Source organism: Prionailurus bengalensis, chromosome D1 (assembly GCF_016509475.1).
Source record: "Prionailurus bengalensis isolate Pbe53 chromosome D1, Fcat_Pben_1.1_paternal_pri, whole genome shotgun sequence".
NCBI lineage: Eukaryota > Metazoa > Chordata > Mammalia > Carnivora > Felidae > Prionailurus > Prionailurus bengalensis.
Genome location: NC_057346.1, coordinates 102,526,184 through 102,598,272, shown reverse-complemented (window position 1 = coordinate 102,598,272; position 72,089 = coordinate 102,526,184). Strand labels below are relative to the sequence as shown.

At 40.0% G+C, this 72,089-nt stretch overlaps 2 protein-coding genes across 2 annotated transcripts; both read right to left on the bottom strand.

Annotated features, from left to right (window-relative positions):
• Positions 1 to 1,538: 1,538 nt before the first annotated feature.
• LOC122482808 (olfactory receptor 5AK2) lies at positions 1,539 to 2,579 on the bottom strand. The gene has a single exon (XM_043579104.1). It carries the CDS (start codon positions 2,553 to 2,555, stop codon positions 1,626 to 1,628), a length of 930 nt encoding a protein of 309 aa, XP_043435039.1. The 5' UTR covers positions 2,556 to 2,579; the 3' UTR covers positions 1,539 to 1,625.
• A 24,516-nt stretch (positions 2,580 to 27,095) lies between these two features.
• On the bottom strand, positions 27,096 to 65,317 carry LOC122483769 (fatty acid desaturase 2-like protein FADS2B). Its single transcript, XM_043581139.1, has 12 exons — positions 64,721 to 65,317; positions 56,000 to 56,110; positions 52,902 to 53,099; positions 51,322 to 51,423; positions 46,253 to 46,378; positions 43,599 to 43,663; positions 38,696 to 38,771; positions 38,403 to 38,500; positions 37,317 to 37,413; positions 30,670 to 30,749; positions 29,361 to 29,486; positions 27,096 to 27,699 (listed from the first exon to the last, which is right to left on the bottom strand). The coding sequence occupies exons 1-12, from the start codon at positions 65,045 to 65,047 to the stop codon at positions 27,648 to 27,650; spliced, it is 1,458 nt and encodes a 485-aa protein (XP_043437074.1). The 5' UTR covers positions 65,048 to 65,317; the 3' UTR covers positions 27,096 to 27,647.
• Between the last annotated feature and the right edge of the window lie 6,772 nt (positions 65,318 to 72,089).

Genomic DNA, 72,089 nt, shown 5'->3' with positions numbered 1-72,089 from the left:
TATTTGTCACAGAATTTATTTCCTTTTGGGATTTCTTTCACCTTGGTATTAAATGCAGAGTAACATGTGACTCTCTATTTTGCACCCTATTTCCAATTTGGCCTCTTAGATTTCTCAACATGTACTAAGTTTTTCTTTGTTTTATCATGTTTTCCCTACATCTTTACTGAGGTAGAATTGACAAAGTTTGTATGTACTTGAGATACACAACTTGATATTTTGACAGGAGTATCCATCATGAAATGATCACCACAAACTGGTTAACAAACCATCACTTTGCATGATTATCATTTTCCTTATTTCTACTCTCTCAACAGATTTCAAATATATGATACGGTATTTTAAAAATAGTCACCATAAAAAAAATAGTCACCATATTTTACATTAGTCTCTAACTTTCCCCTCTAGAGTCTCAGGACATCCTTTGTCTACTTTGCTGATGACTCTCTAGCAATTGTCCCTAATCCTGGTCTTTGAAGGTTCTTGGACCTTCCCTTTATGGAAGGTGTCATCCTTTATAAAGGTGGAGTCTTTGCTGGGAAGATTCTGGTCATCCCACATTATCTCCATGTTAATTTTTTCTCTTCTCTCAAAATTGAAGCAGGATATCATATTTGAAAAATGTATCTTCTCTTGCCCAGTTGTCTTTCTGCTGTTACTTAACATTTTCTGGCCAGATCACTAGTCTGTCTGGTGTTATTTTCATGTGAAACTTGCTTTTTCATGTAGCTAGCTAGCATGGCCTCTCTAGAGTCATGTGGGGGTTTCCACCACTTAACTTCAATATACCTATTAAAGCTCTCTTGTTAACAGTTTGTCTTTCTGATTCAAAAGGCTTTTGGTCTCCCTTCAACTTCTATTGTTTACTATAGTTTAAAGTTATTTGCCTAGACTAAAATGACTGGTGTGCCTTTCATAAATGAATTATTTAGGTTTTTATATCCTTCTACATTCTAGATTTTCTATTTTTATTGGGGAGGGATATAGGAAATGTTTCCAGAAGTTTCCTTACCTTATACAAGAAAGAAATGGATTCAGAATAAAGAGGATAACTAACAACAAATGTAACATCAAACATAACATCGCATAGAAATTAGTTACTAGAGAATGTAACTAATAAAAGAATATTAAGTAGGAAGTATAGCCAGAGTCAAAAAGTACTTTTCAAAGCAGTGCATTTATTTTACATTCTGGTGTATGCAATAATTAGAACAGAACATACTGTCTCTTTGTAGACAACTTAAGGAAGTCATTTAAGTGAATGGTAATTAATGAACTTCCATTTTAATATTGATTATATGCAAAATTGAGGTTTTCTAGTCTTTAAGAACATATATGAAATCTATTTGAAGCAACTAAATACTTTGTGAAGTCTGTACATAATTTTAATATTTTAAATAATCTCAATAAAATATGGATAGTATGAAACATATTTCTTGAGTTATAACCAGGGGAATATTGGTCTCATGAGATGTTGCTATATTTCTCACATTTTAAGAACTTATTAAAAGAGGTAGCATTGATTTAAGACGTGAACGTGTTTCCAACTTCAGAAACATTCAATAGTGGTCAAACATCCTTACTTGATGCTTTGAGGTGCTGAACTTTAATGACTTGGGTCCAACCTAGAAGAACTTTTTCCTCATCACTTTTAGAACCTCTTTTACCTCCTTATTTCTCAAACTATAGATCATGGGGTTCAAAAGAGGAATCACAATGCCATAAAATACAGAGGTCACTTTCATATTCTCCTGGGAATTACTAGCTTGGGGCTGTAAGTACATGTATGACAGGGTTGCATAGAAAACAATGACTGCTGTCAGGTGGGAGGCACATGTGGAGAAGGCTTTTTTCCTCCCTGAAACAGAAGATATCTTCAGGATGGTGGCCATGATATACACGTAGGAAAAGATGACAACTGACACAGTGAATATCAAGTTAAATCCCACAAAGACAACAAGGAGCATGATGTTGATGTCAGTGTTGGAGCATGAAAGGGCAAGAATTGGGGGAACATCACAGAAAAAATGATTGATGGTATTGGATTTGCAGAAGTACAGTGAAAATGTAAAACCTGTGTGCACAGAAGCATTTATTGAACCCATGACATATGAACCAGCTACCAGTTGGATGCAGACTCTTCGGGACATGATTATGGGGTAGTGAAGTGGGTTACAGATGGCTACATAACGATCCACTGCCATAGCAGCCAGGAGGTAACAGTCACTGGTTGCAAATGTTGCATAAACCAATAATTGCATTATACAGCCCTCAAAGGATATAGATTTGTTTTCTAATATGAAGTTTTGCAGCATCTTGGGAGTGATAGCGGAGGTATAACAGATATCAACAAAAGCCAAATGTTGTAGGAAAAAGTACATGGGTGTTTGAAGTCTGGAATCTGTCTTGATGAGTAGGATCATTCCAATATTACCCACCATGGAGGTCGCATAGATGACCAGAAATACAATGAAGAGGAGGTCTCGAAACTTGTTTTGGGCACCAAACCCCAGAAGAAAAAATTCAGTCACTTCAGTGATATTTTCTTTTGTCATGATTATGGAAGTCTAGAAAGGACCAAGAAGAGGACCAAGAAAAGAAAGAAAATCTTTGTGATTTCTTGAAGGAAAAGGATCTTATATTTCAGTCACCTTTTTTTTTTTTTGAATTAGATCCTTATGGAAAACACTCACAAAAGGATTTATTGCTTTCCATATTTCTTCTATTTCCTTGATAAGTAATCACCACATAAAAAATGACATGTGAGTCATGGATTCATTTTCAAACTGAAGGAGATCTCATAGAAGATGATTGACTTCTAATATGTGTGATTCTAAGAAGCATAGGTTAACACATGTTTCCATCATATTAAGCAGGTATCCATATTTGCTGAGAGCAATAATCAAATATGATTTGCAACTTTTCAACATCTGTAGTTTTCCTTAGACATTCATCATTCCAATCCTGGTCAAGCTCCTGAAATTGGTAGCATTAATGAAAGAAATTTTCTGAGATCAATTGGTAGCATTAATGAAAGAAATTTTCTGTTCATGGCCCACATATGTTTGAAGACTTCAGAGTGTCTTTCTACAACTCTCCTTAGCATGCAACTCCCATATTTACATGCCATATAGTCCCCCCATTTTATATATACATACATGCATATATATGTGTATAAATAGAAGGAATAGCAACAACATCACCTATGTTGTTTTAATGGCAAAGATTTATTGAACCTAATCATTATGAAGCAACTTGAAAAAGCCCAGATGTTGGGAAATTCTATAATCAACTGGCTTAGACACTTCAAAAATGTCAATTTCGTAAAAGACAAACAAAAAACAAAACAGGGAACTATTCCGGATTTAATAAGGCTAGAAAGACATTGCAACTAAATTTAATACATAATCCTTCATTGGTCCCTGAATCTGAAAATACAACATCTACTTTAGATATTGTGGAGACAAGTGGGAAATTAGAATAGTAAGTATATATGCGATAATACAATTTCATCAGTATCAAGTTTCTTTAGTGGGAACAGGTGGTTATCACAGAGATTGTCTTTGTTTGCAGGAGGTACATGCTTAATATCTCTTATCTGTCCATTTGTCTGTGTAGAGATCCAGCAAAAGGAAAAGAAAAAGTGTTGGTTAATCTAGGTGCAGTGTATCACAGTGCTCCCTGCACCATCATTTTAACTTTTATGAAGGTTTTACATTTAAATGAAGAAGTTAATGAAAAGAATGGATAAAATATTTTCATGCAAAAAACACATGGAGGGTTTACCATCAGTAGTTGAGCACTATATATGCTTCTAAAGGCTGTTGTTCAGAAGAGACTAATGTGATCCTTAAAAAAGTCTCAGAAACAAGAAGACATAGTGAACTTAGAAATTAGTAAACAGGTGACAGAATTGGAAAAAACAGAGGAAGTATAAAATATTAATAATATTTTCCATTGGGAAGTGGTCAAGAAACTGAAAATATCAGCTAACACTGAGGTATTAGGTTGGAGGGTTAATTAGACTTAAGGTGCTCTAAAATTTTTGTACTTTTGACTTGAACTTAAAGATATATGTTTTCAAACATTGTAAAAGATAAAAGTTGGGTTTTCTTTTAAAATTTGGGGGATTGGCAGGAATTTAAAAATCAACCAATCTAAATAAACATAAGAAAGGAGATAAAAATACTAGAAAAAAATCATGACAAACAGAAATCACCTGAGAAGGCATAAATAATCTAAATGAATTAGGATAATAAATATAAATGGAATAAATGCATCATTAAAATGCAATGATTGTCAAATTGGATTTTAAAAAGGTAGATCAGGCCATGTGATATAATAGAAAAAGGGTTAAAAAAACAGACAACTAATGATAAAAGAAATAATGGTACAAAAAATAATAGAATATTTCCATCACTGAAAATGAATTCACTAGGCCTACATTTCTTTACCCAAATTTTAAAATCATAATGTTGAGGGAAATAGCTTCTTGACTAATTATAGTATGATATAATACTGGGGCTTTCATAGTATTGGTGATACTTTATATCCATAGCTATCTGGTGATTACACATATTTGTTGTATATTCTATATGCCTTTTTGTAATTATTAAATATTTTTAATGTATTTTATACCCCTTTAATTGAGTTTTAAGTACAGGTTACAGACATACTATCTCTAAGCAAGTCAAAATGCTGCCAGTATTTTGTTTTTTTTAAATAAAAGCCACACCTCTTTACACGACATTGGGAAAACAAGGGTATTATTGTTTTAAGGGTTAAAAGAGGTCAATTCAGTCCAAAGGAAAAATTGAGCACCTCAGTTGTTGAAAGAAATGGTCGGAGACTTAGGGTCTAAAGTGGTGAGTAAGTTACATCTACAGTTGTCAAGTTTAATTTTCATGTTGGTTCTCTGTGACAAAAATGAGAATTAATAGTGTCCAAAAGGAGATACAAACTGCATGCTGTTTGACTTTAGTTTGGCAAATAATCTCATTTTATTAGAGGGTATAGAAACCATCCCTAAAATAAGTGGTTTTAAAATTGGTTCTAGAAATGTGTTTGGGATGGTATAAGGTGGAGATCTGTATGGCCAGGGAAGGCAACTCCAAGCAGAGGAAGTATTTGAACAAATGCATGGTGATGTTGCCCCACAAGCTACAGTAGAGGCAATAGGAAGTCACATTATATGCAATTAAGGAGAAATTACTCTAATTAGGAGTAATTTCTACATTAAGTTACAGTGGACTTTTTCTGTACCTCTTTCATAGATATTCTCTCCCCCACCCCAATTTTATTGACACACAAATGACATATAACATTGTGTAAGTTTAAGGTGTGAATGTGTTTATTTGATACACATGTATATTGCAAAATGTTCACGGCCATAAGGTTAGTTAACATATCCTTCACCTAATTATCATGTTGTTGTTACGTTGAGAATATTTCAAATCTACTCTTACAGCAACTTTCACAGTACAGTATTGTTAATTATATATAGTAGCTGTGTGGTACATCAGATCCCAGGAACTTATTCGTTTTATAACTGGAAGTTCATACCCTTTGACTAACATCTCCTCATTTCCCCTACCATCTGGTCCCTGGCAACTACTGTTATACTCAGAGATATTTTTAAATAAAGTAATGATTTCTCCCATTTCCAAAGTGTTAACTGGTAACCAAGATGGATTAGTTTAGTTATAAAACTTTTACTGAGCACTGACAGTATTCAAGTGTTTTATGATCTGAATGTTGAAAATGCTCCCAACTCACCCCATCAGTAGATCCTGCTACTCTGTTTCAACTTTTGATTTTATGGGGGAGGATTTTCTGGAGTCTGCAAAGAAGCAGAGATAAAATTCCTGGTGTATTTTTTGATTTCTAGGCTTGGATTTTCCTTCCAGACACTACAGCAGGTGTGTCCTTAGAAAAACACTTGCTGCAAGGTGGTGTTTTTGCTTTTGCTACAAATGGGGGAGTTATTTTTGAGGGCTGTGGGATTAAGATCTATGTATTCCTATGAGAATCTCAGACACTGGGGACTGAGTTGAGTGTATAGAACTGAACTTCTCAGTTGAGACCATTAACAATTTTCTTTTTTTCAAGTTCCTATCCTTTAGGGAATTTACATCTTGTTTAATTCTATGAGTTTGGGGATCATCTGTTCCAACCTGGGGCTGATCTTGGATCTGGAAAACTGGTTTTGCATTCTGGATCTTTCTCTTACTCTAAACCTCAGTTTCTCCATCTGTCAAATAGGATTAATGATGCCAGATGTGGCTGCCTCCGTAGTTTTGGAAGAGCAAGGAAGGGAATGCTCATGCATATATCTTTTGATCAGCAAAGGGCTTTGCATTGAGGGGGGTTATCAGGATTATCATTGCTAGAAGGCTCCTCCCAATTGGAGTGCCCCTTCCTCTCATTGCTGTGGTTGTCATCATTGTTATTTACCTCAATAGCTCTCCGGGGTCTTATACAGACAGTCAAGATCCTCAACTGAAGCTCTGTCTGCAGCATCAGTGAAGACATTCACATGCCCTTTTAACTTGATCATCTCCATGCCTCATTTTATTAGCCCCATGGCATCATTAGAAGAAAAGTTCACAGGTGCTACCCTATAGTTCTAGACCATCTCTTTGGAGAGCTCTTGAGGACTCTATTTTGAATGCAAATGCCCAATGAGTCATTCTGCAGAGTCGAAGTCCTTCTCCCCCAGACACAGATGTTGCAGCCAGGACTGTGGCTGAACCACAAAAGTTTGTTATAAATTCCTCTTCTTGTATTTGGTGTTCTTCCAATGGTTATAATGTGGTATTAAGTAGCTGTCTCTCTTGGTCTTCTTTCCAGGAGGATGTGTGAGATATTAGGCTGGATAGCAGAGGGGTTTACAACATGAACTCTCAGAGTCAGTTGACCTGGGTCCAAATCCTGGCTGTATCGATTACTCACTGGGTGAATATGAGCAAGTTACTAAACCTCTTGGGGACTTTGGACTTTAAGTTTCATGGGTTTAAGGACAGTATCATGCATTCAGTTATTTTCATGTTTATTGAAGCGCTCAACAAATTTGAATCTGTTGTATGATTACCCACCGAGTGGCAGACTGTGTTCTAGTTGTACTTTGATTGACCAAATGCTGACTGTACTAGAAGGATAACCCAGGGAATAAATAAATGAATGGATGCGAATGAAAGAGGCATAATCTCTGATGGAGAAATCTACCCCTTCTACTTTATGGTGGTGACTACTGAAAGCAGAAAACCAACACTGATAGTAGTAATAATGTGTATTTAGTGTTTGCCACTTTGAGGCTTTGGGCTCAGAGGTTTTACATGCATTGTCTTGTTGAATCTGCACACAACCTTATGGCTTAAGAACTGTTATTATCTGCATTTTATAAAGGAACTGCATCTCAGAGATGTGAAGTGAGTCAGCCATGACCACAAGGGTAGTACAATATGAATATGGAATTCAAATAGGTGAGTTTGAACCCACAATTTTTAAGACCTCAGTCACCGAGTCTGAGCCAGAACCGAAGTTTCAAAAGAACCCAAATGGCAAAATCCTGTCTTCTTGAGGAAAAACATAAATTCATGATTATATGTGAACTGTTCTATTTCAGTACAATGGATATTATTACACCTACCATATGGCATGCCCTGCTCCAGGGACTGGGGACACATAGGAAATAGCAGCATATGGATACAACTGTCATGGAGGTTGCACCCCAGTGTGTGGAGAGCAGAGTAAACACAGAGAAACCCTTTAATAAGCAAGATAATTTCCGACAAGGAGAAATGCTGTAAGGAAAATAAAGTGCTATGAAGTCATGATGCCTGATAGGAGGTAGAATCTCAGTCAGGAGAGGCCTCCTTCTAGAGATGGCTTAGTGAGAAAGCAGAGCCACCTGTGGGGAAAGATGGTGCACAGTCCCCACAGTGGAACTAGAATGAGCTTGGCCTGTGTGTGTGCTCCAAGGACAAGAAAGTGGGCTGGAGGGACTGAAGGGGGACATGTTACACCTGGGGTCAGAGACCCGGGCAGATGCCTTATCACAGAGAGCCCTCAGGAGTTAGAATGTTAGTATGATAAAGAGTTATCATAGGGTCAGTGGGAGAAGTGACATAGACATATCATTGCATTGGAGAGATTATTCTTGTTGATTGGACTTAGATTATAAAGGGCAAGAATGGAAGTTGGAAGACCATATATGAGGCTCTTATAGTCTTTCATTTGAAAGGTAATAGTGGGTTGAACTAGGGTAGTATAAGGGATAGGGAGACAATGATACTTAATTGCACTGCTTTGAGGAGGTAAAGTTAACAGGAAATTGCTTTTGGTTTGAATGTAGGGAGTGAGAGAAAGATAGAAATCAAGTTTGACTCCTAGATTGTTGTTCTGATCCATTGTGTGAATGGTGGGGCCATTTAACCGGGATAGAGAAGGGAGAAGGAGTAGGTTTAAAGGAAAATGCAGTTGAAGCAGATAAGACATTGCCAAAACCCCACAAAAACAATGCTCAGTATAACTGACACATGAAATGGATTTCAATAGGCTTTGTGAGGGATTTGTCCCATCTGAAAATGGTGAAAGGCTAACAGGGATCCAGAGGCAGACACAGATCCAGAGGCAGATTCCTTCAGCCCCTTCTTAGAACCTGTCCGTTGCTGAGTCACAGAGTAAATGATCCCCTTGAACAATCCTCAGCAGGTGCACGGTGTGGTTCAGCAGGTTGGTGCAAAAGAAAACAGAGACCAAATAAGCAGAGCTCTCCTATAGGCTGACCCCTGAGCTGCTTTAACTACCCGAGGGGAGGCCAGCTGGAGTACATGCAGGTGAGGCCAGCTGAGTCCTTCCTGGCCTCCTGCAGACAGGAGCAGGTACTCCACCCTGAGCCCAAGAGCTTTGAGAGAGAAGTAGCTGGCTTCCAAATCTCTTCCTTTCTGACAGTCTAGTCTGTTATTAAGGCAGCATAAGTAAGACACACTGATCCTTTCCACTTGAAACACATACTTGTTTATTACCACTCCATCCTGCTATACGAAGGGTACGAGACTTACCTGGAGGGACACCTGGCTTTGACTCATTTTAGTCACCTTTGTGTCAGCTGATACTATGCTTTGATTCTCAATTCCTAAAACACCTTTTTAAAAAAAATTCTTTTAATGTTTATGTATTTGTGGGAGAGACAGAGCACAAGTGGGGGAGTGGCAGAGAGAGAGGGAGACACGGAATCTGAAGCAGGCTCCAGGTTCTGAGCTATCAGCACAGAGCCTGACACAGGGCTCGAACCCATGCACTGCGAGATCGTGACCTGAGTGGATGCCAGAGGCTTAACCAACTGAGCCACCCAGGCATCCCCTAAAACACCTTTTGATAAGGACACTTCCTAGGTGAATAATACCATCATGGCCATCTAAGTAGTTCTACAAACAGGGAAAGGTGAGTTTATAGTGATACCAACTTTATTGAATTGAAACATTTCTAAAATGATTGATGCCTCACGATTTCTATATGACTAAGGGGTTTTGTTACAAAAGGTGGAAGAGCTCAATTTTCAATCATTGAACAGACATTTATTGAGTCTCTGACTTGATTCTCACATAGTTCTCGGCACTGAGGATGTCACAATGAATAAAAGAGAAGTTTGAAACCCTTGGTAACTTCTTACCTGTCAGGAAGTTTACATTCTGGTAGGGGAGAGAGAGGTAGGAAATACTGTTGAAAATTATTAATAAAAATGTTGAGGGCATGTGGGGACCTAGCAGTACATGATGATCCCTCTGGTTATGAAAACTACTGGAATATCAGAGCCATGAAATCTAGCTACCTTTCCATCTCCCTCCCTAGATTAATTCAGCACAGGAGAAATCCAAGGCACAGAGGCCAAAGCTCAGTAGGCATTGTTGCCAGTAATTTTTTTATTCCGGAAGACCACACTGACTTCTTAGAGGATTAATTCTTCTTAGAGTATTAATTATTGTTACTGTTAATTTTTTTTTTTTACAAATTGAATGCTGATGGATTTGCGATTTCAGATATGAAATTGACAGTTATGTTTTTAGAAAGAAACTTTATGTTTTACATACATATTTAAATATTTATGGATGAAATGATATAGTACCTAGGAAGTGATTGAAAATAATCAGGTGAGGGAGGGAAATGGAAGAGGTCACAGAATAGAAGATTGGTTATGAGTTAAGAAGTATGGAGGCAGGGGGGGCTTGGGTGGCTCAGTCTGTTGGGCATCCCACTTTGGCTCAGGTAATGATCTCATGGGTCGAGCTCTGTGCTGACAGCTCAGCCCTCACACCTGCTTCAGATTCTCTGTCTCTCTCTGCCCCACCCATGCTGCTCACTTTCTCTCTCTCTCTTTCTCAAATATAAATAAACATTAAAAACTTTTAAAAATAGAAATAAAAAAATGAATTATGGAGGCTGAATGTAATCACGTAGTCCCTTCTGCATTTGAAAAATTTTCAAATAAAAAGTAAATGAATAAAAAGTAGAGCATGAGAATCCCTTGGGTGCAGGTTCCCTGGTTTCTATACCAGCTCCCAGGATTCTTCTCAGGAGCCATCCCCCTGTAGGCCGAGCCTGCAGAAAGGTTGGTGCAGAACCCCCTAAAACAGGGGCCACGCCTCCTTTGGTGGGTTCTTAGCCAAGGACCATGAAAACGAACGAACACCACCTCCCAGAGGTAAAACAGAAAAAGAACATGAGGATGAAGGAGGAATCCCAAAGACATTTGTCCTGGCAGAGCAGTGGGGATGCCTTCTTTGGGCCAGGGCCTAAGTCGCACTTGGCTACGAAGATAGACTCCTGGGTTCAAGTTCTGCCTCCACTACCCACCAACCATGTGACCTTGGGCAAGTTACTTAACTTCTCTGTGATTCTGTTTCCCCTCCTATCAAACGAAGATAATAGTATCAATTTATTGGTGAGGGTATGTGTAAACGACTGACACAGAGTAAGTGCTAAATAAATGTTAGCTGGTATTGTAATAATTATTATTGCCTGAGCCTCCCAATAATGTGGGGCAAAGTGCATGTGCGGAGGATGGTGGGGACTCCTTTCCTTCCAGCTCATCCACAGACACAGAAGGTTCTGGGCCTGGTAGCAGGGTTGGTGGGGATGCCATTGTCCAGCAAGAACTCAGCCACGTCCACATAAGCACTCCGAGGGGGAAAAATGTGAACTCAAATGGAAGCTCGTGCATCCTAGATGAGCATCAGGAGGGAAGCCGATTCTGCTGCCCCTGTATCATTTGCCTCCAGCTTTTCCAACTCCTTTTCTCTATTGAGGCACCTCCCACGGGGCTTTCTGGAGCCTGGCAGTCCCTTGCCCCACTGTCCTCCCCCCATACCCCTGTCTGCCTCCTCACAGATACTCCATCTCCCCTCCCCCCACTGCCAGCCTCCCCGCTCTTCTCCCACATCTCTCACCCCAGGCCCATTCTGCAACTTCCCCCACTCAAAGATCCCACCAGCCACTCTCCTCACTGCTGTTATCCCCTGTCCCCCCTTCCCCACATCTCCCTGCTCCCCCATTATCTCCCTTGACTCTTCCCCTTGCATCCTGACAGGGGCAGCTCCTGCATAGGTTCCCAGTGGCACCCCACTACCCACCTCACCCTGACTATTTCTAACAGCTCTGGACTATCTTAATTTTATCTTTCCTTTAAATTGATATTAGTCTTGTCTTCTTTATGAAATTGTCAACTCCTTGGGGGCAGAACAATGCCCATATTCCATGTGCCTGCAGCACCTGGTAACAACAGTACTGGCTTTCCACAGTTATGTGTTGGATTGATTCAATTATCTCTGAAGTGGGCATCAGACATCCTCCAAATATTACTCCACTGGATACTGCTGGAGGCTTTGACCTCGGAAATTCCAGCCAGACCCCGACCACGCACCCTCTGTAGGACCACTGTGTGATGTGGTGGGTGGCTTCAAGAGGAAAAAAGCAGTCCTTCAAGAAAAGTATTTATCCAGCACCAGCTCTGGGTGCGAGAGATAGAACAGTGGACAAGTCTGTCAAAAATCTGCTCTCAAGGACCCGGTGTCATTTTCCCATTCTCCTTCCACTTTGTAAATGACAAAGACATAAATTCACTCATTGCTTTGGGAAGAACTGTTCCAGCCTTCTGTATTAAAACTTATTTTCCAGTGAGATGAGATGACCAGTAAATAAGATAATTTCAGATGGTGTAAAGATTATGAAGGAAAGAAAACTGGTTAGGGAATCTAGGCAGTGGTGGTGGTGGTGGTGGTGGGGGGGCGGTGGAAAGGCACATGGATTCTGTGCCTAAATTGGAGTGGATAGAAGGTGACCAGAATGATGAATAGGTACCTTTAGTGCAAACATCTGGGAGATTCCCGGTAGGTAGGACATCAAGTTCAAAGGTGCTAATGAGAGAAAAAGAAGAGGAAGCAAGGAGAACAGTCAGGAAGCTAATGCAGTGACTCCTGAGAGCTGACCGGTGCCAGTCCTGGTTCTGATCATTTTAACATACGTTGTATTTTTAAAACTACAAATACATTAGTCACTTATGAATAAATCATATAATCTCTAGGAAGGGGCAATCTCATAATCACATGGTTAGTTAGTAGCTGTGTAACTTTTAAGAGAACCCTAGTTTGGGACTCTGGTGACTGTACCCCTCTGGCCAGAAGTCCCCAGTATGGCTTAGGGAAGCCTCACTCCTTCCTCAGATCTACCTGATCATGCCCCCAATAAATCATGTGTCAGAACCCTAATTTTTAAATGTAAGTCAATGTTTGTATTTGTCCCCATGAGAAAGGGACCCAAATTGCTCTTGTGCAACTTTTTCCAGTTGCTTGAGCAGAGTTCCAAATTATAGGCTTTAATAATTCCAGGTACTTAGGTATTTTTTGTCCTCATACTGAACAGGAAACACCGGTATGACAGTTGGATTCTGGGCAGTAATTACTAAGAATGTTTGCAATGCTGGCCTTGAGCAGAAAGATCATTTACTGTTTTTGTCACTAGGCAGCAACATTTTGTGGCTTTGGTTGTTCTTGATTGGGCGATTTTGTTGATCACATTGAAATGGTCAAGCTCATCACTGAAGCCTAGAGTTTACATTTTATTTTGGATAAGATATTTCTCTTTTGCAAATAAATTTTTCAGGACATTGGAGAGGGCTTAAAAGGTCTGGAAAATTACTACCCATCCACCCACTCACCCACCTCCATTTTGGGCCAAATGGGGGTATGTGTGTCCTGGGAGAAGGGGTGGGGCATCAAGGAGAGGGGTTGGTAGGATTTAGGTAGAGAGTAGTGGCTGTTTACCAACTGACATGGCAGTGTCCTCAATGTTTTAATAAATGATAAAGGGGCTGTTTCCCATTTCTGTCTGTAGGACTAGCAATGAAATCCAGAAATGCCGCTTGAGGTGGTGTAGACCATAACTTTCCAGCTCATGTGATGGGCACCCTGATTTGTTGAAATGTTGATCCCCTCATCTCTCAGTTCAGATGCATGGAGCCCAGGGTACAGCATTTCCAGGTGGGTTCTCTTGGGCAATGTGCATCCTATCCACTTACCTTTGTGCTTTAGATGAACATTTTAATTTTGTGTCTGTGCCATTACAGAAAAATCTTTGGGTTTAATGCAAATATAAAATCCTTATGTCTAATTTTTATAAATGTTGACAAACTTGAAACGGCAAAATCTTCCCTTTAGAATACCGTTGGACGTGTTCAGGGCACATTCGTCAGCTTGGATATTTGGTTTCTTGAGATGAGCTGAACTCAACTTTGCAAACAAAACAAAGTTCCATGAAATGAAATGGGCTTCCCCTCTGATGCCTTCTCTGGGTATTGGACTTGTTTTCTAGCTGCTCTCCTAACCTTTCTTCTTTCCCACCCTCTGCCTCTGACATTCCCTTGTATTTCCTGCAAGGACTCAGTGTACATCTTTTATTTATTTATTTATTTATTTATTTATTTATTTATTCATTCATTCATTCATTCATTCATTTATTTATTTGAGGGCCCATTTTTCTTCCTCCAACTTAACTGAAAACACCAATAAGATTCTCTGTCAAATCAAGTCTACCCCTCTGCTCTTTTTCTTGATGATCTCTCTGAGACTATGTCCAAGCTGGTATCTTTTGCCCTTATGCCTCTTCCAAGGTCTAAAAGGGCATTTTCTACAATTACCTGCTAGCCATTCACACTTAGATTTTCCTCCAATATCATTAACTCAAGATATTTAAAATCAGCACTTCACTTTTGCTCCATCTTCTACTTTTCGCCCCTTGGCTAATGTCACCTACAATGCAAACTTTGGGTCATCTTTACATGACCTTAATGCTTAATTATAGGCTATGTTTCATGGACCCAGACTTTACAATGTATCTCATTTATTCCTTTCCATTTCATTTTTTTACACCACCAGCTGAATTCAGGTTCTCAATATCTCCCACTGAGGCTGTTGAATTAGTCACCTTGCTGGTCTCCCCTCGTCTGTGCCACTCATCTTCCAATCTTCCCTTTGTGTGGTTCCAGAAGGGTCCTTCCAGAGCTCAGTTCCAATTATACTACTCTCCAGCTCAAAGATTCCCTGTGGACCCACATAGTCTACTAAACCAAGCATCTATTTTCCAGCCTGACATTTTAGACTTTTTTTCAGTGAGAACTCAATTTAACTTCCCAGGCTTATCTACCATAGCTCTAACTAACTAATTACTCATTAAAATATTTACTGAGCACCCACTCAATGCCAAACAATGGGTGGGTTGGTAATAAAACGATGAGTGACAGCTCCCATGGAGTTTTCAGTGTAGTGGGTGAACAGGAAGGAATAAGTTGTATCAGTGAGGTGCACAGGCATAGGAGCTTATCAAGGGAGACTTAACCTGGTGAGTGAAGTCTGGGAAAATGTCCCAGAGAATACCATACTTGTACAAACAACAGGAAATTATTTTTGGATGTTGTAGAAAAGACAAGGCAAACTAGACTCATGAAGAAATGAAGTGTAAGTGAGGGAAAAAGCTGGGACACTAGTTTGCAGTTCACACACCTCTAACTCTATTCTTTGAATAGAATATTAACTTTGAGTTAATAATTTTGCAGAAAGCTAACTATGTTATATTCCCTTATAGCAAATTCCTCTAAAATACCTTTAAAGATGAAACTTCTCCACAATTTACACCAATTCTTTATTGAAGAAGAGAAATATGCTTTTATGGTTGCATAATTTGAGGCTTATTTTTAAATGCAGGCTTCTGCAGGGGCACCTGGGTAGCTCGGTTGACTGAATATCTGACTTTTGATTTTAGCCCAGATCATGATGTCAGCGTCCTGGGATCGAGCCTCATGTTAGGCTTTGTGCTGGGTGTGGAGCCTGCTTAAGATTCTATCTCTGTCCTTCTGCCTCTCTCCATGTTCTCTCTCTCTCTCATTCAAGAAATAAAATAAAAAAAGTAAAAGTAAGCCCTTGGAAATTTACTTTGAAGCAATACAAAAATCAGACAGATTAATGGACAGATAGGTAGATGGATAAGCATGAAATGAGACATGTTTTCTAAAATACTAATGTTGAATTTAGGTGAAGCTTACTCAGATGTTCACTGTAAGATTCTCTCAACATGCTATCTGCAATTTCCATAAATGCTGCTGGGAAAGAAAAAGTACCTAAATATAGTCTTGCCATCAAGAGGGTTTAAGTTCAGGATGGGGCCAAGATGACGCAGCAGCATGGAAGTTCTCAGCTTCTCTACTCCCTGAAATGCAGTTAGATCAGCACCAAACCATTTTGCACACCTAGGAAATTGATCTGAGGATTAACACGACAATCTGCATAACTTGAACCACAGAACTCATCAGGTACACAGTGCAGAGAGGTGAAGTGGGGAGAAAGAAGCTGCAGAGGGTAGGAAGCTGTTTTGGGGGAGAGAGGATGGGGCGGGGGATAGTATGTCACATAGGAAGAGTGCAGGAGAAGCACTCCCCCTGAAAGTAGCTGAAGAGAAAGAGTGGAAACACAGGGAACTGAATAAGAAATCTGCTCCCCAAAACCATTGACAGGGATCAAGGAGAAGCTTTCCATACCATTTGGACTCTATAAACAGGAGAGCACAGAGTAGGAAATTCTGGAGATCAATACCTTGCAGTGCTCTGGTGGGGAGGAAGGGGGAATCCCTAGGAGCAGGCAGAGAGGTCTGAGGGGTCCTGGGCCACATGGGAGAAGCAGTTCCCCCACCTGGAAAGCATTTGGTATAGGCCAGATAACCTCCCCATAGGTACAAGTCCCAGTGGACCCCAGAGAACAGCCATGTTCTCTGGTATTGGGACAGAGTCGCCAAAGTGTGGTGAAACCTGGCCCCAGATCTGTGTTGTGATTTGCCATAATCTCTGAACCTTTGCTGCAGTGTGATTGCAAACTTTTTCTGGGGTAAGCCAGCATCTGGCCATGATCTCTGAACCTCTACTACAGCGCAATCACATGAATGTTTGTTGGGGCAAGTGGGCACCCGGTTATTGCTCAGTGAGACCCTCCCCCAGAGAGTTGGCGTGGGTCCAAGCCACAGGGTTCTCAGAAGTGAGGGGTGTGGAAACATAGCCCCATCTGAGATAAAATTTGGGAGGAAGGTACTGCCTGGCAGGTTGATGGCTTGTACACAGACAATGTAGAAGCAGTGAATGGACAGAAGCCTGAGACAAAGGAGGGGTGCTTGATTGGGAGTTGGTGAGAGTGCAGAGTTCCTGTGCCAGAAACCAGGATGCTGTGTGAGCCATTTTCACCTCTCCTGTGCATGTGCAACACACTGATCCACCCCAGTAGGCTAGTCAGTACCACCTAGAGGAGAATGGAGCCATTACACCAAGCCCCACCCAACTGGGCCCTCCAAGCACATGCCTTAGAGGAGGACCACAAATCTCTCCACCTGCTTAGTGTACGGACTATAGAACGCTTCATAGTTTGACTTCTAGGGGAAACTGGATGTAACTTCATTCCATTTTCATTCTGTTTGCTGGTTCATCTACTCATTTTTCTCTATTTCTTTTTCTTTTCTTTTTTTTTTTTTTACTTATTTAAGTTTTTTTCTCTTTTTCTTTTTTTTTCTTGGATACAGAAAGAAAAAGAATTATTTTTATTTTCCTTTTTTAAAAAAATAGTTTAGGGGCGCCTGGGTGGCGCAGTCGGTTAAGCGTCCGACTTCAGCCAGGTCCGATCTCGCGGTCTGTGAGTTCGAGCCCCGCGTCAGGCTCTGGACTGATGGCTCAGAGCCTGGAGCCTGTTTCCGATTCTGTGTCTCCCTCTCTCTCTGCCCCTCCCCCGTTCATGCTCTGTCTCTCTCTGTCCCAAAAATAAATAAACGTTGAAAAAAAAATTTTTAAAAATAGTTTATAAAAATTCTTTTTACTATGTTTTTTATTCTTTTTGTAATTTTTTAAAAATTCTATTTCAGTTTCTTCATTTCATTTTATTCTATTTTATTGTATACATTTTTTAAATTTTTAAAACTTTTTCTTACTTTTTTCTTTTTTGTTTTGTTTTCCTTTTTCCTCTATTCTATCAAGCTTCTTTCAACAACCAAACCAAAATGCACTTAGGATATAGCTACCTTTATTTGATTTTTTTGTGTAGTTTTTAATTTTTAAGTTTAGTTTTTAATTTTCTTTTGTTAATTCTTTTTCTTCCTCTAAAATGACAAAATGAAGGAATTCACCCCAAAAGATAGAACAGGAAGAAATGACTGCCAGAGGCTTAATCAACACAGATATAAGCAAGATGTTTGGACTAGACTTTAGAACCACAATTATGAGAATACTAGTTGGGGTTGAAAAAAGGTATAGAGTCCCTTTCTGTGGAGATAAAATAAGTAAAATCTAGTCAGGACAAAATTAAAAATGCTATACCTGAGATGCAATCTTGAATGGATGCCATGGTGGCAAGGATGGACAAAGCAGAGTGGGGGATCAGTGCTATAGAAGACAAAATAGTGGAGAATAATGAAGCAGAAAAAAAGAGGAAAACTAAGGCAAAAGAGCATGATACAAGAATTAGAGAACTCAGTGACTTATTAAAAAGGTAACATCTGAATCATAAGAGCCCCAGGAGATGAAAAGAGAGAAAAAAGGGAAGAAGGTTTATATGAGCAAATCATAGTGGAAAACTTTCCTCATCTGGAGAAAGACACAGACATGAGAATCCAAGAAGTACAAAGAACTCCCATTAGATTCAACCAAAACTAACCATCACCAAGGCATATGATAGTCAAATTCACAAAAAACACAGACAAGGAAAGAATTGTGAAAGCATCAAGGGAAAAAAAATGTCCTTAACCTACAAGGGAAGACAGAACAGGTTTACAGCAGACCTATCCACAGAAACTTGACAGGCCAGAAAGGAGTGGCAGGATATATTCGACATGCTGTATCAGAAAAATATGCAGCCAAGAATTCTTTATCCAGCAAGGCTGTCATTCAAAATAGGAGAGATGAAGAGTTTCCCAGACAAACAAAAACTAAAGGAGTTCATGACCACTAAACCAGCCCTCAAGAAATTTTAAGGGCAGGGGGGACTCTCTGAAGGAAGAAAAGATGAAACAAAACAAAAAAGACCCAAAACAACAAAGACTAGAGAGGACAAGAGAACATCACCAGAAACTGCAACTCTACAGGCAACACAATGGCAATAAATTCATAGTCTTCAGTACTCACTATAAATGTCAATGGACTAAATACTCCAATAAAAAGATATAGGGTATGAAAATGGATAAGAAAATAAGATACACAAGAGACCCATTTTAGACCTAAAGACATCTTCAGGTTGAAAGTAAGGGGATGGAGAACCATTTATCATGCTAATGGTCGCCAAAAGAAAGAGTAGCCATACTTATAGTCAGACAAACTAGATTTTAAAATAAGGACTGTAACAAGAGATGAAGAAGGGCATTATATCATAATTAAGGGGTCTAGCCACCAACACCTAACAATTGTAAACATTTATGCCCCCGATTTGAGTGGAAACACCCAAATATATAAAGAAGTTAATCACAAACATACAGAAACTCATTGATAATAATACCATAATAGTAGGGGACTTCAACACTCCACTTACAATAGTGGACAGATAATCTAAGCAGAAAATCAATAAGGAAAAAATGGTTTTGAATGACACCTGGACCAGATGGACTTAACAGATATATTCAGAACATTTCATCTTAAAGCAGAAGAATTCATATTCTTTTCAAGTGCCCATGGAACATTCTCCAGAATAGATCACATACTGGACATAAATCAGCCTTTGACAGTACAAAAGTTTGAGATGCATATTTTCAGACCACAATGCTATGAAATTCGAAATCAACCACAAGAAAAAATTTGGAAAGGCCACAAATTTCTGGAGATTAAAGAACATCCTACTAAATAATGAACGTGTTAACCAAGAAATTAAAGGGGAAATTAAAAAGTATATGGAAGCCAATGAAAATGATAACAGTCTCAAATCTCTGTGATGCAGCAAAGGCAGTCACAAGAGGGAAATATGTAGCAATTCAGGCCTAAAGAAAGAAGAAAGGTCTCAGATACACAACATAAACTTACATCTAAAGAGCTGGAAAAAGAACAGCAAATGAAACCCAAAACCAGCAGAAGACAGGAAAAAATAAATATTGGAGTAGAAATCAATGATATCGAAAACAAACAAACAAATAAACGATAGAGCACATCAGTGAAACCGGGAGCTGATTCTTTGAAAGAATTAACAAAATTGATAAACCACTAGCCAGTTTGATCAAAAAGAAAAAGGAAAGGACCCAAATAAATAAAATCACAAATAGAGAGATCACAACCAACACTGCAGAAATACAAACAATAAAAGAATATTATGAGCAATTGTATGCCAATAAATTGGGCAGTCTGGAAGAAATGGACAAATTTCTAGAAACACACAAACTACCAAAACTGAAATAGGAAGAAATAGAAAATTTAAACAGACCCATAACCAGTAAAGAAATTGAATTAGTAATCAAAAATCTCCCAAAACACAAGAGTCCAGGGCCAGATGGCTTTCCAGGGCAATTCTACCAAACATTTATAGAAGAGTTAACACCTATTGTCTTGAAGCTGTTCCAAAAAATCGAGATGGAAAGAAAACTTCCAAACTCATTCTATGAGGCCAGCATTACTTTGATTCCAAAGCCAGACAAAGACCCCACTAAAAAGGAGAACTACAGACCAATTTCCATGATGAAAATGTATGCAAAAATCCTCAACAAGATACTTGCCAACCAGACCCAACAATATATTAAAGAAACTACTCACCATGATCAAGTGGAATTTAAATCTGGATGCAAGGCTGGTTCAATATCTGCAAATCAATGTGATACAGCACATTAATACATGAAAGAATAAGAACATGATCCTCTCAATAGATGCAGAGGAAGCATTTGACAAAATACAGCATCCTTTTTTTAAATAAAAACCTTAAAGAAAGAAAGACCATACCTCAAGATCATAAAAGCCATATATGAAGACCCTCTGGTAATATCATCCTCAATGGGGAAAATCTGAGATCTTTCCCCCTAAGGTCAGGAACACAACAAGGATGTCTACTCTCACCACTGTTATTCAAAATAGTGTTTGGAAGTCCAAGCCTCAGCAATCAGACAACACAAAGAAATAAAAGGCATCCAAATCAGCAAGGAGGAAGGCAATCTTTAACTCCTTGCAGACAACATGATACTCTATGTGGAAAACCCAAAGTTCCACCAAAAAACCAGCTAGAACTGATCCATGGATTCAGCAAAGTCACAGGATACAAAATCAATGCACAGAAATTGGTTGCTGTTCTATACACCAATAACGAAGCAACAGAAAGAGAAATCAAGGAATCAATCCCACTTGCAGTTGCACCAAAACCCATAAAATACCTGGGAATAAATCTAACTAAAGAGGTGAAAAATCTATACACTGAAAACTATAGAAAGCTTATGAAAAAAATGAAATAAGACACAAAAAATGGAAAAATATTCCATGCTCACGGATTGGAAGAAGAAATATTGTTAAAATATCGATACTACCCAAACCAATCTACTATCACCAGCGTTCCTCACAGAGCTTGAAGAAACAGTCCTAAAATTTTTATGGAACAAGAAAAGACCCTGAATAGCCAAAGCAATCCTAAAAAAGAAAACCAGAGCTGGAGGCATCACAATTCCAGACTTCAGGATGTATTACAAAGCTGTAATAAGACAGTATGGTACTGGCACAAAAACAGACAAGTAGGTCAATGGAAGAGAATAGAGAACCCCAAAATAGACCACAAATGTATGGCCCACTCATCTTTGACAAAGCAAGAAAGAATATCCAATGGAATAAAGACAGTCTCTTCAGCAAATGGTGTTTGAAAAACTGGACAGCAACATGCAGAAGAATTAACCTAGATGACTTTCTTATACCATACACACAAAAAAAACCCCTCAAAATGGATGGAAGACCTAAATGTAAGACAGGAATCCATCAAAATCATTGAGGAGAAAGCAGAAAAAAAAACTCTTTGACCTTGGCTGCAGCAACTTCTTAACACATCTCCAGAGGCAAGGGAATAAAAGCAAAAATGAACTACTGGGACCTCATTAACATAAAGAGCTTTTGCACAGTGAAGGAAATAATCAACAAAACCAAAAGGCAACTGACAGAATGGGAGAAGATATTTTCAAATGACATATCAGATAAAGGGTTAGTATCCAAAAACTATAAAGAACTTATCAAACTCAACACCCCCCCAGAACAAATAATCTAGTGAAGACATGGGCAAAAGACATGAATATACACTTTTCCAAAGAAGACATCCAGAAAACTAACAGACACATGAAAAAAATGTTCAACATCACTCATCATCAGAACCAGATCAAAACCACAATGAGATACCACCTCACACCTGTCAGAATGGCTAACGTTTACAACTCAGGGAACAACAGATGTTGGCAAGGATGCTGAGAAAGTGGAACACTTTTGCGCTGCTCATGGGAATGCAAGCTGGTGCAGCCACTCTGGAAAACAGTATGGAGCTTCCTCAAAAAATTAAAAATAGAGGGGCACCTGTGTGGCTCAGTTGGTTAAGTGTCCGACTTCAGCTCAGGGCATCTCACAGTTCTTGAGTTTGAGCCCTGCGTCAGCTGTGTGCTGACAGATCAGAGAGCCTGGAGCCTACTTTGGATTTAGTGTTTCCCTCTCTTGCTGCCCCTCCCCTGCTTGCACTCTGTCTCTCTCTCTCTCTCTCAAAAATAAATAAACATTAAACAAAAGAAGACTTTTCCTACTTCAAGGTTATAAATTAATTCTCCTGTAACTACCTCACAACCCAGCAATTGCACTACTAAGTATTTATCCAAAGGATACAGGTGTGCTGTTTCTAAGGGGCACATGTACCCCAATGCTTATAGCAGCACTATCAACAATAGCCAAAGTATGGAAAGAGCCCAAATGTCTACTGACTGATGAATGGATAAAGAAGAGGTGATATACATATACAATGGAATATTACTTGGCAATCAAAAAGAATGAAATCTTGCCATTTGCAACAACATGAATGGAACTAGAGTGTATTATGCTAAGTGAAATTAGAAAAAGACAAATATCATATGAATTCACTCGTGTGGAATTTAAGATTCAAAGCAGGTCAACATAAGGGAAGGGAAGCAAGAATAACATAAAAACAGGGTGACAAAACATAAGAGACTCTTAAATCCAGAGAACAAACTGAGGCTCGCTGGAGGGGTTTAAGGTGGGGGATGGGCTATATGGCAAGGGGGACTAAGGAGGACACTTGTTGGGATGAGCCCTAGGTGTTGTAAGTAGGGGAAGCATCACTGGATTGTTCTCTTGAAATCATTATTGCACTATATGCTAACTAAATTGGATGTAAATTTAAAAAAAAGCTTAAGTTCAATCTTTTATGCTTTCTGTATTTTTCAGGTTGATGATTAGCATGGAAGTAGTCAAGAGATTCCTAAATAACATACTGATTAAGCAACAAATAGTATACTTATATTTGGTATGATTTTCAACAGTGAGGATTGTGCTCTCACACGATTAACCATAAATTGGTATAAGTAGAACCTCTGGTTCTCTACTTGCCCTTCAGCCTGAGATCTGGAGATTTCTGCTGGTTCCAGGGGATTTAATACAGCCAGATGTGGAAGGTGCCTCAAGGGTGTTACTTGTTGCAACGGGAGAAATCATTTTCTGTCTTGTGACTCATAAGCTTCTCACTTGGTGAAAAGTGCCACTGTCATTATAAAAATGATTAAGTGTCTGTCCATCTTGTGTTTCTGTGTGACTGACTCTATGGCCCTCTTGCTTCTGGTGGGTCTGGGATTGGAGGAACCTCATTATAACATAATAGCAATAATAAGCATCAGAGTGGGTGTTCTCAGCTTATGAAACTATTCCGTTTGCCTTACTCCTTTGTCCCAGTCACGCTATGATATGGACGGGCCAGCTAATACTAGGCACACCTGTTACACAGATTGAGGTAGGAGGGTATAAATGACCTGGCCAATTTCGCTGTAGGGTGTTAAGGAGCTGAAATTAGGGTCTGGGTTCTGACTTCTATTCCAGTCACCCTTACTTAATGCCCAACTGACAGTGCGTGCAAGTTCTCACTGCCTCATTTTACCAAGAAGAATGGTGCTTTTGAGGAAATAGGGTTTCAGGGAAGACCATATGAAGACAGCCACAGGGAAGACGAATTTTCCTTTGGCTGAATTCATGTTAAATCACCACAAAATCTCAAATCCGTTTCTTCATCCTGTTCCTCTACAGCTGATGCAGTGTCTATCATTTCTGAAAGCTTACATCTCAGCTTGCCCACTCCCAAGTGAAATTTTTTATGAGCAGGATACTCTTTTAGGACTGGTGAGTAGAAGTGAGTCAACAGGAATCCTTTCTGAGTTAGTGCTGTTCCTGTCATATGCTTCTCCAGCCTTCCCTTCCCCTAGGCACCTGTCCCTGCTGGTGAAAAGATAACTACATTGGGGAGCCTGGGTGGCTCCATTGGTTGAGTGTCTGACTTCGGCTCAGGTCATGATCTTGCATTTCCTGAGTTTGAGCCCCGCATCAGGCTGTGCTGACAGCTCAGAGCCTGGAGCCTGCTTTGGATTCTGTGTCTCCCTCCCTCCCTCTCTCTCTCTGCCCCTCCACCACTTGTACCCTCTCTCTCTATTTCAAAAATAAATAAACTTAAAAAAATAAATACTGGGTGTATTTATAAAAAAAAAGATAACTACCTTAATGCCTATTCCATCAGCTCCTGGCAAGTGATTGAAGTTATTCCAGAAATGCCAACTGCCCGTGTCTATTAATATCACTTAATTCCCTCTTACTTTGAATTCCTTGGCATGGAAATTAATGAGCGTTGACTATGGAGTCAGACATCGCTGGGTATGAAACTACTCCAGCATTTCCTATCTGTGACATCAGGCAAGTTGTTTGGCCTGCCTAAACCCCAAGTTTTTCATCTGTAAAGTGATATTAATTATAGGTCTTGCCCCAAGGGGTTATTATGAGGACTAAATAGACTAATGCCTATGAAGGGGGTAGCTCAGTACTTACTGCTTGGTAGATGTTCTTATGTTTTGAAAATAATTTTGATAATTCAGAGCTAAAATATAGAAATTATTTTCATATATATGACAAATTTTTCCTTTCTATCAAATTAGAAAGAATTACATTCATATACTTGTTTCCCTCCCCTCCCTCCCTCTCTTCTTCCCTCCCTCCCTTCCACACATCTTTGTTGTCTGCCTCCAACAGATCAGGCAGTTCCTACTCTCATGGATATTGCAGGCTGGGGTAGAAGACAAACAAATTAATGAATCACACAAACGAATGTACAATTTTACCTGTAGTAATTGTTACAGAGTGTATAACAATAGGCCTTGACTTACAATAGGCCTTTAGTATGGAGGCTGCCCTGAGATCAGCAGGTGAGTGGCAGGTAACCAGGAGAGAAGAAGTGAGGGCAGGGAGGGTGACAGAGGGGTTCAGACACTGGGCTTAGGGGCAAAGACCCCCTGTAGCAGAGCAAGTGTCATGACTGGAAGAAGCCACTGGGGCCGAAGCAGAGGGAACAAGGGCCAGTCTGGTACAAGGTAGGGGAGGGCAATGGGGAGGGGCCAATGCAGGCATAGTCTGTTGGCCATCTGAGGGTTGGCTCTTTATTCCAAGAGCCATGAAAACCCATTGAACAGTTTCAGGTAAGGCTGTAATTCAATTCTCAGGAGTCATTTAGTTTAAAGATGCAGCGGGGCGCCTGGGTGGCGCAGTCGGTTAAGCGTCCGACTTCAGCCAGGTCACGATCTCGCGGTCTGTGAGTTCGAGCCCCGCGTCAGGCTCTGGGCTGATGGCTCAGAGCCTGGAGCCTGTTTCCAATTCTGTGTCTCCCTCTCTCTCTGCCCCTCCCCCGTTCATGCTCTGTCTCTCTGTCCCCAAAATAAATAAACGTTGAAAAAAAAAATTTAAAGATGCAGAAGTCTGGCCTGGCTTCATTCAACGGGCTATAGAGCAGAGAGGACAGAAATGAAATACCCTGAGGACTGACCATTTAGATTCTCCCTCAGTGCTCAGTGTTGTGGGAAGCTGTGAACGTGACAGGCCTTGGTTCTCCTCCAAGAGGCTTGTTGAACAGGTAATAAAATGTAGTCACATTCCTCACCAAGTGCAAATACCTGTCAGCACAGGGTGAGGGAGAGAAATCAGTTGAGATAGTTCATGAAAGTGACTACTATGCTGACTTGGGACGCCTTAAGCAGGTTAAAGTTTACCCACCATACATTTTTATTCTTACCTAGCAACTTGCTTGAGCTAATTTCACATGTTTTCCCTACAAAATGTGTCAAAATCTCCCAGACGTGTTCAGTCCCACAGTAACCAACTCCATTCAGACAACTGCCAAGTGGTCTGGTCTCAACACAGAGAGGGATTCCTTTGAGTTACTGAGTCTGTCCAGGGAGAAGTTGACTTGCTATTTCTAGTGACCAGGAGGAGAAACAGGACTTGAGCACCTCTGGGGGTTGGACCAGACGAGGCAGAGAAAACAACCACTGTCCCCCACACCCACTTGCAGCCCTGATTTCCGGCAGGAGAAATCACTTATAGATCCACCAGTAGGTGGAATATGGGTTATGGCCATATCCATTAGGGCTTATATTACAAAGAATCATAAAACCAATAAAACCTTTCTTCCTTTCTATCCTCTGCTTAACTTCCCTGTTCAATATTATTACCATTTCAATGTTCCTCCCCCCCCAACCAGTTCTTGCTTTCCTGGCTTTGACATACATGGTTAACTCCCCTGGACCTGTGAGTCACTTCACATACTGTCCTTCATTGCCCCATCTTGTACCTCTCTGGCCCCTGCTCCCTCTGCTTCAGCACCAGTGGCTTCTTTCAAGTCATAACACTCACTTCTGCCACAGGATCTGTGCTCCTGAACCTGGGGATTTAATTAAGAACAAAGAAAAAGAGTATTTTGCAGGGTTTGGAGTAAGGGAATGAAATGCTTCCTGGTAGCATTTCAGACAACAGATAAATCCCTAATGCTGATTTGCCTGGAGCTGCAGATGGAAGTTTATACTGTTTGCTTTCCCTCCTCACATCTAGGGTGAGCTCCAATATGACCCCATGAACAGATGAGCAAAAGCACCAAAGCCAGACATCAGTATGGTCTTGAGAGTGTCCACTCATCCTTCTAGCATTGAAACTCTCTTATCTTAAGAAATGCATAACTCGGTGCTAAGCTTGGAAAATGCCTTGACACAGCCTGGAGCCTACATTACAGAAAACAAATCTCTTTCCTTCATCAGAGTTACTCAATAGCAAGGCACAGTATTTCCGCTCTTGTGGGTAGGAATTAGGCAAATCAGTCTTATACTCAGGACCAGTTTACGCTTTAGCAGAAGGCCAGTAATGCTAAAATACGGAAGCTTAACCTCCTGTGTCAGTGGATATTGGGCCTGGATGTAGGGAGCTCCTTAAGAGATTTTATAAGTTGGAAGAAAAATACAGACCATAATTACACATATGCCATTACAATAAGAAAAATCCAAAGTGAAGATTGAAACATTTAAGGAGACTTTAATGTTAATTATGTTTAATTTTTAGAGAAAAAAGAGGCTCACACATTTAAGTAAGGAATAAGCAAAAATTTGTATGGTCAACAGAAATTTCTTAAATACACCATTCTCTTCTAAGGGCAACCGTGCTGTTTTCCCAAGTGTCCATCAGAGGTCTCTCTTTTGTCCCACTTCTTCTTATACCCAGTTTCTCAGTAAGACTTTTGCCTGGTTCCCTTGCATATGCCCCAGTGATGGAGATGATCTGATTAGGTCTATTAGTAGGACTAAGTTCAAGATTCTATAGAAGAAATAAAGAAAATTAGCTCCCATTTCCCTTTTGGTACCCTAACCATCTTGTGTTTCCATTGCTTTGCAATTGCAGAGAAAACCTTCAGGGAAGGGGTTATCATGTGCCCTTGGGGTTCACACTCCTGGCACTGCACGTATGCCTATGGCACCAGCAGCTAAGAAGGAAAGAGCTCTTGCACATTCATTAACCCCCTTCAGAGACACAGCTACATGTGTGCCAAGGTTGATGCTCTGCTTCATGTTTCATAGTAAGCATCCATCCAGAGGGCTGCAGATTTCTTCAAGGCCCTGTGGGAGAGGTAAACAAAATCATCAGTAGGTGAGACTTTAATGTAAGAGGAGCTGCTCCATGGAACATGTGCACTTTTGCTTGGTTCAAGGCAATGTTTTCATTTTCAGCTATATCTGAAAGACGTCTTTTCTGTTGTCCAGTGGAGGGAATCAAATATACTGCATTGATTTTTAGCAGATGAATTCACCTTTTATTTAGGGGGGAGGTTGAGTTTTTCTTTCATTTTATTCTCTTTTGTGTCCCAAACCATTAACTGTCCTCTTCTCTAGCATTAAAAAAACTTCTCTGAGTCTCTCTATAAGATAACGCATATACCTCTCTACGAACTCATCATGTGTTCTACCCACCATCATGCTTTATAATGTGAAAGATGTTTTTCTAGGCTCTGGGGATACAGCAGTGAGTAGGAGAGACATGAGACCGACCTACATGGAGTTCCTGGTTTGGTTTGGGAGACATATATATCTAGATATACATATACACATGTGTATATGTATATCTAGATATATATGTCTATGTCTATGTATATATATATATATATTATTATAATTTATTGTCAAATTTGTTATCATACAATCTGTAAAATGTGCTCTTGGTTTTTGGGGTAGTTTCCTGTGGTTCATCGCTTACATTTAACACCTAGGGTTCATCCCAACGAGTGCCCTCCTCAATGCCCATCCCCCATTTTCCTCTCTGGGGAGACATTTATTAAATAATTTATTACCAACAATGTTATTTAATCATGATTGTGATAAAGGTAAAGTGAAGAGAAGCAGGTGCTGCAAGAGCAGGTGACAGACTGAGTCCTGGGGTCAAGGGAAGACCAAGATGAGGAAAAGGCATTTATGAATCTTGGGGAGGGGATGGAAATTGACAAGGTGATGTGAGGGGAGGGGGCAGACTGGAAGAACATTCTAGGCAAAAGCCAAGGGGCAAAGGACAGAAAATGGCAAGGGGCAGGGAGTTCTGTAACAACTGAAGAGAGGTTAGTCCTCTGGAGGACAGAAAAGGAAGATGGGAGCGGTGGAGAGTCTGAAGCTGGAGAACCATTCCAGGGGCAGATCAGGCCAGATCTGATCTTGTTGGCATCATTCAAGACACTGGTATTTTTTTTCCTAATTCTAAAAGAAAGAGAAACTTATTAAACCCAGATCATGGGCTGTTAATGTTCTCTAGGGGGCTGTGAATGTACCACGATGAGCACAGATTTTCAGTTCCTGCAGGCTTCTCTCCTCTTGGTCGGTTCCCCTACCCCCCAACCCACACACTTATGTCCCTGGACCCTGTAGGCATCTAAGTTTGCAACTCTGGGCCAGATGATTTGAAAGTCCCTCCCCGTACATAAATTCTAAACCATGTCAAGGTTCTGTGGGGGATTCAGAGACAACACACAGTCCTGGTTTTAAGAAGCTTGAGATTTAGTAGGGTAGTGAGACATTTTCACTAAGAAGTATCTTGAAGGCAGTAGGTAAATGGTAAGAATTGTTTATTATCATTGCATTGTTGATGTTTCCTGAAGGGTCTCATGTCCATGCTGGACATACAGATGCCCCTTAACAAAGAGTTGTTGGGTAAATGATTCACAAGCCAGTGAATAGTCTGGGGACTAGCAGTGAGAGGGAAATGAGAGCTGTGAGCTGAGAGACTCTGTAATTACCTGACAATATCTCCAAATGCTTCCAACATGGGCTTATTCACATACTGTAATCCATGCTTCGCACACAGTGACCTCACCAGGGGTGCCACCTTGTGATAATTATGGCGTGGCATTGTGGGAAACAGACTAGGGAAAGAGAAACAGGAGATATAAAACTTAGATCAAAAGAAGAAGTTTTTGTTCCCCTATTACTAGATAAAACTCTATTAGCAATGTAGACATTGTACAATACTTCTCTAGGAAGCTCAAAGACTCTTGCCAAAGCATTCTAATCTTATCTCTGCATGCCCTGTGGGTGGCTAATGTTTGGGAAGACCAAAGAGACTTACCTCTATAAAATATATTTATTCTGAGACAGGTGAAATGAAAGTATGGGGTTTTCTACCATTTTGAATTACCTGGAGAGTTGGAGATAACTTCCCCAACCCCAATTCTGTCTCTGTCTCTTTCTGTATATACATATATCTCCTGCACAATGAATAGGTGAATATTAGTAAGTTTTAATCAAGGCATATGGGGAAAAGTTCTAGGAGAAAAGTAAGAAGAGAGGTGGGTTTTACCCAAGGCTTTCGCTAATTAGCCAGATGAACTTCTTGGGTTTTAACTTTCTCTTTGATGAAATATGAATAATAATCTTTCTTGTTTTGCTGAGATTTTAAAGGACTAACGAGAGAAAGGATAAGAAAATCCCATGAGTAGGTATAAGATCTTTTTCCTTCTCTGCCTATCATAGATTTGGCTTAGATGAAATGAATGTGGAAAGTCTCTTCCTTGAATATTCTGGAGAGATTGACTTTCAAAGTATTATCATTTCCTCTTTCTTTGGTGCCTATCTAACTGCCTATTGGTAAAGTATTTCCAGATCTCACTTGGAAATTGCAGTAGGAACTGGATTTAATTGTTGATTATTTTAAACCTCAGCTCCAAAGATGTAGATACAGATTAATATTCAAATTAAATCTTAATTAAGTTTCAACACAACTCGGATACACAAATGTCATGATTTTTCTTGGGTTTTGCCAACAAACCACATGTAAAAAAACAATCACGAATTCCTAAGTCCTTAGGAATCCAGAAACTGAGTCTTTGGTATTTTTTCAAGATCTTTCTCCATTTACTCACAATTGTTACACCTCCTTTCTTTCTTCCTTTCCTTACCATTGATGTTAATAGAATTGAGAGAATTCTGATTCATTTTTTCCATCAGAAATCCTGAGTCTAAGGCTTGCTCTGGAGTGTATGGGGGGGGGTGGGGACTGTTATAAGTTACAGCCTTTGCCTTTTATCATGAACTGTTTCCATCACTTACTGGTGCTCGATCTGAAAGTTCAGGTGCCCAGTGAACCAGTCATTGAAAATGGACTGTTCAACATTACAGGTGGTCAAGACCTGCAAAGAAAAAGGTTAAATTAGACGTAAGTAAGCCCAAGTGTCAAAGGAGATGTTTATTTATTCCCCAGGTGCCCGGGTGGTTCAGTCGTTAAGCATCTGGCTTTGGCTCAGGTCATGCTCTCACAGTTCATGAGTTGGAATCCCACATTATGTGAGCTTGAGCCCCACTTCGGGTGAGCATGAGTTCCGCTTGAGTGGCCCCCATTTCTCTCTCTCTTTCTCTCCCCCCCTCTCTCCTTCTCTTTCTTTCCCTCTGTCTCTCTCCCTCTGCCCCTCCTGGGATTCTGTCTCTTTCTGCCCCTCCCTCACTTGTGTGTGACCTCTCTCTCTTTCAAAAAAAAAAAGATGTATATTCCCTTAATAAGCTAATTGTTCAACAAGTTCCTATTTTGTGTAAGAAACTAAGAGGGATATAAAAGATACACAGTTCCAGGTCTCAAGGAAATTATAATTTAAAAAGGTGCTAAGATATTTTGCTAAGAAGTTTATACAAAGCAACAGATATAAAGAAGTATGTATGATTTGAAGGGGCTAAGTCACCATCAGCCCTTGGATACAGAAGGCTAAAGTGTCATAAATGAGGACTCTTGCAGATGGGAAGTGGGATTATAGGATTTTGGTAGAGATTGTTGGGGTTAGAATACCATTTCCATAGAGTACATATGAAGGACTTCTAAATGGGAAGTGAGGCATTCAATTGTTCCAGCCACAGATTCTGAGCATAGAAGTGCATTTCAGTTTAAGCAGTTTCCTTTACAATCTAATGTATTTTATTTTATGAACTTAAAACCATTATCCTGAGAAGGAGTTCATGGGCTTCTCAAGACTTTCAAAATTAAGAACCCTTATGAATATCATTTTGTTCAGTGCCTTTTTTTTATTATGAAATTTATTGTCAAATTGGTTTCCACACAACATCCAGTGCTCATCCCAACAGGTGCCTTCCTCAGTACCCATCACCCCCCCACACCCCCCATCAACCCTTAGTTTGTTCTCAGTTTTTAGGAGTCTCTTATGTTTAGGCTGCCTCCCTCTCTAACCATTTTTTTTTCTTCCCCTCCCCCATGGTCTTCTGTTAAGTTTCTCAGGATCCACATAGGAGTGAAAACATATGGAATCTGTCCTTCTCTGTGTGACTTTTTTCACTTAGCATAACACTCTCCAGTTCCATCCAAGTTGCTGCAAAAGGCCGTATTTCATTCTTTCTCATTGCCACGTAGTATTCCGTTGTGTATATAAACCACAATTTCTTTATCCATTTGTCAGTTGATGGACATTTAGGCTCTTTCCACAATTTGGCTATTGTTGAGCATGCTGCTAAAAACATTGGGGTACACGTGCCCCTATGCATCAGCACTCCTGTATCCCTTGGGTAAATTCCTAGCAGTGCTACTGCTGGGTCACAGGGTAGGTCTATTTTTAATTTTTTGAGGAACCTCCACACTGTTTTCCAGAGCGGCTGCACCAGTTTGCCTTCCTACCAACAGTGCTGGAGGGTTCCCGTTTCTCCACATCCTCTCCAGCATCTATAGTCTCCTGATTTGTTCATTTTAGCCACTCTGACTGGCGTGAGGTGATATCTGAGTGTGGTTTTGATTTGTATTATCCTGATGAGGCATGACATTGAGCGTCTTTTCATATGCCTGTTGGCCATCCAGATGTCTCTTTTTTCACTGGGTCTCTGTCTGGTTTAGGAATAAAAGTAATGCTGACTTCATAGAATGAGTCTGGAAGTTTTCCTTCCCTTTCTATTTCTTGGAATAGCTTGAGAAGGATAGGTATTATCTCTGCTTTAAATGTCTGGTAGAATTCCCCAGGGAAGCCATCTGGTCCTGGACTCTTATTTGTTGGGAGATTTTTGATAACTGATTCAATTTCTTCGCTGGTTATGGCTGCTCAAGCTTTCTATTTCTTCCTGTTTGAGTTTGGAAGTGTGTGGGTGTTTAGGAATTTGTCTATTTTTTCCAGGTTGTCCAATTTGTTGGCATATAATTTTTCATAGTATTTCCTGATAATTGTTTGTATCTCTGAGGGATTGGTTGTAATAATTCCATTTTCATTCATGATTTTATCTATTTGGGTCATCTCCCTTTTCTTTTTGAGAAGCCTGGCTAGAGGTTTGTCAATTTTGTTTATTTTTTCAAAAAACCAACTCTTGGTTTTGTTGATCTGCTCTACAGTTTTTTTAGATTCTATATTGTTTATTTCTGCTCTGATCTTTATTATTTCTCTTCTTCTGCTGGATTTGGGGTGTCTTTGCTGTTCTGCTTCTATTTCCTTTAGGTGTGCTGTTAGATTTTGTATTTGGGATTTTTCTCGTTCCTTGAGATAGGCTTGGATTGCAATGTATTTTCCTCTCAGGACTGCCTTCGCTGCATCCCAAAGCGTTTGGATTGTTGTATTTTCATTTTCGTTTGTTTCCATATATTTTTAAATTTCTTCTCTAATTGCCTGGTTGACCCATTCATTCTTTAGTAAGGTGTTCTTTAACCTCCATGCTTTTGGAGGTTTTCCAGACTTCTTCTTGTGGTTGATTTCAAGCTTCATCGGATTGTGGTCTGAAAGTATGCATGGTATGATCTCAATTCTTGTATACTTATGAAGGGCTGTTTTGTGACCCAGTATGTGATCTATCTTGGAGAAGGTTCCATGTGCACTCGAGAAGAAAATATATTCTGTTGCTTTGGGATGCAGAGTTCTAAATATATCTATCAAGTCCGTCTGATCCAGTGTATCATTCAAGGTCCTTGTTTCTTTATTGATCCTGTGTCTAGATGATCTATCCAATGTTGTAAGTGGAGCATTAAAGTCCCCTGCAATTACCACATTCTTATCAATAAGGTTGCATATGTTTGTGAATAATTGTTTTATATATTTAGGGGCTCCCATATTCGGCGCATAGACATTTATAATTGTTAGCTCTTCCTGATGGATAGACCCTGTAATTATTATATAATGGCCTTCTTCATCTCTTGTTACAGCCTTTAACTTAAAGTCTAGTTTGTCTGATATAAGTATGGCTACTCCAGCTTTCTTTTGACTTCCAGTAGCATGATAAATAGTTCTCCATCCCTTCACTTTCAATCTGAAGGTGTCCTCAGGTCTAAATTGAGTCTCTTGTAGACAGCAAATAGATGGGTCTTGTTCTTTTATCCACTCTGATACCCTATGTCTTTTGGTTGGAGCATTTAGTCCATTTACATTCAGTGTTATTATTGAAAGATATGGGTTTAGAGTCATTGTGATGTCTGTAGGTTTCATGCTTGCAATGATGTCTCTGGTACTTTGTCTCACAGGATCCCCCTTAGGATCTCTTGTAGGGCTGGTTCAGTGGTGATGAATTCCTTCAGTTTTTGTTTGTTTGGGAAGACCTTTATCTCTCCTTTTGTTCTAAATGACAGACTTGCTGGATAAAGGATTCTCGGCTGCATATTTTTTCTGTTCATCACATTGAAGATTTCCTGCCATTCCTTTTTGGCCTGCCAGGTCTCAGTGGACAGATCCGTCATGAGTCTTATCGGTCTCCCTTTATATGTTAGAGCCTGTTTATCCCTAGCTGCTTTCAGAATTTTCTCTTTATCCTTGTATTTTGCCAGTTTCACTATGATATGTTGTGCAGAAGATTGATTCAAGTTACATCTGCAGAAAGTTCTCTGTGCCTCTTGGATTTCAGTGCCTTTTTCCTTCCTCAGATCAGGGAAGTTCTCAGCTATGATTTCTTCCAATACACCTTCAGCACCTTTCCCTCTCTCTTCCTCCTCTGGAATCCCAATTATGCATATATTATTTCGTTTAATTACGTCACTTAGTTCTCTAAGTCTCCCCTCATACTCCTGGATTTTTTTATTTCTCTTTTTCTCAGCTTCTTCTTTTTCCATAATTTTATCTTCTAATTCACCTAGTCTCTCCTCTGTCTCTTCAATCTGATCTGTGGTTGCCTCCATTTTATTTTGCAGCTCATTTATTGCATTTTTTAGCTCCTCCTGACTGTTTCTTAGTCCCTTGATCTCTGTAGTAATAGATTCTCTTCTGTCCTCTATACTTTTTTCAGGCCCAGAGATTAATTTTATGACTATTATTTTAAATTCATTTTCTGCTATATTGCTGAAATTGTTTTTGATCAGTTTGTTAGCTGTCGCTACTTCCTGGAGTTTCTTTTGAGGAGAATTCTTCCGTTTCATAATTTTGGATAGTCCCTGGAGTGGCAGGGAACTGCAGAGCTCTTCCTCTGTTCTGTCTGGAGTAACTTGCGTTGGTGGGCAGGGCTGCAGTCAGACCTGATGTTTGCCCCCAGACCACGGCTGGGGCCACAGTCAGACTGGTGTGTACCTTATCTTCCCCTCTCCCAGGGGCAGGACTCGCTATGGAGTGGTGTGGCCTCTGTCTGGGCTACTTGCACACTGTCAGGCTTGTAGTACTGCTTCGATGGGATCTGGTATATTAGCTGGGGTGGATCTGCAAGGTGCACAGGGGCGGGAGGGTCAGACTCAGCTCGCTTTGCCTTTGGTGGTCCACTGTGGGAGGGGCCCTGTGGCACCAGGAGGGAGGCAGACCTGTTGGAGGCATGGATCTGTAGAAGCACAGCGTTGGGTGTTTGCACGGTGCAAGCAAGTTCCGTGAGGGGAACTGGTTCCCTTTGGGATTTTGGCTGGGGGATGGGTTAGGGAGATGGCACTTCCCAGGACCTTTGTTCCCCACCAAGCTGAGCTGTGTCCTACAGGGCTCAACAACTCTCCCTCCCGCTTTCCACTCTCCGAGCAGAGCTGTTAGCTTATAACATTCCAGATGTTAAGTCCCACTGGCTGTCTGAACACACTCCGTCCAGCCCCTCTGCTTTTGCAAGCCATAGTCGGGGGCTCTGCTTAGCTGGTGGGCTGCCCCTCCACCCTGGCTCTCTCCCGCCAGTCTGCGTAGCGCTCACCATCTCTCCGCCCTTCTTACCCTCTTCCATGGGCCTCTTGTCTATGCTTGGCTCTGGAGAGTCTGTTCTGCTAGTCTTCTGGTGGTTATCGGGGTAAATTAAGCAGATGTGGGTGGAATCTAAGTGATAAGCAGGACGCAGTGAGCCCAGCGTCCTCCTATGCTGCCATCTTCCTCAGCAATCTATTCAATGCCTTTTTAATGTTTAATTCCAGTTGGGGTTGTTGCCATTTTGAATGTTATTTTCGTGGTTGTTTTATGTCAATGTTTCTCAAAGTGTATTTTGGAGCACCTTAGGGTTCTCTAAGATCCTTTCAGGGGACCTGCAAGTCAAAACTATTTCTAAGATAGCATTTGCCTTTTTAATTTCCAATCTCTCATGCTTGTACACTGGATTTTTTTCCAGAGGCTTCTAAACATGGGATGGTATCATCAGTCTGATGTTTAACATGTATTGGTTTTATTTTTGTTATTTTAGAGTTAATTAATAAATAGGTGTTTTAAAATTCTCAGTTTTAATTTCAAATATAGTAAATATAAATGGATATAACTTACATAGACAAAAGTTCTTTGAGGTTCTCAATAACTCTTAAGAGCATAAGGTGGTCTGTGACCAAAAAGTGAGAACCAATACTCTATGTCCGAAGGGAAAGTCCACTGAATTTGGGAATGAGTTTGGAAAAAGAAGTGGTATAATGACTGGATTTTCCAGTTAATCATGGCATGGCCACTGGAAGGCTTAGGAAGCAGGGGTATTCTGTACTGATCATAACTCTGCTAATCCTTAATAGCATGTTCAGAGAGCATACCATATCTTCTCTCTGGGGCTTTCTAGCTATACAATGAAATGGGGTGAATTTTAGGGTCCTTCTAGGTGTAAACTTAAATGTAATTCTAGGAGCTCAGATTCACTTGAAAGGTTGTGTTCTGTAGGGGACAGGTCAGCAAACATTTCTTATAATGTGATTCTCTCTGATAGTTACTCAGTTTTACTTTTGTAGCATGAAAGCAATCATAGATAATATGTAAATATAAAAGCATGACTGTTTCCAATAAAATTTAATTTATAAGAACAAACAGTGGGCTGGATTTGGCTCTTGGACTATAGTTTACTGATTCTTAAATATAAAAAATATTTATTTATTAATTTTGGGAAGGGGGAAGAGAGAGAGAGAGAGAGAGAGAGAGAGAGAGAGAGAGAGAGAGAGAGAGTAGGGGAGGGGCATAGAGAGAGGGAGAGAGAGAGCCTTAAGTCCAATGGGGGCTTGATCTCATGAACCATGAGATCATGCACTGAGTCGAAACCAAGAATCATGTGTTCAACTGACTGAGCCACCCAGGAGCCCCTTTACTGACCCTTTAGAGCAAAGGAGTCTAAAATCAGACTGCCTAGGTTTAAAACCTGATTTATACCACTTATTAACTGTGATGTCATACAAGTGACTCAACTTCTTCATCCCTTAATTTTATCATCTGTAAAGTGGTAATAATCATAGCACCTGTGTTATGTAGTTATATGCAAAGCAGGGGACAGTGCCTGCCTGCTAGCAAGCATTATGTAAGTATAAATTATTATTATCTGAGGTAGCCAGACTCTAAATCAGTATAGTCTGCAGGATCTTTCCCCAGAAACTCCACCATTACCTGAGCGCTGAGCCAGTCCCGGTTCTCCTCTTTGCTCATTCTCATTGGTATGTGGCTCATCTGGGTAACATATGTTACCCAGGGACTTTCAAGAAACCTTTCAGAGAATAAAAGGAGAAAGTGATGACTTCTTGGGGTGTTTCAGTTCCCAACACTGGGCTGGCACAACTGCTGGAAGATCTGGCTGAGCAACTGAGGAAATGGAAGGGAATCAAAGATTCCGATAAAATGGTGGTCATTTGTTTTCCTCTTTGGAGGCCGTTTATATGTAGAGACGACACAGTAGACTTTCGGTCACATAACCAATCTTGCAGCCTTTTGGAAGCAGTGACCCCCAAGTTTGTTGCAGCATTTGTGCAAGGATCAAAATATACCTAGAGCATATGCAAAGTGATAGACAGCCTCAGCTTTGCCATCAGATAGAACTTGGCTCAAGTTCTGGTGTGGCACTGCCATTAGCCCTTACTTGCTCTATAACTTTGATAAATGATTTAATCTCTCTGAGATTAATGAAGATGATGCTACCTACATTACAGGGAGGTGCAAGGATTAAGTAATAAATAATGTAAATAAAGTAAGATAATGCAGGTAAATCCTTTATAAAAGTGCATGATGCATAGTAGCTGTCAATATCTTTGCTATTATGTAGGGTTTAGAATCATAACGTGAAAGAATGGGAGAGGAATAAATTGGAAGTTGAAGACAGCTATTTAGTTGAGGGCATTTTGGTTTGGGGAATATCTGTAGCCGTAAAATAACATTAAAACTTTTTGTCTTTCCATTATTTTTGGCAAGGATTATGGTATCCAGTCAGATTATAATGTAAAGAATTTGGGGATCAGATGGAATTCTGCAACTTGGAATTAAGCATATGGGAATAAAAGGACAAGACTGGGCAAGTTCTTTTTTCCAAAGAACTCTTCTTATTGAACTATTTCAACTTAAAAAAAATTATTTTTGTGAAATGTCTCAGTTACAGAAAGGGCATGGTATCCCAATCTTCTGCTAATCAAAAATATCTCAGATAATGGAGGTAAGAGGATCATCTAGGTTACAGGAATAAAAAAAAATATTCTGGTTTCTTACTTGACCAAATATATGAGTAATATGGTTCCAAAGATTCCATAGAAAGGGCCAAATGTGATGAAATGGCGGATGTAAAAGCTGCTGACCCAGGCAATGTCCTGCAGAGAAAAGTGATTGACAGTTAAATGCCCTGGACACAATTTCATTTCCCCTTCACTGGTCTAGGGCCCTTTCATGAATTGGCTAAATCTTATGCCTTATTATTCAAGGAAGCTACATCTGGAAGGGGCCAAGCATTTTCATGCCCCCTTTTCTATCAGATCTATCTTCAGATGATAAATCAAATTACTCACCTCCCAATATCTTTGGAGGCACATCACTTTCATGGATTCCAGATTGAAATATACAGGCATGAGGAGGGGAGCCCAACTGAAAAAGAATACAAAAAGACAGACAACAAATGAGTAGAATGTGATCCCAATGCAAATAAGCAGGAGTCTATCTCCTTAACATGCTACTCCTGGAATGTTGCCCCTGAGAAGTGATGCAAAGTGGAGATCCACAACCACATCCTGGATTCCACGGGGCTCTTTGGGTCTCTGAGGTTGAACCAGGTTTTGGTTCAAGCTCTCAGGACACTAAGGAAGTGAAAGCTTTGAAGATTTGTGTCATTCTTATGGAGGCAACCCAGAAGAGCTTCTGCTGTGAATTTTCAAGCTTTCTCAAGGTCCATGGAATCTGTCAGCATCACAATCCTTACAATTGGGCCCTGTCACAATATGTCAGGGTAGCAGAAACACAGGAGCTGTACTCACTTACTGACCAGATGGTTATTTACCTGCTTCTTCTCCAGGACCAGGGAGGTTGCCTAGAGCACAAAGGAGTGTGTTGGAGTCCTTCTGAGTTTTGACAACTCTGTCCTTGACCAGACTTTAGTTGCATCCTCTTTCTCTGCTATGTCCAACGTTGGCCTCCAGACTCTCAAACTCTACATATTCTTAGCACAAATGATTTTGTTTATCCCTCACACTAAGATGCTTGAACAAACGTGAGCATAGTTTCTAACAGCTTAAGGCCATGCCTCTGGAATAACCCCGGCCTCCTTGCAGTTTTGCCTGAGAAAGTTCAACGTTGCCAAATGAATTAACTTTTTGTTCAAGCCAAAACTGACTAGAGACCTCAGATCTCCCTTTTTTTAGACTATTTATGTTAGAAAACTTACAATTGTAAAATTCTTTCTCTGTCTTTGAGACGGATCTTCGACAACCCAGAAATGTCTTTCTCAAGGATCTGGGAGTCATTCCTTTCATTTTTTTTTCATGCTTAGTTATTTTTGAGAGAAAGAGGGACAGAGTGGGAGCGAGGGAGGGGCAGAGAGAGAGGGAGACACAGAATCCAAAGCAGGCTCCAGGCTTCAAGCTGTCAGCACAGAGCCCGATGTGATCACAAACTCACAAACTGCGAGATCATGACCTGACCAAAGTTGGCCGTTTAACCGACTGAGCCACCTGGGCACCCCTGGGAGTCATTCCTTTGAATGAAATCATCCAGGATGGGGCCTGTCTCAGTCTCTCCATATGGAGGGTGGGAACCTAACTTTCATAAGCACCAGGCAGCAGACACAGATGGCTTAATCACACTGACCAACTCTCCCTCCCACCGAGGTCTCTTGGAAATTTCTTTAACACACCCAGTGTTTAAAAGGTCTCCCACCTTTTGGTTCAGCAGAATTGAGCTGAGTTTATACTGAAACCTTTTCCCTTACTATGGAAACCTGAATATAATCTGTCTTGTCACTTTAAAAAAATGTCCAGTTCTGTTTCTCTTTGACAGTTTGAGCATGATTTACTTGTACCTGAGATGCTAAGTTGGCATTTGAAGGAAAAAGACATAATGAAACAGCTCCAAAAGGCAGAGAGTTTTGTGAAGTGGGCTTCGTGTAGCGAATCCACAGCATTCGTTCATTCCTCATTAGTTAAGGGCATATTGCAGCACTACAGACAGGGTAGAAAGTTCAGAAAAGCAATTCCAACAGCTTTTATTATGTGAACACACTGCTGGTTAGCCTGGAGATCAGCTACCTTTCAAAATAGGGCACTGATGTCTTCATTCCTCTTTTTCGTCATGCAGAAAAAGAGAGGGTGACTTTCATAGAATGAGGTTGCAGAATTCCAGCAGTGGAAAGGACAGCAGTGGGAATTCACCCCCTTACCTCAAAAATAAGCCCACAGGCCATCCTGGTCAAGCATGTTACAAATGACTACTGGTGCCCAACATTGAGCAAATCAGATAAACTGCAACCCCATAACCATTGGCATTTGGGGCTAATTTCTTTTTTTAAAATATATTTATTTATTTAATTAAGTTAATTAATTAATTATTTAATTAAGTTAATTAATTAATTAACTAACTTTGTGTAATGGAATGTAATTTTTACTTTGTGAATGGAGTGTAATTTTTAAAATATAATTTATTGTCAAGATGGTTTCCATACAACACCCAGTGCTCTTCCCAACAAGTGCCCTCCTCAGTGCCCATCACCCATTTCCCCTCTCCCCCACCCCCCATCAACCCTCAGTTTGTTCCCTGTCTCTTATGGTTTGCCTCCTTCACTCTCTGCTTGTAACTAATTTTTCCCCTTCCCCTCCCCCATGGTCTTCTGTTAAGTTTCTCAGGACCTACATAAGAGTGAAAACATACGGTATCTGTCTTTCTCTGTCTGGCTTATTTCACTTAGCATAACACTCTCCAGTTCCATCCACATTGCTACAAAAGGCCAGATTTCATTCTTTCTCATTGCCAAGTAGTTCTCCATTGTGTATATAAACCACAATTTCTTTATCCATTCATCAGTTGATGGACATTTGGGCTCTTTCCGTAATTTGGCTATTGTTGAAAGTGCAGGGCCAGATAATTTCTTGTTGTTAGGGGCTGTCTTGTGCATTGCAGGGCGTTTAACAGAACCACTGGCTCCCTGGGTGCCAGTATCATCTTTCCCTTCCACTGTGTTGTCCCAACAGGGCAGTATTGTTTCTGGTTGAGAGCTACTGATCTATAGGAAATGTTTGGGAACTTCTGATTTTGTCTTATGTCTCAAACTGTAAGCATATGTTTTAGGTGGGCATATTTTGGAGTTCCATGAAAACATTTTTTTTGAGCTGTCATGAATTTGATTTTGGTTAAGAGGAAAGCATTTTTGCTTATGATATTTTTTAAATATATTTTTAAAATTATTTGTTTACTTTTGAGAGAGAGAGAGTGAGAGAGAGAGAGACAGAGAGAGAACACAATCAGGGGAGGGGCAGAGAGAGAGGGAGACACAGAAGCAGGCTCCAGGCTCAGAGCTGTCAGCACAGAGCCGGATGTCAGGCTCAAACTCACAAACTGTGAGATCATGACCTGAGCTGAAGTCGGATGCTTAACTGACTAAGCCACCCATTGATAGATTGCTATTTATCAATATCAGAATTATGTAGCTACCCTATTTTCTTTCAGCTTGAACCCACATTCAGATCTATTTATATATATTCGTACATACATATGATTTTCACTACATTGGGTGCAACTATCATAAAAGATTTCCCGTGACTTGTGTTTATAAAGTGGGAGTTTAAACATTTGCAGGTTTACTGAAATTCAGAAGTTGGCTAGAAATACCACTGCACTCTCCAGGTAGAAACTGAACAGTGTGCTAGGTCTTAACAGTTATGCTCTTCTTGAAAGCTTTTTGGTATAAATGACAGCAGTTTAGAAATTAAAAACCCTTTATGTTACAAAATACACTTTGATTGATGGAAGGTTTCCTTTGTGTTTTAAAACATCTTTACACATGAAAAGATGCTCAACGTCACTCCTCATCAGGGAAATACAAATCAAAACCACACTCAGATATCACCTCACCCCAGTCAGAGTAGCTAAAATGAACAAATCAGGAGACTATAGATGCTGGAGAGGATGTGGAGAAACGGGAACCCTCTTGCACTGTTGGTGGGATTGCAAACTGGTGCAACTGCTCTGGAAAAGTGTGGAGATTCCTCAAAAAATTAAAAATAGATCTACCCTATGACAGAGCAATAGCACCGCTAGGAAGTTACCCAAGGGATACAGGAGTACTGATGCATAGGGGCACTTGTACCCCAATGTTTATAGCACTTTCAACAATAGCCAAATTAGGGAAAGAGCCTAAGTGTCCATCAACTGACAAATAGATAAAGAAATTGTGGTTTATGTATACAATGGAATACTACGTGGGAATGAGAAAGAATGAAATCTGGCCTTTTGTAGCAACGTGGATGGAACTGGAGAGTGTTATGCTAAGTGAAATAAGTCATACAGAGAAAGACAGATACCATATGTTTTCACTCTTACGTGGATCCTGAGAAACTTAACAGAAGAAGACCATGGGGAGGGGAAGCAGAAAAAAAAAAGAGAGGGAGGGAGGCAAACCATAAGAGACTCTTAAAAACAGAATAAACTGAGGGTTGATGGGGGTTGGGAGGGAGGGGAAAGTGGGTGATGAGCACTGAGGAGGGCACTGGGTGGGATGAGCACTGGGTGTTGTATGGAAGCGAATTGGACAATAAATTTCATATTAAAAAAACTAAACAAAACCCATCTTTACCATTGATTGTTCAAATATTGGCTTTCTGTAAAAAAATTATGTTAAATTTAGACTGTACTATGGTATCAATAAATTTTTCTGCTTGGTCAGTTTTAATTACTTTAAAAACCAAAATATGTACATACATACATACATACATACATATATGTCTCTGTCCACTAAAATATCTTCTGCAACTTTATGTGGACCATTGGAGCAACCATCTTTCTCTCACACAGTAGCTCTCAGGTGCCTTTTATTCCTAAGTATCTACGTCTTATGGCTTCATAATGTCAATGCTTTGGCATTCTTTTCCTATTTCTCTTTCCTCCCTATCCAAATACCACTATTCTTTTATTCTGGACAGGTGTTTAGTTTTTCTATGATAGTCTCAGATGCAAGTCTCCTTGATTGACTTCCATCCCTCCTGAAGCATCTCATGAGGTGCACATTAAAATTAAACTGCCTATTTGCTTTCCAGTTTTTCCTTTTCAGATGTTTGTCCCCAGGAAGTCTGAAATATGGCATGACGCTTTTCCAAGTCACAATAAGACATGGGCTGGTCTCTCTGTGAGAGCATTGCTGTTGTGCCGTCTGGCTTGACAACAGCTTGCTTCAGGGACATGGGATGATAAGGAAAGTGGCTCCAATGAGACTCACCCATGTAGAAATACAGGTGCTGCTTTTCATAGTCGATGTACTTGATTTTCATCTTGCCAAACTGAAAGGAGAGAGCATAAAACTAAAATAAGAGACAATACTTGTGGTCATTAATGCTCAAGAACATTGCTCTGTGTGTGTGTGTGTGTGTGTGTGTGTGTGTTTAAAATCTCTATGGAAAGAGCCATATGATCAGAATTTGTTGGCTGTCACACTTGAGGCACTAGAAGAACCAGAACTGGAATAAGAGGAAATATTGCAGCATCATTTTGCTTTAATTAACTGTGGGTAATTCTTACATTTGACTATGGGGATTGTGATTTTTTAAAAAAATTCCCATGGAAGCCATTTTGAAAATTTTTTGTCCTTCTATGGAGTGGAGTGGTGACCAAAAGGGAATATTTCTGATGAGTTTTTCTAGCTTCTCTTAACTATGGTGTTTAGAATTCTGCTTGAAGCTCAGTCTCCATGTCCATTCATTCTTTCAACAGATCTTTATCAAATGGTAATATGATAAAAGACATAGTCATTGTCCTTCTTATCTGTCCCATCTTTCCTCCTTTGTGTTCTCATTATGGATGTCACACTGTGATGAACTATTTCTAAGGTGTAATGATATTACATAAAATCTTAATGCTGGGAATTTGATTAATTTTCTAGGAATCTCCTTAGTTTAGTCTGTGCTCAGTGCATAAGAACAGCAAATACTCTGAGGGGAGGCATAGAGGTAATGGTTATATATCCTAGTAAACATACAATAAATGTTTAGTTGAATGAATGAAAATGAAGATTTATGTCTGCTCTATATTTTTACTGTATGTTCACTTGGACACAACACTATGGGCATTGTTTGATTTCTGCCTCTCCTCCATTTTGTTGATACCTCCCTTCCTGCATATAGACTTCTTTTCATACTTGGATAGTAGGGTTGATCTTTCCTTCTTTTAGTGTCATAGATAAAAAGAAATAGCATGTTGATGATGTAATAAGAGCTATTTGCAATTCCTCTCAAACTTCCAGATTTTTAAGTAGTGGGAAACATGGGGAAAAGAGCAGGTGGAAATTCCTGGGAGCTGGCACACCTAGATGGAGGACTGCTTTTGAGTCTCACTCCAAAGGAGGGCTGTAAGTCTTCTAGAACATGATCACAGGACCTGGAAAGTAGAATGTTTGAACAAAATGGTAGAAAAATTGGCAGTAAAGTGAGATGGAAGGAGAAGTTCAGGGCTCACCAGAACTATTTTTTAAAAATGTAAACAACTGAATTTTAGAGTTTAAATAATTTCAAGCAATGCCTCAGACAGTAGCTCTGAAACTCTATTACACGGAACTCTAAGGTCTAGGGACATGTCCCAAGAGCAGCTATAAAACTTAGGAGGTGACCTCCATCATTTGTGAAGAGGCAGCATGTATACTGAACATAGCCTTAAGGAGGTACTTCTGGGGAGGGGAAGCCTGCTTCATAAAATTCAGTTAAGACAAATCCTTCTTGCTCTGTGGGGATGATTAGAGAAATCAAAGTATCACACTTTTGTTGATGAGCGTAGGAGTCCACAAACATCAGAGAAGTCCAACTTATTTGTGGAGCCATTGTCAAAAGCAACTGATTTGTGATCACAGCCAGAGATTTTTTTTAAGTCTAGTCAAGAGATTTGTTTCCTAATTCAACTGGAGAAGAAGGTACAGTCTTCTGAAGCTGGGAAAACTTATTTTTAAAAAGTTACACAATTTTTGGTTTATGTAGCCCAAAGTGCAGGCAGCAACTGACAGAACTGCATATAAATAAAACCCCTTAGTTGTTTTAGGAAATAGCAGCCTCTTTCTAAGCACCTGACTCTCAGGATCTACCATTTCTCTAGAGGGGGGAGACCTTTCTGTAGTTACCCTTGTACCTCCTTCTTTGAAGTAAGACTTTCTCCTAAAACATTTGGTAATAGTCCTTTACATGATGATTTTAAGTTGAGGTTAAAAAAATGAACTGACAAATTCCGGAGTTGATTTTTTCTCTCCTTTCTCTATTGTTTATCAAGTCCAAATGAGAGGTGAGATGTCTAAGTATCATACAAAGCCCTTGGGCTGTGGCTCATGTATAAATGAACCAAATGAACACAAACTAAAAAACTCTAGTACAGCCTCTTCTCACTGAGCTAGAATTAGTTGAGATAACTAGTTATTCAGATACTTGTGATTTAGTGCTTATTGAATATACTGACATGTTTTTCTCTGAGAGAATGAATGTCTCCATATCCTCATTAAATTTTGGAGAGTCATTGCCAGCTTCAGTCATCTGGTTTCACTACTTAACAGCAACTTATGTTGCCTCTGTTGTAGTGGTGACCACTGGGCAGGGATCTGTTTGTCTCCAGGATTGCTCAAGCAGGGTGATACAAGTTACCATATTTCCTTCCATAGGAGGTTGGCGGCGTGTCATTTAAGACCATAGAATCACATGCTCCACATTTCCTTCTATTTGTACAGCCTCAAATTCAGTTATTTCATGTGTATATCGTGGACTCAAAGAAGGAGACATGCTCTGAGAAGGTGCTTGAAGTGGGAACCCCCAGCTCCATCTTTCTGGGACAAGACCATAGACATTTCCAGGAATCACTTTTGGGAACATTTCTTAAGTGCTCAGGAGTTCTAAACATACCTTGACAGGTTGCAATTCTCCAAGCAGGAAAAGTGCACCCATATCAATATCTGGGTCTTTGGGGTGGATGTTTGTCTTTACATGATGTTGGAAGTGTCGGTGATTCCACCAGGATGTTGACAGGCCCTGAAGAGAAGAGAGGGTTCATTAGCTGCAAGATATCTCTCCTGGGATGTCCTTCACTCTCAGAGTTTTCTGCATGCATCTCCAAAGTCAAAGTAAGATATCTGAGCTTCTGGAACTTGTTCCCTGACTGCTGGGTCACAGAATGGCCCATTGGACAGAGCCTTTCAAAGCCTACAATCAAATAATCATGGGATTCAGGAAAATTCATAAAATTCACAAAAACCTGTTCAGATGAAATGTTTTTCCATCCTTTTTTGGGGGGGGAATCCTCATTTTAAAAATTCTGAAGATAAGTAGGACAGAGAAAATCCTTATTTTACAAATAAAGAAAACTCATCTCTAAAACTTCAATTAGCTCTTGGGGTAAAATGGTCCTAGGAATCCTGCTTTCATGAATATTTAAATGAATCATGGATCTGAAATTATCTTGTAGGGGGCTTGGCTCACATTACTGCAAGTTCAGGCTTCCATGATCTCATATAAAGATAAATGAGAATAAAAATAATTCAATTGGCTCTGAGCTCAAATCATCTCTGATTAGGTTGTTTGTGATTTTCTCTCTCTCAATGACAGTGTGAAAGTTTTAATAGAGGAAGGATTTGGAAGCACATCAATATGGTTTCATATCCTGGATGTATAAATACTGCTTTGTGGTTTGGGTAAATTTCACCCTCTTTGAGCCTGTATTCCATCTGCAGTAAATATGATATAATGACATTTACTTCCATGGGTTGTTTGGGGGAGACAAGAGATGATGTATGTAAAATGTTGGCATATTGAGAAATTCAATTTCCTCTCCTTTCCCCTATTGCATAAATTATTACATAAGAATAAAGAGTATTTGTTTTTTATTGCATATTTGACATCTCTCAATAACTGGCCTAAACATGTTTTACATTTTCACAGTCCAATATGATAGCTACGAGCTACATGCTGGTTATTGAGCACTTGAAGTGTAACTAGTCAAATTAAGATGAGCAGTATGTGTGTAATATTGGATCTTGAGACTCGGGATGAAAAAAAGGAGAGTAAAATACCGTATTAAAATTTTTTATATTGATTACATGTAGAAATGATAATAATTTTGAACGTATATATATGTATATATATATATGGTGATAAAGTTAACTTTTGAAATGTTGTTGTTAGATCATTTAAAACGATTTATGTCAGTTTATTTTTTTTAAATTTTTTTAACGTTTTTATTTATTTTTGAGACAGAGACAGAGCATGAACGGGGGAGGGGCAGAGAGAGAAGGAGACACAGAATAGGAAGGAGGCTCCAGGCTCTGAGCCATCAGCCCAGAGCCTGACGCGGGGCTCGAACTCACGGACCGTGAGATCGTGACCTGAGCCGAAGTCGGACGCTTAACCGATTGAGCCACCCAGGCACCCCGATTTATGTCATTTTAATGTGGCTTGCATTATATTTCTGTTGGACTATGCGGATCTGGACACTACCTCCATGGTTGAGGGGGATGGGCATGTTTGAAAATCTGCAAGTGTTAGTACTGCCTTCCATAGTCCTTGTTGTAGAGTCCTCTCTTAGCAAACCCCTGGTGACCCCATCTCTCAGGAGCAATAGTCTCTTTTCACCTCTAACACTCCCTACCATCCTTGTAATGGAATCTCTCTTCCTCCATCCCACATCTATCTGCTAAATCTCATGCGTGAAAGGAAAATCACTTTCCAAACACTTCCTTTGCATGTCTCATGATATGTCAAACTGAACTTGACTCATCAATTTTTACTCCCCCTATGGGGTCCTCATTGCACTCTGCTCTTCTTGCATCTGACTGCATACCACCCACTCACTTTTACAGTTATGCACTTGCTCTTTTCATTATTTATTTTAAAGTATATCCCATGCATCAGACACTGAAACAAGCATTTGGAATATAGAGTTAGACATGATAAAATGGGGTTCCCATACTTATGAAACATACAACCTATGGGAGCAATAGACAAACAAGGACACTGCAATAAGCAGTGATTCACTTTGTTAATTAAATCCTCCGAGAGCCAACATTTTATCTGTACTCTTGCAGTCAATGACTATCTGTGGAAGTTGGTAATAGGAGAGACAAATTTTGATTTATGATAGGTCAGGGAGAAGATCTTGACAACTCAAGGTCCTGGAATTTAGAACAGTGATGGGAGTAATTGTGATCTAAAGCAGCTGGCTCTACCCTTACCCCTCGGTCTGGAAGCCACAATTACTGGCGGCAAGGGATAGAGTGATCCAGCTGGAAGTGAAGATTATCAGCTACATGCAAATAGGCTGCCCCTGCACCCAATTCCATACAGAAACCACCCTAGGTCATTCCTCATTCCCAAGTTAGGTCCTTTTTTGGTGCATTATAAGAAATCCAAACTTTGGCCTGAAGCCATTTTTTTTTTTTTTTTTTTTTTTTTTGGCTTGAATTCAAAGCCCTGCTACTGGGTATGCGTGGCCTTGGGCAATTTCCTCATCTGTGGAATGGATGAGAAAAATATAAAGGAAATAACATGCTTCACACCCCTCCCCCAAAATTATTTTAGGATGTAGTCCTGGAAAGAGGATAGGCCAGATTTTTAAGGCAGGTCTTAATATCAAATACTCTGTCTCTTTGTCCCTAGTATAATCCTTGATTCTTGATTCTTATAGTTTTCAAACTGTGCATGCTGCATCTTGGGAGGGGGCATTGAAAAATATGCTACAGGGAGCCCATTTTGATTTGAACATTGCACAAAAGTCCAAAATATGCGCAGAAATTTCATGGTATACTTTCAGAAGCACTCTTTTATTGCACAAACACTGCAAAGATCAGGCATACACAATTACTAGCACAGCTAGTGAGTGAAAATTCCAAAAAAAAACCTCCGCCCCAAAACCCCTCAGGGCAAGGGTAAAATGATAGTAAGTCAAGTTTTGAAATTTAAAATTGTGATGTATGTAGAAGGTGATGTTGTTGCTGTTTATATTACAATTTTCTTTGCTGCCTCCCTCCTGCCCACCTTTCCTTCCTACAGGTAGTTTGAAGCCTACACTCATTTTGCTCACAAATCACTGGTTTTATCTGCAAAAAGGTAGAGTATACTCAATTTGCTTTTAGAGCATTTCCTATTTGTTTACTCCGTTCATGAGTCATCAAGGTTATATTCATTTCAACTAGTGCAAAATTGTTTCTGGCAACATAATTTATATAGAGAGAGCTGTGTACAAATTTGGACAAGTGGGAAAGCAGTGATTTTTTTTTAAAAGACCAGCAAGGGTGGAGCTTGAAATATTACTTATACTGGCATCAAGTCAACTGTCAATTACCTCCAAGACACATGAGTCTTTCTTTTCCTCTGACTTCCTCAAAAGGAATTACCTTAATTCTCACCAGGACATAAGAAACTGTTTTTGCTTTTATTCTGTGGTAAACATTTCTGACTGGATACAGAAACACTTTGTCAATCAAGCATGAGTAGAAAGAGGGCAGAACTGTGTATCTATAGAAATTTTCGAGTTAAATGAAACTTATCACATAAAATGACTATTTTAATCATTCTAACCATTTTGAGGAACAGTCTTAATTCTAATATGAATCCAGATCCAACTCTGTGTTACTTAATCTACTTAAGCTTAGTTTGCCCAACTGGAAAGAGGGTTGATAAGACTTATTTTAAGTATCTTTCAGTTCAATATAAAACCACTGTGTTAAGGCAAAACAAGTAGGCTCTGAGTCAGTGCTTAGGAGTTTTCCTAAAATGAGCTGCCTTGAATGCAAGATTTGGCTTAATGGAAGGCTCAGAGGCATTTTCCCCCATCCGGACCAGAGTACATAGTCACTAAATCCTAGAATGTCATAGAAAAACAGACATCCTGTTTAACTCCTAATATTAAAGATGAGAACACTGAGAGTCAGAGATAGAATATGACTCAGTCAAGATCAAACAGGAAGCCTTGTCAAGTCAGAGCTAAAACCCACTCTTGGCAGTCCTGTATTGTTAACTTGGTTCATCCATCCATCTATCCATCCATCCACTCAATAAATGATATTGAAGACCTACTATGTGCCAGGTACTCTGCTAGGTGTTGCACTGCAGTGGCTCATAGAACAAAGCACCTGCCCTCCTGGAGTTTGGGCAGGGGGAGGCAAGACCAACTGCCGTCATCACCACTGCATTTTCCACCAGTCTGGGATTTACAGTCCTTGACTCTTGAACAGTGCTATCTGACCTTTCTTGTCCACTCTTTCTCTTTTTCTTCACTTTTATCTCTTCTGCATCGTTCCCTTTATTTCATCATAGCCTTATCCTTCCAAGACTAATCAGGCTTGCTGAATTCCTGTTGCTTCCCAGCAGTAAATGTTTACACTTCTTCTAAGAACATTCCCATTCATGATTTTACAGAGCACCTCTTCATTTATAAAGGCACAATCCTCCTGTGTGGTGGTTTTTTAGTGGGATGCCAAGGATTGGCTAAAGAGTTGTTTTTTTTTAACGTTTTATTTATTTTTGAGACAGAGAGAGACAAAGCATGAATGGGGGAGGGGCAGAGAGAGAGGGAGACACAGAATCGGAAGCAGGCTCCAGGCTCTGAGCCATCAGCCCAGAGCCCGACATGGGGCTCGAACTCACGGACCATGAGATCGTGACCTGAGCTGAAGTCCGACGCTCAACTAACCGAGCCACCCAGGCACCCCAGGCTAAAGAGTTTTTTAAGGTAAGAAAAACTGTTGGAACTTCCTAAATAAAAATAAACCTTTCCTTATAAAAAATTAAAATCTTAATTTTAGCATATATATTACAATGTCATATTGCATATTAGTATGTGTGTAATATCTACATTGTTAGCATATTTGTGAATCTATTTGTGCACAAACATTTTTTACTAATACGACTGCACAAACAAACGTGGTAACCATTGTCTTAGGAGCATGAGAATCCCATCATGCTCCATGAACATCCTGTACCTTGCAATGACTCATCATAAGTTTTTGCATCAGGTGGTTCCATTTGGACTTCGTAAATATGGAAAGGTGTCCCAAGTCATGTTGCAGATATGAACTCTGACACTAGAAGAGATGAAATTGTTGTTAAAGAAGTTGAGGAGTCAAGAGGAAATTAATAAATGAGCTCACTCATAGATTCAAAGCCCATAGGAGAAGAATGGTGGGGGATCTTATCTGTCTCCAAGCCAAGTTCACTTTCTATTTCTTACACATTGTGTTCTTTCCCACTAGTGTGCCTTTGTGCATGGGGTTCTGTCAGTATAGAACATTTTCCTTGTCACTGTCAAAATCTTCCAGCGAAGAGTAGAAAGGGTATGGCCTGTGGAGTCAGGAAGATTTGGATTCTAAATCATTCTTCACCATGTATGTGTTGCACAGATCTTGGCAAATTACTCAGTAGCTCCAAACCTCAGCTCTTCACCTGCTAAGTAGGGATAATAACATTTTACTCATGGACTGTTGGGCAACTTAAATACCTACAAAGTGCTTGGCTTATGCTAAGTACCAAACAAATGTTTCCTTTCCAGTTTCCAAAAGAATTGCTTTTCAAGGAATAAAGCAAGTTGACTTTACAAAAAAAAAAAAATTAACATACATCCTGGAATTAACATTGACATTAATTTTCCATAAAACCTTCTGCACTTATTCCAATGAGAATTAAATGCCTCTTTCTGCTTCAACAGCACGTTTGTTCCTGTCCTTGGCATTAATGTCATTCTGTCATGTTGTATGTTTACAAGTTTGAACGTGAATCTCTCCCACTGAAAGACTCTTTACCCAAGAGCAGGAACCAGGTGCCTTTTCCTTCATGTCCGCAGTGCAGTGTTGCACTCACAGAAAGCCATGTTTAGAGATTCACACATCATTCAACAAAGATCGATCAGATGTTCTGCTATGTCCCAGTAGTTGATTGGCATTTATGGTGGAATCCACACATTCTTTTTTTTAAGTGTTATTTAATTTCTAGTTAGCTAACATGCAATGTAATATTAGCTCCAGGTGTACAATATGGTGATTCAACATTTCCATACAACCTCTGGTGCTCATCATGACAAGTGCACTCCTTGTGCACTCACGTTTTTCACCCCCCCCCCCCTCTGGTAGCCATCAGTTCATTCTTTATAGTTAAGAGTTTGTTTCTTGGTTTGACTCCCTCTCTCTCTCTTTGTTGATTGAAAGATGAATAAAAGATAAAGGTGAGTGTTATATGGCTGGGAAATGACTTCAGTTACTGAACTGGTATGGGTACAATTGGGCAAAGACTAGCATCTGTCATAAATTAAATACTTCCTATGTGTCAGTCACTGTGCTAGGTGTTTTCACGTTAACTTGGTTAGTAGATAACATTTCCACAAAAATTATCCTTATTTTACAGACAAGAGACTGGGGTCTGGCAAGGTGTGGCAACTTGCTGGTGTCAGACACTGATGAGGAGCTTGCTAGGAGGTGTCAGACAGCAGCTGGTGCAGGTCTAAAGGGAGAAGGAAACAATTCTGAATCGTCCCCTAAAGCCACTGCTTGGTTTTAGGGTATGTGCTTACCTGGGAAATTGTGAGAAGGCAGGAGATGAATATTGTCACAGCCCAGCCACTGCCAAAATGCCACACTATTAGCCAAGCCAGAGTTTCTAAAATCAAGACCTGGATGAAGTGAAGGAAGAAGAACGCTGGGTTGGCCTTGAACATGTTCATGGCCTCTAATGTTCTCCGCAATTCTCGGAAATCTTCCACCAACTGGGACTGAGAAATAAATGTTCAAGGAAGGAATTAGTTCCGTCAGGGAACACAAATGAACACAATAATCCATTATATTACCTTATTAGTACCTTAATTTTATGAATACAAATTTAATTATATTAATAAATTTAATTGGGCAATATTAAAAACATAAAACTATGAACAAACAAAACTTTTTTGAAAAGTTATGATAACATTTTTTTCCCTGGAGAATAGAAAGAGGAGTAGTAGTTTGTAAACTGTCCTCAAACTATTTTGGAGCTCAGAATTTGTGGGGGTTTTTTTTGGCAGGGGGGCTGTGAAGATGGTTATTGTGTCTAACTGTTGCCTTTCAAACCATCAGTATTGCTTCAGGTATTGATTGATTGATCTCCAATAATGCTTTGGAGAACTGTGTTGTCTATATGGATCTGTGTTACTGTAGTTAGTGGTACAGTTTACATAGAATTTTCTACATCATCAGCAGTTCAGTATGTGCAAAGGACCCTTTCATTAAAATGATGAACACAGAAAAATGCAGGGGCATTGAGGAGGGCACTTTTTGGGATGAGCACTGGGTGTTGTATGGAAGCCAACTTGACAATAAATTATATTAAAACAAATAAAATAAAAATGGACAAAAAAATGCTGTTCACTTGGATTAGCTCAAAGGATGATTTTCTTGTGAGCTGATTGATGGATCCTTAGAAACAGGGCAGGATCTCTGGTGGCATTAGTGTGTGTCTGCTGATATGTGTTGTGGGGGGTGGGGGTTTCCTGGTTCTGTGTTTATGTAACATGCATATGTGCATGTGGGTGCATGAGCAAGGCTAGTCTTGGTTTATAAGCTTGCCAGTCAGACTGTAGAGTCAGTGCAAGGGCTGGAAAGAAATATCTCTTTGTTTAATGACTAATGAATGGGTTTGAAACCAGGACAGGTGACATAATGACCAGAGCATAAGAAAGAGAGCAGGATTGTTCAGATACATGAAAGGAGAGAATTTATATATATATATATGAACATAATTCTAGAAGCAAATTCTATGAACATAATTCTAGAAGCAAAAAAAAAATTCACTGATTCAACTTTTAAAAGATCTGTTTCCTGGGTTCATCTCTCAAGCCTCCATCAACTTTGGAATTTTGGTGACCATGGATAACTTTAAGAGGCATCTCTAGAGTGCTTGCCAACCTGGTCATATTTTCCAACTCACCTAGCGTACAGAGTAAGGGGTCAGCAAGCCCGGATGAGCACTGGTCTGAAATCATCAGCAAGTAGGTGATAGAGGCAGGAATTCAACTTATGCTTTCTGACACAAGTGTTGTGCTCATATTAATTGTCTATAGACATATATCTGAGTATATATGTATTATTTTGCACACATACATAGTATCTACATAGATGCACTAAAGAAAAATTTCAGCAGAACTTTACCCCCCAGAAACCAATACTCTTAGATAATGAATGGTTGTCTTATAGTTATCAACCATTAGTGGATTTTCTTTTCCTTCAAGAAAATTTTAGCAGAAACAATTAAGCTTTGCATCAGTTTCTTTTGTTTACCCTAGAGTCTCCTGCCCTAAATGATGGGGACATATCTGGAGGTTTGTCAATTGCTGTTGCCACGAGTGAGTTCATGATGATAGTATCTAAAATTTATTGAGCATTTACTACATTCCAGACACTGTTCTAAGCACTTGAAGCGCTTTTAACTCTTTCCATAATTCCCCAATATCTTCTAGAAAGTTGGTGCAACTGTCGTCGCTCTTTTACAGAGAGAGAAATTGAGCCATGGAGAGGTTTGGGAAGTGGCCTGAACCCATACAACCTGTGGCAGAGTTGGGCTGTGAATCTAAGCTGTGCAGCCTCAGAGCCCTTGCTGCCAAATACAGGACTGGGTTTCCTGACACACAGCTGTGTGGGATGCATGTGGGCCTGAGGGATGAGCCTAAGTGTTTGTCTGAGGTCTACACAAAATGAGTTATGCGTCTTCAGAATCTGCCTGTTCCTCAGTGAGTTTGTTTCCTCATTTCCTGAAGCAGAAGTATAATGCTAATTCTATTCTCCTCACAGTGATATATGGGTCAATATTGGGTACAAATTATTTCAGAAGAATTACACAGAATGTAAGCAGCTTTAACAAAACAGATTGCAAAAAAAAAATGAAATGCTCAATATTAGTCAAAATCCTTTTAAGCCTTATGTAAAATCATCCTAGTGAATGTCTAATCTTATAAAGACCTTGTCCTTTGGAAGACGGTATTTCAGGTGGCCAAAGTAGTAGAGAAAGAAAGAGTGGCACCCTTCCTTGGGGTCAGAAAGAAGTGACTTGGAATCCTGGTTCCTTGATACACCAACTATGGGACTTTCAGAAAGTAACTTATTTTCCCTGGACTATAATTTCACCAAATGTAAAAAGGCATGCTGTTAGGATATATTCACAACTTTCATTTGGTAGCTATTTATGGAGTCCCTACTACATGTCTGATCCTGTGCAGGTGGGTTCTTGAGGACACAGAGATAAGCAAAATATACATACATCTATACTGCTTTCATGAAACTTACTTTAGCAGTGAATATAGGCACAGACATCAAGCAATTGTAAGCAGTCACTGGACAAAAGTTGTATCTGGTAGGTGCCTGACATAAAGGAGGTACTTAGAGACACAGAGCTTCTGGGGTACTGTAGGACCAAACAATTCATTCCTTTCTTACACAGAGGTTTAAGAGTTCTGAATGTCTAAGGAGGATGACATTGTTTTGTAATATGTAGAAACTACTCATTTATGCTATTACAGGCTCACCTAGGCATAATGGTCAGTTTCTCACAAAAAAGGATCAATTCTTGGATATGTCAGGAATTGCTCCACTGGCCTTTGTCCCCATCCCTCCATATGTTCAAGGGTCCTGAGACCCCACTCACACTTTTGTTTCTCTCCTGGCTGGGCTCTTCTGGGGCAAGCTCTCCAATGAGCAGTGGCTTAAGGTACAATTTTACAATGTCAAGGTCCAGGTGCATGGCTCTGAAGACATCCTGTAAATCACAGAGAATTGATAGAGGCTTAGCAGACACATGCTTATCTACAGAATAGTCCCCTTCCTTACCTCATCCTGTGCCCATCTTGGGAATCAGCAGACTCTATTACAGAGGATTTCTTCTAACCCCAGGTTGATGCTTCAAGTTGAACAATCAAAATTACCCTTGGAGATACTCTATGAAAGCTTAATGCTGGAGATCTACCTACCTGAAGCACTGCTTCATTAGGCAAGCCCAACACAGCCAGGATATTCCTGAGCATTGGGAGAGATCACTGTTTACTTTACTGAGCACCAGAAGAATTAGTTTGCTTGAATTAGCGAGCCATGATGAATCTTCAAAGCCCAACATCAGGGTGGTAAAAGTTGCTCACATAGAAGCACGCAGCAACCATGACTAGCTGTGAAAAGCACATCTCCCATCAAATATCCCTCTTGGTTCCTGGCCAAAGCCAAGAGGAATGAAACATTTGAATTAAGTTCTTAAAAAAAAATGGTTAAAGTTGACATTGATAGTGTAGGATTAATTCACAGGAGAGAAAGGGAGCACAGCCCCTGAGGTCTGAGCTGTCTAAAGTACACGCTCTTCACAAGTTTTTCACTGGAGGGGTCTCATCATTCTTTCTAAAAAGTACTAGGCCAATCTCTGCAAGGGTTGTGACAGCCAGGAACATAGAGGTGACCAACTGTTTTTCCCCGTCTCAGGTCCATGTTAAGTAGGACCTCAAACAGGCTGTGACAAACAGTGGTGGTTCCTATATCCTGCTTGTATTTGAAAGTAAGAGATATTCTCTTCCTTCCCAAAGAATTAAACAGATTTTGGGGAAGGAGAATTCTCCAAGAGGTAGATATTAGACTTTCTGCTATTGCAGCTTTGAGAACAGGAGTGATCAAAAATGAGGAAATATAACTAAGATCATAACTTGAATATGTGGAAGCCACACACATGACTCTAAAGTGCTGTTGTTCCATAGTACTGACTAAGACAGTGGACCCTGGAGTGGTCTTTCTGTACCTAAATTCTGGTTTCTACTTACTAGCTGTGTAATTGTGGACAAGTTTCTTGAACTTGTCTGTGCTTCTGTTTTCTCTAACGTAAGGGTGATGGTAATAGCCAACCAATTCATAAAGTGATTGTAGGGATTAAGCAAATCAACATATTAGCCATCTTTCTTGTATATATACTTCAAGTGCTAATAACTTACTACCTACATTCTCTTCAATATAACAACTCAGAGATTTTCTTCCTATACTCCAAAGCCTAATGTGGTATGAACTCTAAATTGTTTTAGTGAATATAATGAACCTTCCATCTTCAAAGTGTAAAGCAACCTTGGATACATCTAAGAACTACATAGAAGCCTACTTTATAAGAGGGTGTTTATATAATGAATAACATTAATTAAAAGGGTGCAGTATCAACTCTTTAGACTTACTTCTTCTAAGGGTCTCTAGATTAAATGATGGAAAAAGGATTTTGTATTTGCTAGAACCAGTCCAGTCTCTACTGCTCATTCTGTTTCTGCATACTTCCTCTGACCCACCCTGGGAAATTCTGCACTATATAATTTCAAAAGTTTTTCTTAACTATCACATTCTGTGGGTCTAAAACTTAGTTTCCCAAACCAGGAAGAGAGCCTTTCTGTGATTAAGAAAGGAATTAAAGTATTTCAGAATGATCCATAGTGGCAAATCATATTCTACTTGTTTAAAAGCAGATTAGGATGGAAAACATTCTCATGGATCAAGTTAAGAGTGTAGAAGAAAGGTAAGCCATTGAAATTTTGTTTTACTCTGAGCAGTCATACAGAGTCCTGGAACAGTATGCTGATGATAATGTTCTTCTGGGTTCATCATTTTTTCTGATTCCCAGCAAGATTTGCAGGCAATGCTGTAATCACATAGCCTAAAGACCAACAGAATTTTCCAGCATAGTAGGCATTGCCCTGCTATGTGGACCTCTTTTCATTGTACTGATGAGCAGCATAACAAAGGAGTTTGGGTAGTCTTAGATATTTGATGTAAAAGCATTTCCTAATAGAGTCTGGATATTGTGGAAGTCGTGAAATCCTTTTTTTTTTTTTTTTGAAAGACTTGTAAAAACAGGCTATGTTATCAACACTCTTGGGCAAGTATATTCCTGCTGAAGGAAGGAGAGTGGGTAAACTGAAAGGAAGAGGGGATAGTTCTAACATCTGTTGTGTATATCCTGTGTACAAGAGACTCTATGGGCCAATTCATAACCATCACCTTGGATCTATGAGATTCCATTGCTTCTTCTGTAAAGATAAAGATACCAAGTCTCAGAGGAGAGAACATCTCGTCCAAAATGCCACAATAATTAGGTAGATAGTAAGCTAGGATTTGAACTAAAGGCTATGTGATTTTACAGCCATGAAGCTGTAAAGGTTTATTCCAGTCATAACATGTATAATTACTATTCTGAAAGGCCTCTTAAGAGAGAAGTGATGCCAGATTGGAATGATGCTAAAATCAGCATGTATCTGCTGGGCGGATAGTAATATCTTCCCACATTAGGTTTTAATCCCCTCACATTGCCTCTGGCTCCAACCTACCTCTCCAGGCTCACCTTTCACCATTACCTTTCATGAACCATCTTGTTTACCAGACCTGACCTCTCTCCATTCAATAAATATTCCATGCCTGTCTATTGTTCTGAAACTTTGAACATACTGTTTCCTTTGTCTTGACTGACTTCCTCCATTTTCTTTCTATAAAAATTCCTTTTCATCTTTTAAGATTCAGATTACAAATTGTCTCCCCTAACTCAGTAAAGTTATTTATGATTTCTCTGGGCTCCTCTAGCTTCTATAACTTTTCAAATTATATTTTAATGAAGCTGTGTACTTGCCCCTTCTCAGGTGGTCTTTTTGTGTTTCTTTTAAAATTTAGTATAATTGACATTACCTTGGCTTCAGGTGTACAACAGAATGATTTGATATTCGTGTGCATTGCAAAGTAATCACCACAATGAGTCTGGTTAACATCTGTCACCTTACATAATCCCCAATTTTTTTTTCACTTGTGATAACTTTTAAAATTTAATCTCTCAGCAATTTTCAAATATGTAATACAGTATTACTAACTATAGTCATCATGCTGTACATTATATCCCCGTGATTTTTTTTAATGTAACTGGAAGCTTGTACTTTTGAGCTTCTTCACAGGAGAAACCTCCTGCCTCTGGTAGCCACCAATCTATTCTGTATCTATGAGCTTGGTTTTTTGTTTTATTTTTTAGGTTCCACATATAAATAACATCATATGGCATTTGTCTTTCTCTAACATATTTCACTTAGCATAATGCTTTATGGGTCCATCCATGTTGGGGCCAATGACAAGACTTCATTCTTTTTTATGGATGAATTGTATTCCACTGTGTTTGTGTGTATTTGTGTGTGTGTGTGTGTGTGTGTGTGTGTGTGTGCGTGCATGCATAGGTATCACATTTTCTTTATCCATTCATCTGTAGCTTTGTAGCATGTACTGAAATCCAGGTTTGTTCTTTCTCAAGATTGCTAATTGTTGCTTTGGCTGTTTGGGGTCTTTTATGGTTCTGTACACACTTTAGGATTGTTTATTCTATTTCTATGAAAAATACCATTGGAATTCTGACAAGGATTGCATTGAACCTGTAGATTGTTTAGGGTAGTATGGACATTTTAGCAATATTAATTCTTCCAATCCATAAGCATAGAATATCTTTCCATTTATTTATATCTTCCTCAGTTTCTCTCATTTATGTCTTATATTTTCTAGTATGTGGGTCTTTAACCTTCTTGGATAAATTTGTTCCTAGGTATTTAAGAGTTTTTGAAGACTAAGGCCATGTGTTATTGATTAAATTATGCCTACTGTCTCACTCTGCCTGGAATATGACATATTATCAGTGAATGCCTGATGAATACGGGAAAGGAAGAATGAAGAGATGAGTATAGGATTTCTCTAACAAGGAAAAATCTGGAAGCATTCAAATGTGTTGAGTTCAGAGGACATAGGTCTTAACAACCAGCCTCTCTTCCCTACCCAGCATCTCCCATTTCATCTGGCAGTCTTTTGATTGATTACCTTCTCAACCATAATCCTGCTCCTCAATCTATTCATAAATTTGTACCAACATTCATCCGAAACTGATTATTTCCAAAACAATATCAACACAGGAAAGATGTGACCATTTTGCTTTTACAAATAGCTTAGAAATCCTGCTAACTTTCTGCTGTTATTGAATGGGAGATGGGGAGATGTGCTTTATTGTAGAAGCATGATCCCTACAGGAAGAGAAAAATATGGAAAGTCCTTCTGACTTTCCCTGCCTTTACAAAAGCCTGCCTTTACAACTTAAGTACTGTTGAGAGGTTATGCCCTTCACAAAGGCACCCAACCAGGAGGGTGTGTATGGTCTAAAATCCAGCAATCATTCCATTTGGAAAATCTTGTGTTACAACCACCCAAGGAGTGTGCCTTTCCTGTTCACATTAAGGCACAGTGCAGTAGGAGTAAGCTGGTTTATATTGGGCAAATTACTTTATTTCTCAAACCTCGGTTTTTTTCTAAATATGGATAATAATGGCACCCACTCTGCCCAGTGGGTTTATTAATTCTTCCATTAATTTATTCAGTCACTGTTAAAACTTATTGAGGATCTAGCCTAGTGGCTAAGAGCTTAGACTTTGGAAATCAGACCAAATAAATAAATCAATAAATGATTGCATTTTTATATTATATTTAGTTCGTCTGGGGTGGGTTGAAATTTCCCAAATTCAGGAAATAAAACACCAATGGCAAATGTTTATACACACCCACACCCCCCCACCCCCCCCCCCCCCACACCCTCCCCCCCACACACACAGAGTTACAAAACATGATAACTAGATCATGGATTTTGATTTACTCACCTCACAAAAGCTCACCAGAGTAGTCAACACCCAACCACATATGCATTCCCACATCTCTGAGTAATTTCTCTTATGCTTACCCGTCTCTGGTCTCATGTGCTCCAAGGCAAAGGCTAGAACAAGTCCCCTCATATTTTGGGTAGTACATGAATTATGAATAGGTCAGTTTGTAAGGAAAATGCCGTCTTTGCCCTTTATCTGGGAGAAAGCCTTTTTGGAATGGAGAATGTTCACTTAAAGTCACCCAGATTCCCCTTCACCCACAGGAATAAGCAAAGGGTTATTTTTCCACTGCAACTCATTTCATTGTTTGAGAACTTTCATTATTTGAAAGCTCTTCCCTATACCGAGATTTTTTTCTGTGATACTTTCTGCTGAGCTCCAGCCCCAGTTCTCTCTCTCTCTCTGCTCTCCCTCCCAAACCTGCTCATCCTCCTGGCTTCCCTATTCTGTCATGGATATAGTCACCTAGTTCACTATGTCACATATGCACAAGGCAGACAGACTGTTTCTCAACAATTAACCAGTCGCTCATCACATTTTATAAATTATGTCTCTTAGACATCCTTTGCAGCCACCCCCTCCTTTACATTCCTGTGGTCAATGCCTTGTTCCCCTATTAGCACCTCAGTACCCCCCTCTCTCTCTACTTCTCCACCTATTTTCTACTTGAATCATTGTTCCAGTGAGAACCAGATAATTTAAGAAATGTTGACAACCTAGAGAAGATACAACTATTATTACTTATTATTACTTTCCTTCATTAATACTTAGAAATCCTGGTTGGTTTTGTTGTGCTGATTGGGGGTGAGGAGGGATGCTGACCAGAGAAGTGTCATTATGTGTGGTGGAAAAAGAGGAAGAAGGGGAAGACATGGCTCAGACTTCAACTCCCTTCCTCTCCTTCCCCTTTCTCTTTCTCTACCCCTCCTCTCCCTTCGTCCTCTCCTCCTCATGCTCCTCATACTGACACTAAGTGAGCACTTACTACATGCCAATATTGTCCTAAAAAGAAAGCGGCTAAGCTGAGATGCCCATTTTGCCTGGGTGTTTACTCCTGACGTGAATCCTATTTTCACTCCACCTCTGTGCACATCCTCTCTTCTTCTGCCCTAGCCTCACCTCCATTGGCTCCATGCCATCCTTTTGGAATTGCACACAACTCTCCTGTCTTCCACATGGTAGTCCTCCAAATAGCTAGATGGACTTTTCTGTATTTCCTCTAAGTTTTTTTCATCATTTCCCTCTCATATTGTCCTTTGATCCTCACGAGAAAGAACTCAAGTTTCTCAGTGTCCTACTTAGAGTGTGGTGTCCGGAGATAAGAAGTGGGTTGACCAGCACACAAGATACTTAACTTGCTTTCTTTGTCCTGGACATGCTGCTCATGTACATGCGTCACAAGATTGTGTTTATTCCTTTCATGGTCCTGGAACATACTGTTGCCTTACATGAAACTTGTGGCCAAATATTGTTTCACTTGCATGTCTTGTCCTCAAATGCTTTGTCATCCTCATTTAATAATTGCAAAACAGCCCATCATATGTTATCATATTGATAACTATATAATCAATTCTTCTTGGATTTACAGTTTGTTTCTGGCTTTTCCCCAGCAAACTCTCAACAGATTAGAAGACTGGGCCTAGTCTGTGATAATTAGCACTGTGCCATTAGTTTTAAATAGTATAGTTTGAAAAAAATCAGACAACTCAGATGGGAAATAACAGGAGTAGATATACTGATTTTGTTTTATGGAATCTTTTCTTTGGAGAAAACTAGAACCCATCTCAGAAGAACTAAGTAATAATAAAACAAAAACATTGCCATTTTTTCAGTATCTAATCTGTGCCAAACACCATAAGTACTACTGACTTTCACAAGGCTAAGATGAAAGTGTTGTTATTCCCACTTTCTAGATAAAAGAGCTGGGGCTCCAAGAGCTTCAGCAACCTCCTCAAGACATTCTTAGTAAGTAGTTGAGCTCAGATACAAGCCAGGCCTTTTTCATTCCCAAACCTGTACTCTTAATCATTATGCTCGGCCTTAAACAAGGGTTTTAGAATGGATGACTAAATGAATGAGTAAATTAATGATCTTGTGGGAAAGACTATCATTATTACCCTTTTATCAGGAGGGTGGAAGCTTGGAGGAGAGTTTCCATGAAAATAAAAGAATGGTTCTCTCATCTGGGCCAGTGCAGCCATGCGTTGAGGGTCAGCTCACAGAGATTATAGTTTCTTTAGTCCACAGTTGCCTTTCAGGGCACAACCTGCAAATACGTCTTAGGTTGTAGAGTAAGTCTCTGATTGTAGGTCCTTTATGTCCTTCCCTCCTTCACTAGAGAGAATGATGCTTCTCCACCATGGGCTCCTCTGTTCCCAATCAGATGACACCAAATATAATCAAGATTTCTAAGCTGGTGGTAAACAGGAAATAATAATCACACCTCTGAGGCTATGGATGCCAGTGAGATAAATCATAATAGTTAAAATTTAATGAAACTTAATATTAAGTGTTTGGCATTGTGCTAAACACTTTACAAGCATTAGTCCCATTTACCATAAACCAGTTAGATTGGTAAGGTCATTTCCATTTTACAAATGATGAAGCAGAGGCCGCGAGCATTTTAACAACTTTCCCACGTTCATATATCCAGTTGCCAAGCTCAGGCTCCCTGAATTCTGAGTAGCTATGGGGTATTATATTTGTCAGAACTCCTCTGGAGCCTCCCATTCTTCTTGAAGCATCTTCCTTTGCAAGAATCTTTTCTCCAAACATTTTTGGATTTACTTACATGAAGTCTAGGGTACATGGCTGGCCATGCTCAGGATTTTCATTCTTAAGATATGAATCCCAAGGTGGCATGGGTATTTTATCCTAAAGTCCTGATGGTTTTATTTTATTAATTAATTCCACCTTGTTGGCTAGAATTGGATGTGGAATCATATTTTTTTCCCTAACTTCTTAGAGATAAACATCATCAGAAAATTAAAGATTCATCAGCTCAGCTGTCTCAAGCTGAGTGAGTTTATCAGTTATTTCCAAGGTGGTTGAAGGCCTGCATCTTTGCCAGCACATCATCTGAACTGATCCTGTGACTTGGGTTAGAAAAGCACTATCCATAATTGTAGGTTTGTGTTATTGTTGTTAACATTTTGATGCCTATCATGTGAATTGCTGTCTTCCTTTTACACACCCCATTTATAAGAGTCTGAGAAATTTCTAGATGGGCACAGACGTGATTTTTCCCAAATTTTACTCATGCATTTGTAACTTTCTTCTTAAAAGACAGTGACAGATGGTAGCCACACTTGTGGTGAGCATAGCCTAGTGTATAGAGTTGTTGAATCACTATATTGTACACTTGAACTAATGAAATGTTGTGTGTCAACTATACTAAACCAGGAAGCAAACAGTGACTCCAATTCAAAACACAACGCCAAGAGAAAACAAGATCCAAAATACACAAACAGTATCCACTGTCAGCATCTGAGCCCATCCCAAAATAGGAGCTAGTCCTTGAGGCTTATTTGGTTTCAGGTTCTTGCAGGATAGGAATCCTGAAAAATTGGTTTGGGAGGAGATGAGCAATTGTGGAGTTTGAGCACGTACTCAAAATGCTTTGGGAAAGAGAGCCAAGTCCCAGCCACCCACCAGTTGGAAGGGAGAAGGCAGAGCTTTGAGTTCCTTACCGTGGCATCTTCCCCAGCATAGTGGTTGAGGACTCGGCTCCCCCCTGGATGCTTGTTGGCCCAGCCAGTAACATCGTAGACCTTGCGATTGATCACCAGCCACTGATCAGCCTTCTGATTGTGTTTCTGGATCTCCTGCCAGCTGTACATGTTGAGACTTTTTCTGGGCACGCCACACGTTCCATTTGCCTCCTGCTTTACAGAGATCTCTCCTCTACCATTTTCTACTGGTTTCCCATTCGCTTGATACTTCTCACCCAGGTATGGCTGACCCTCTCCTACAAGGTCCCCATTACCTGTATGGTTGTCTTCAAGCTTCGTCGTCATTGTACCCCTCTGATTTCTGAGTTGGCTCCTGAAATTTCTAATATTTGCCTCTGATTAGACCATAAAATGACACTTTTCCTTCCTTCTTCTTCTACTGCAGTGTGATGCCTGCACAGAAAACTTTTTAACCTAGTTATCTCTTCACCATCCTGACAGTGAGCTCATCCCCAGCCTCACACTTCTCTGACTGTCCTGATTTTCTCTGCCCTGCTAGAGTCTTGGTCACCTTCCTTCTCTCTGCGGGCTGATGTCTTAGCAGCATCCTCTTTCATCATTAAATGTCCCCTGGTAAAGAGCTTTGACCAATCACAGTTGGTCTGAAAGTTGTGGCCCGCCCCATGGCCGCGGGGCAAGACTCAAGTCACAGGGCTGTCCTACACTGCCACTCCATGGAGTTGGGTTCCCCAGCTCTCTGGCGTGCCTGTGGATAGAGACATTTAGGTTTGTTAATTCCACGTGTGAACAAAAGGTATCAAAATCTCCAGGATGACACGAATGCTTGGGGGACTTGGGAGATATTCTGTATGACAGCTGTTATTTCTCCCTAGGGTTTTCATTTTTTTAAGCAATATTTTTTGAAAGCAAGGTTTAAATGTATCAAAAACAGCAATGAGTGGGAAGCTAGTTTTTCTCTTTATTCTTTGAAAGCCGTCTAAATCTGTCACACGTCTAAAGGTAATAGCAACAGATGTTTGCCAGATTGCATGATGATTTACGAAGCCGTTGTCACATCTGATTTAATCTGATAAAGCCGTTGCTTTATCTGATTTAATCCTCACATCAGTCTTTTGAGGGAGGTACTATTAGTAGTACCTGGTAGAAAACTATTCTCGTTTTCCAGGTGAGGTAACATGGGCTGAAGTCCTCAGGTAATATGTCAGAATCACTTTGGTAACAAGTGAATTGGTGCATTGATCCAGACTTCCAGATTCCAGATATCTGACTTTCCCCCCTTGCATTCTCCAAACCTAGGGTCTAGACATATATAACAATAACTTGACTCAGTGGTTTAGAAATGAGTCAGAGGAGAGATTTTGGGGTAGTGTAGTGGATGTTGTGGGGAGGGTGTTAATTAAAAATAAAGCAGCAGCACGAAATAATAGAAAATGTCCATTTTCATACTTGGAAATCAGTCCTAAGTAAATCATCAGTAATTCAGCCCCAGATTTATATACTAAGGGTTTTGTTGTGTACTTTTTATAATGGTTAAAATCAGAGATGGCCTAAATGACCAGCAATAAGGAAGAAGGCTGATAAACTATGTACATATTGATATTATATATATATATTAAAAGTTAGTTTTTATAGAATTTTTAATTGCATGGACTCATGTTTACAATATAAAAAGTGAAAAAATAGCAAAATTCTATTTACTGAATAGTATGTGATTGGAAATAAAAATGTCAAAGTGTTGGCATTAGCTTAGATCATAGTGATATTGAAACACTTTTTCATTTTTATTTTTAATACTTTTTCCCAGATTTTCTACAAATAAATATATGTTACTTTATAGTTCAGAGAGAGCAGGTTTTTGTTTAAAAAAATAGGGACCCCATAAAAAAATAAAGAACATGAAGTTTGGAACTAGATGAACCTATGGTCATATTTCTGTCTATCATGTATTAGCTATAGAGCGTCATGCAAATCACCTTACTTCTCTGGGCTTTAGTTTTCCCATCTGTAAAATGCAAGAAGCACTATTCTCAGGATTTCATTAAATTAACATAAACACTGTGATATTTACAGAAACCCTCAGTAGTTTCCATGACTTCTGTGTGGAAGTTTCATATACCTGACATATAGACATTTCATATTTGTAGGTTATACACATACATTCAGGTTACCTGCAGAATTTCAATAAAATTGAAGTTTGAAGACAATATTCTGATTGTAAATTTGTCTAGGGCAGGTATGGGGCTTGTCCGGGGGGTTGGCTGGCCCTTTATGTAAGCTTGAGATAATGTCCTTTTGCTATATTACACAATGCAAATACACTGGTGGGAAGTGTGTGTGTGTGTGTGTGTGTGTGTGTGTGTGTGTGTGTGTTGGGGGAGATAACCAAAGAATTTCACATCCTCCCATTGGTGTTGGCATTGAAAACACTCAGTGCACAGCAGGGCCTCTGTAATCATTCATTTCCTGTCTGTACTTGCTTGGATATCAAGTCGACTATAAAGATAGCTACTCATTCCTTTAAAGCTTTTGTGCTTGTTTGTTTTGGAGTGTGGGAGACTTTATAATACTAGAAACAAGAAACTGGATCCAGAAATATCTAAGCTGAGTATTGTTACACAAAATTCTTACTGTCTCTGTGCATCAGGTTTTTTATTCTACAAAATGGGGTGAACAAATGTGTACTTATGAATTTGTAAAGAGGATTAAATTATATTATATATTGGAAGAAGCTAGTTTAGTGCCTAATACCTGGAAATGTTTAATAGATGAAGCTGCTGTTATTATTTTTATTGTACATGTTTTATTCTTGCTTTGGAATGTAGTTACCTGTGTCTGGCCCTCACTTCATTTTATTTGTTTTTTAAAAAATGTTTTCATTAAAAAGAACATCGTTACTAAGGCCCAGGAGAAGAGACTGGGGGTGTTTGAGACTGGGGAAAGTGAGTCTTTCTTGATTCTTCCCTTTTCACCTCCAAAACAAAGGGTCCGACATCTGGGACTTTCTAGGCTAGGAGTTCTGTTCTACCTTCTTTCAGGAGGGACTGGTTCCCAGTGGACTCCATTTTTGTTTTACTCAATTCTGTGGAAGAAAGCGGGGGGAGAAGAAGAGCAGCAAAGAGAGAGCAGGAAATGAGACAAAAAATAAAGGGAGTAGATAAGAAAGAAGGAAGTGGTATGGAGTTGAGAAAGAAAGTACATCTGACATCAGTGACCAAGTCCCAGCTTGGTCCCCAACTACTGCAAGTCTTGCTCATTCACTGGGACTGTTTCCTCATCTATAACATGAGATGTTGAAACTGATGGACTCTGGCAACGCTTCAAGTTTTTCAGTCTATGGAAAGGGACAGAAACTGTCCTTACTTCATTTCACAGGGAGGTGTAACAATTGCTTTCTGAGCAGTTTGTGCGTAAACAGCTCTAGGACTATTGCTGGCCAACTGGCATGCACATGTCCTCACCAGAGGGATCTCTTGTGGGTCAGGGGACAGTTTAGAATGATTTCTTATGCTGGCCTTGTCACAGATGGAGAGCACACGAGCCTTTGCTAGTTGGGACCAGAATCTCTTTGAATAAAGTAATTGGCATGGCTTTGCTCCTGCTTTATGTGCAAGGTGTTTGTAAGGCTCAGAAAGTATTGGTAATGGAGGTTTTTCCCAACAAAAGCCCTCAGCACACTCAGTTCTCAGCACACACTCCTTTTCAGAATGGATGCAAGTCTGTCAGATAATGGGTATATGTGACTGTGTCCAAATCTTCCCCAAAGTTGGAGGGGCTTGTCCCAGACTCATAGAGAGCGGATGGATTGCTCCTTAGTAACTATCTTCCTCATCATATTCTAAGTCTTCCTTGTGGAAAAAGAGGTAAACACCTCATATCGGTGGGAATGTTCAAGATTGTTTTGATTACAAGAAGATAATCCTTTAAGGATATGATTCAACATTTGAGATGTCAATCCCACAATGAATTTTTTTGAAATACTAGCATCTTTTACCAGGGGAGGGTCAGTCATTCGTGTATTTACAGATCTATCCATTCAGCCTGTGGAGCTTCTGTGGGCTGGCATTATGTCTCCCGACCTTTCTGGCATCTTTAAAAACAATGTGAGTCTTTCTTTAATTTTATTTTTTAATGTTTATATTTTTGAGAGAGAGAGAAGAGAAAGCACAAGCAGAGAAAGGGCAGAGAGGGGCCGACACTGAATCAGAAGCAGGCTTCAGGCTCCCAGCTGTCAGCACAGAGCTGGACGCGGGTCTTGAACCTATGAACTGTAAGATCATGACCTGAGTGAAGTCAGATGCTTAACCAACTGAGCCACCCGGGCATCCCAAGATAATATGAGTCTTTTTGATATCATTACTCCATAGGAGGTCAGAATAGGGGTTACTGTGACTTGAATGTCAGCATTCAGTTACTTGGGAGACTCAAGGTGGCATCCTGGGTCAGGCAGGTTAGACCAATGCAGGCCCTTCAGAATCCAGGGCCCCCACCTCTCAGCCTGGAACTTGTCAGAAGCTGGTACAAGTTCTTTTGAGGTCTTTCTTGCCTTTACACAATTCATTGAAGATTTGCAGAGAATTTAATTACTTTCTGGTTGCCATGGTAGACAACCTGGAGATAAGGAGATGATGCTTCCTTTTCTCTGCCCGGAGAGGTGCTAAAATCAAAACAAGGGAAGGGAATGCACCTCCCCTACCCTCAATCCTTGAGCATTTCATTTCTTTGTAGTGTTAGACTTCCCCCCAGGCTTCAAAATCCAGGACTATTGTTTCTAGTGCTGTGAACATGGACCAATGCCTTAATTTTCCCAAGACTCTGTTTCCCCATTTGTAAAATAGGTCTTATGGTAATAACACTGAAAACTTCATAGATTTTCTTTTGTGAAGATTACTTGTGCTAATTCATATAAAGTGCTTAAGACAATGCTTGGCATGTATGAAATTCTCTATAAATGTTAGCCACTGGTGTTATTCTCTTTGTCTGAGTCAGCACGTTATTCAGCCATAGCAAGTATTTGATGAACACTTGTGAGTGACAGATAGGGCTCCTTTACAGAAATATTCTTTTCTTAGAGGAAGTGGGAAGATAGGTAAATAGGCAAGAGCAAGAGACAAGGATGTATCAGTTCAGCAACTGAAGTAGTGAAAAGAAATACCAAAGTATAAATTACAGACTGAAGAAGCAGGTTGAATGTTCTTCCTCAAACTCTCACCAGCTTGGTTGTCTGAACCACCTTGTAGCACGTGGAATCTCTTCTCCAGGCTACTGGCCTCTGTTTAAGTCAATCAGAGAACATTCTCCAGCTCTGCAATGTCATAAATTAACAGAAAAGGGCTGTCATATGCACAATCCTATAGTAATGTCCTCAAAACGAAAGCATTGTCTTTTTAGGAAAAAGATGAAAATAATCTATTTTTAAAGTTTATTTTACTTATTTTGAAAGACAGAGAGAGAGAGAGAGAGCACATAGGGGTGGGGGGGACAGAGAGGGAGGGAGAGAGAGAGAAAATCCCAAGCAGGCTCTGCACTGTCAGCAGCACAGCCTGAAGCAGGGCTCGAAGTTAGGAACTGTGAGATCATGACCTGAGCCAAAATCTAGAGTTGGATGCTTAACTGACTGAGCCAACTAGAGGCCCCTAGTGTGAAACCATTCTTATTAACCGCAGAATCACACAGCATGTAGGACTGAGTACAGGGGAGTCGATTCTTCTGCGGACTTGCTATGATTAGTTGCTATCTACCTACCTGTTTATAAAGTGCTTTGAGCTCCTGGAGGACTGACATTATATAAGTGCATGTGAGTGTAGCTACTCTTATCACCTGCGATCTGCTTTCCAGAAGGGTTCATTTGGCTTGGGGCACACCCTGGCTGTGTGTGAATGGAGCGACTGCATGAAACACACACCCATTTTCCCAGGACAGCTGTTCTCAAGTTCTTTATCATTTCAACAGTTTGTTTGAAAGTCATCTCAATTAGCTACTGGTGCTTTGGCTTTGACGAGTCTCATTGTCTGAAAGCCAACATTCAGGAAGGACTGCCTCAGTCACAGACACTCCCAGCACCCAGCCGGTCCCTGTCAGCTGGCGTTTGGCTGGCCCTGCTCCTGCCAGGGACCCAATTCTACAGGGGCAGCGTGGCCTCCTCTTCTCACAGACTCTCGCGTGGTCTCAACTGCTGCTTGCTCTCACAGGGAGAAAGGAGAAAGGAGACGGGTTCTTGAGAAAGAAAACATGAACACCCAAGAATCCACGTTCTACCGGCCAAGGAAGAGAACAGGGAAGCCAGGGGAGAGAGCTGGGGATTAAATTCTAAGGTCCAGGGGATGGGGAAGGGCTTTTGCCTGTTTGGTTCATCACCCTGTGTATAGAGTCCAGCCTAGTATTAGGTCCTCATGAAACATTTGTTCAGCACATAGATAAACGCATGAATGAATGATCAGGAGAATGAACTGAGTTTCAGGATTGCCAGGGGCCTTTAGCTGGCCTCCCAGGTACATTGTGGAGAGAACACATGACAAAAAAGAGACATTTGTGAAGCATTTGCACGTATCCATCAGATTTACTTACCTCACTTTACCTACTTCTTAGCAGAGTAGAATGTGACAATGCTACTGGCTCCATTCCTCAGGCAGGAGAAATCAGATTCAGAGAGGTTGGATATATTAAATACTGTGCCAAGGATTACGAGACTCAAAAGTGGTGATGAGGATGGAGACGGTTTGCATCTACTCTCTAATATTAAAGAGTAAATGCGTGCCCTGGCGGTTGTGCTTCAAGTGGCTTCACCTCACTGGTCACCACAGTTTTACTAACACTTCCCGGCAGCTTTGCTTCCCACTCAGTAATATCCACTGCAGTCTCATCTCAGTGTTGCAAGATTCTGTGAGTTTACCATGTGGTTTCATGAGACCCTGGGCCATGGTCCCCAGGTTTGGTGAACCTCCTGTAATGTCATTTGGCCACCATTGTAGGTACTTACACAGTCTTCCTAAGTACTCCCCACCCCGTGCATGCATAGGATCAAGTTTGTGGGCATATGTTATTGTAACGCGCTGATTTATTAAAACAAATGCCGTCCCACATCTGTTGTCTTGATGTTTCTTCTCTCCTTTTCCTTTTCTCCTTCATCTCGGCCTATACCCTTCTTTTTCTCCTTCTCTGCTTTCTCCATTCTTTCCCCCCGGTCCTTTCTGCAGACCTTTCAGAGATTAATAAAGTATGTCTCTTCAGGTGAAGAAAAAACTAGCATTGTGCTTCTTAAGATCTTGATGCTGCTTCCCCCAAGTCCATGTGTATGACTTGTGTGTGTGTGTGTATGTGTGTGTTTGCACACGTTTGAGTGTGACTCACAGTGAAGAAGGAAGATTTG

Excerpts from the sequence above, each read along its gene's own strand:
- LOC122482808 (XM_043579104.1), bottom strand. The coding sequence starts at position 2,555 with ATGACAAAAGAAAATATCACTGAAGTGACTGAATTTTTTCTTCTGGGG.
- LOC122483769 (XM_043581139.1), bottom strand. The coding sequence starts at position 65,047 with ATGACGACGAAGCTTGAAGACAACCATACAGGTAATGGGGACCTTGTA. Across the intron at positions 43,664-46,252 it reads GAGAATTGCAACCTGTCAAG|TTTGGCAAGATGAAAATCAA; the intron begins GTATGTTTAGAA and ends CTCTCCTTTCAG. Across the intron at positions 30,750-37,316 it reads GGGACTGGCTCAGCGCTCAG|GTCTTGACCACCTGTAATGT; the intron begins GTAATGGTGGAG and ends TTTTCTTTGCAG.